The 68,106-nt window shown below is 40.5% G+C and overlaps 2 protein-coding genes across 3 annotated transcripts; both read left to right on the top strand.

Annotated features, from left to right (window-relative positions):
- Positions 1-7,571: 7,571 nt before the first annotated feature.
- On the top strand, positions 7,572-45,920 carry LIPA (lipase A, lysosomal acid type). Of its 2 annotated transcripts, none has more exons than XM_054503502.2 (10): positions 7,572-7,890; positions 11,869-11,980; positions 13,714-13,831; positions 31,097-31,295; positions 32,481-32,590; positions 34,258-34,394; positions 35,648-35,794; positions 36,870-36,941; positions 43,480-43,551; positions 44,425-45,920. In XM_054503502.2, exons 2-10 carry the CDS (start codon positions 11,870-11,872, stop codon positions 44,656-44,658), a joined length of 1,200 nt encoding a protein of 399 aa, XP_054359477.1. In that variant the 5' UTR covers positions 7,572-7,890; position 11,869; the 3' UTR covers positions 44,659-45,920. The 2 variants fall into 2 exon arrangements, with proteins under 2 accessions (XP_054359477.1, XP_054359476.1); XM_054503501.2 differs by having other exon boundaries at positions 7,757-7,920.
- Positions 45,921-51,081: 5,161 nt separating this feature from the next.
- CH25H (cholesterol 25-hydroxylase) lies at positions 51,082-52,637 on the top strand. Its single transcript, XM_054435576.2, has one exon. It carries the CDS (start codon positions 51,285-51,287, stop codon positions 52,101-52,103), a length of 819 nt encoding a protein of 272 aa, XP_054291551.1. The 5' UTR covers positions 51,082-51,284; the 3' UTR covers positions 52,104-52,637.
- Positions 52,638-68,106: the final 15,469 nt, after the last annotated feature.

The raw sequence follows: 68,106 nt of genomic DNA, 5'->3' as shown, positions 1-68,106 counted from the left end.
TACCTGTTGATGGGCATTTGTGTTGTTTCCAGTTTATGGCTATTACAAATATAACTGCTATGATCATTTGTGGACAAACACTTTCATTTCTCTTGAGTAAATACTTAAGAGTGGAATAGCTGGGCCATACGGTAGATATAATCTTTTATCTAAAGTGATTGTACCATTTTACATTCCCATCAGCAATGAAAGAGTTTCCCAGCGGCTTCACATCCTTGCCAACACTTTTTAATTTTAGCCATCCTGGTGGGTAGAATAGTGTTATCTCATTGTGGTTTTCATTTGCATTTTCCTAATGATTAACGGTGTTGAACATCTTTTCACATGTTTATTCATCATCGATATATCTTCTGTGGTGAAATGTCTGTCCAAATATTTTGCTCATTTTTGATTGGGTTTTTAGTTTTTAAGGAGCAGACCAATCATTTTATAAAGTTAAAAAAACTTACTGAGATACAATCTGCATACCATTCAATTCACCATTTAAAGGGAACAATGGCATTCAGTATATTTGCAGAGCTGTGCAACTATCATCACAATTAATTTTAGAACATTTTCATCACCCTAACTTCCTCTTCCCCTACATCCTTTAGCCATCAACCCACCATCATCCCTAGGCAACTACTAATCTACTTGCTGTCTGCAGAGATTTGCCTATTCTGGACATTTCATGCAAGTGGAAGGGTCTTTTGTGAGTGGCTTTTTAAATTTGGCATAATGTTTTCAAGATTCATCCATGTTGTAGTTTGTATCAGTGCTTCATTTTTAAATTATACAAGAATATTCCATTGTATAAACATGTCAAATTTTATTTATTCATGTATTCATCAGTTGATGAACATACGGTTGTTTCCACTTTTTGGCTATATTGAGTGATAGTCCTATGAACATTCATGTACAAGTTTTTATGTAAACATCAGTTCTTCTTTCTATTGGGTATATACTTGAAAGTGCAGTTGATGGGTCATATGATAACTCTATGTTTACCCTTTTGAGGAACTTCCAGACAGACTGTTTTCCAAAGTGGGCACACCATTTCACATTTCCAGCAGCAGTGTGCAAGCGTTCACATTTCTCCACATCCTCATCAACACTTGTTATTACCTGTATTTTTTATTATAGCTATCCTAGTGGGTATGAAGTGGTATCTCATCATGGTTATAATATGTCTTTTTTTAGAAAAAAAAGTTATTTTACTTTGAAGGGGTCCAATTTGTTAATATTTTTTCTTTCATAGGTTGTGCTTTTTGTGTTGTATTTAAACAATCTTTGACAAAACTCAAATTCCTTAAGATTTTCTCCAATTTTTTTCCAGGAACTCCTATATTTTTAACTTTCAAATGTATGTGTATGGTCCATTTCGAGTTAATTTTTCTATGACTTTAGGGTCTAGGTTCATTGTTTTGCATATAGCTATTCAAGTGTTCTAGCACCATTGTTAAAAAGATTATTCTTTCCCCATTGAATTGTCATGGAACCTTGGTAAAAATCAGTTGGGGGTCTACTTCCCAGTATTCAGTATTCTTATTCTTATTCAGTATTCTTATTTTTAAAAGGCAGCCTTAACTTAGGGCTGATCTTGCTCCAATACTGAGACAATAGTCTTATGAATCTTTTATTGAGTGCCTTGTGTATTACAATGTTTTCCCACTCTGGCTGGTTGTAACTTAAACCATTCCAAGTTTTGTGTGAGCCTTGGGGATCTTACCATTTGCAGGTGGTTCTTTCCACTAAACTATGGTCTAGCATAGTTTCTTCACATGCAAACTGTTAGTTAAAAACTTGAAGGAACCCATCTGCAGCTTGCCACAGCCTCTCTCTCTTCAGCTCTCTCTGCTCCAGCATTCTGCCCTGCAACTCTGCTGCCTTATGAGAATTCCTACTGCCAGATGAGAATGCTTTTTTAATTCTCATTTTTCTCCTCTATTTAGATAAACTGCTGGATTTTGCTTGGATTTGGCCTCCCTAAACTGCAGCCTGGAAAATCTCTCCAGGCAATTATCTGAGGCATTGCAGGGATCATTTCATTTGTTTTCCTTTTCTCAAGGATTGCTCTTTCTTTTGCACTATTTGTTGTCCAATGTCTGAAACTATCGTTTCATACTTATTCCAACTTAGCTGTTTAAAGTAGGAGAGTAAACCAGGTCATTGTTACTCTATCTTTGCTGGAAGCAGAACTGCTATCAGTATTGTTTCTGTCTTAATTCACCAGTCTGGCTTATGATATAAAGTGACCATCCCAAACACACATGTTCATATATGCACACACACACACACCACTGCTACCTCCTGTTTTCTATAAAACTTTCTTTTTATAGTTGTGAAAGTTGTCAAAATCAAAATGAAGTCCTTTATATTAAAGTCCTGGCAAATGGGCCCATGGAAGGCCATAAAGGGAGTGTTCTAACACATATGCCTGAAAATCAGAACTATCACAAAAGACTGCCAAAAATGCAGCCTTGCACACAAAATACTTCTGCAAGGATGTCTATTCAGCAACTGTCAGACCTTGGACCAATGCCACCCTTGTTATTGATCCTTGTAGCCAAGGACAATTGATTCAAAACAACTTATTTATTCTTTCTCATTTTGCTTTTAAAAACTTCCCCTTGTCTTAACTTCTTTAAATATACACATAGTATAATATGGCACACTTATTCACATTGCAAACCTGAATAAATATCATTTTCTTCTGCAGAGTCTCCTTTTCTCTTTTTATTAAGTTTAACTTGGAAAAGGTATGGGTCATCCACCAGTCACTGTGGATCACAATGGCCCAAAGCAGGAAGTAGGAGAAATCTTCCCCTACCTGGGTGAAGGAACTTTGTGGTTATATTTTCATTCATTCACTCACGGATGACAACCTGGATTTAGTTTGCCTGGGTTGCATTTTGGGCTGCATCACTTTTTACTTTTGTGAAATTGTGCTAAGACTTCTACATAGAGTATCTCATTCAATCCTCAAAACTACCTTCATACACCCATTTTACAAGTGAAGACACTGAAGCTTAGAAAGGTTAACTATATTGCCCAATGTCTGACACACAGAAATGCTGCTCAATCTGTTGCTCATTTCTCAGTACTCACTTGACTTAAGCTATCATTGGCACTTGCCAGGGCTGATCATTTCCTCTTTCATGAAATTTCTTTCTTCAGTTCATGTCAAGTACAACATACTCAGTTCTCCTCCAGCCTCATTGTCTTCTCAGCTTTTATATCTTCTGAATCTCTACATGTGTTCTTTGCTACTTATGCTTACTTTACAGGGGATCTCCTCCAGCCTCATGTCTTTAAATACTGTTTCTAATCTGATTAGTCACAAATCGTATCTCTAGCCTGGAGCTTGAATACAACATCTATATATCCTAGTCCCTACTCAACGTCTCCATGGGGATGTTTTGCCAATCTTCTCCTTTTTGTTCCAAATCCATTCCCTGTCCTACCTCTGCTCTGCTCTGTCTTGTGGAGGGTGGAATGGTCTGACCTCTGCAGGCTCTTGTGTCAGCCAGCTTTAGCCTGCCTAGGATCCTCAGAAGGGACTTGTGGAAGACTGAAGGAAGAAGGAAGAAAGAAGGGGAAGTCCAGCTATTTCTAGCTCCTCTCTTTCTTGGCCATGAGTAGTGTCTCTGACAGAGACTGCTGCTCAACTTCTGGTCTATGATGTGACACTTCCTTCATCCAATAATGCCCCAGCTCTTTCCACTGTTGCTAATAATTTCTGTGGTGCCACCCAAACCCTGTTTGTCTTCTCAGCAATGTCATTACCTGTGTAACCATGTCCTCTGTTTGCAATGCCTAGAGTGGCTTCTATTTCCTGACGTGGCCTGAGTTGATACAGGTCTCTAACAGGCATCTCAAAACCAACACATCTAGAACAAACTCCTTATTTCCCTCTCAAGTTGTTCTTCCTGGTACTTTGTCCATTCAAATTCATGGCAACTCCATTAGTGCCATCCTTGATGCTACTGTCCCTCTCATACCTGTATTCAATCCAACAGCAAGTCCTGTTAGTTCAACTTTATAAACATACCTAGAGCTGTCTATTTTTCTCCACTTTCACGGCTACCACCATCCTGGTCCAAGTCATTATTAACTCTCACTTGGACTATTGTGGTGGCCTTCTGATATGGTTTGGCTCTGTCCCCACCCAAATCATTATCTTGAATTGTAGTTCCCATAATGCCCACATGTTGTGGGAGGGACCCAGTGGGAGATAATTAAATCATGGGGGCAGTTTTCCCCATACCTTTCTCGTGGTAGTGACTAGGTCTCATGAGATCTGATGGGTTTATAAGGGTTTCACTTGGTTCTCATATCCTCTCATGTCTGCTGCCATGTAAGACATGCCTTTTGCCTTCTGCCACGATTGTGAGGCCTCCTTAGCCATGTGGAACTGTGAGTCAATTAAACCTCTTTCCTTTACAAATTACCTAGTTTTGGGTATGTCTTTATTAGCAGTATAAGAACTGACACAGTAAATTGGTACCAGTAGAGTGGGGTGCTGTTGTAAAGATACCTGGAAATGTGGAAGTGGCTTTGGAACTGGGTAACAGACAGAGGTTGGAACAGTTTGGAGGGCTCAGAAGAAGACAGGAAGACGTGGGAAAGTTTGGAACTTCTTAGAGAACTGTTGAATGACTTTGACCAAAATGCTGATAATCATATGGACAATGAAATCCAGGCTGAGATGGTCTCAGATGGAGATGAGGAACTTGTTGTGAACTGTAGTAAAGGTGACTCTTGCTATGTTTTAGCAAAGATACTGGGGGCATTTTGTCCCTGCCCTAGAGATTTGTGAAACTTTGAACTTGAGGGAGATGATTTAGGATATCTGGGGGAAGAAATTTCTAAGCAGTAAACATTGAAATGGTGACTTGGGTGCTGTTAAAAGAATTCAGTTTTAAAAGGGAAACAAAACATAAAAGTTCAGAAAATTTGCAGCCTGACAATATGATAGAAAAGAAAAACCCATTTTCTGAGGAGAAATTCAAACTGGCAGCAGAAATTTGCATAAGTAATGAGGAGCCAAATGTTAATTGCCAAGACAATGGTGAAAATGTCTGACAGGGCATGTCAGAGACCTTTGAGGCAGCCCCTCCCATCATAGGCCCAGAGGCCTAGGAGGAAAAAATAGTTTTGTGGGCTGGCTTAGGTCCTCCCTGCTGTGTGCAGCCTAGGGACTTGTGTCCCAGCCTGTGTCCCAGTCGCTCTAGCCATGGCTAAAAGGGGTTAAAGTACAGCTCACGCCATGGCTTCAGAGGGTAAAATCCCTTAGCCTTGACAGTTTCCATGTGGTGTTGAGCCTGTGGGTGCACAGAAGTCAAGAATTGAGGTTTGGGAACCTCCACCTGTATTTCAGAGGATGTGTGGAAATGCCTGAATGTCCAGGCAGATGTTTGCTTCAGGGGTGGGGCCCTCAAGGAGAACCTGGGCTAGGGCAGCGCAGAAGGGAAATGTGGGATCGGAGGCCTCACACAGAGTCCCCAATGGGGCATGGCCTAGTGCAGCTGTGAGAAGAGGGCCACTGTCCTCCAGTCCCCAGAATGTTAGATCCACCAACAGCTTGCACTGTGCACCTGGGAAAGCTTCAGACACTCAACACCAGCCTGTGAAAGCAGCCAGGAGGAAGGTTCCCCCTGCAAAGCCACAGGGGCAGAGCTGCCCAAGACCATGGGAACCCACCTCTTGCATCAGTGTGACCTGGATGTGAGACATGGAGTCAAAGGAGATCATTTTGGAGCTTTAAGAAATGACTGCCTTGATGGATCTGGACTTGCATGGGGCTTTTAGCTCCTTCATTTTGGCCAGTTTCTCCCATTTGAAATGGGTGTATTTATCCAATGCCTGTACCCCCATTGTATCTAAGAAGCAGCTAACTTGCTTTTGATTTTACTGGCTAATAGGTGGAAGGGACTTGCCTTGTCTCAGATGAGACTTTGGACTGTGGACTTTTGAGTTAATGCTGAAATGAGTGAAGACTTAGGGGGACTATTGGGAAGGCATGATTGGTTTTGAAATGTGAGGACATGAGATTTGGGAATGGCCAAGGGCAGAATGATATGGTTTGGCTGTGTCCCCACCCAAATCTCATCTTGAATTGTAGCTCCAGTAATTCCCACGTGTGGTGGGAGGGACACGGTGGGAGATAATTGAATCATGGGGGCAGTTTATCCCATACTGTTCTTGTGGTGGTAAATAAGTCTCACAAGGTCTGATGGTTTTATAAGAGGAAAACCCTTTTACTTGGTTCTTTCTCTCACATCTGCCGCCACGTAAGACAAGCCTTTTGCCTTCCACCATGATTGTGAGGCCTCCCCAGTCCTGTGGAACTGTGAGTCAGTTAAATCTTTTTCCTTCATAAATTACCCAGTCTTGGGTATGTCTTTATTAGCAGCATGAAAACAGACTAATACACTTTCTGATTGGTCTCCCTGCTTCTGTAGTTCAGAATGATCTTTCTAAACTAGATTATGCTGCCCTTCTATTGAAAATATTACACTGGCTTCTCATCTTAGTCAGAAGACACGGTAAAATCTTGACAAGTGGCTCCCAAGGCACCAGACTTCTAGGACTTCATGTTCTATTACTTTCTACTATGTACGTTCTGTTTTAGCCTCAAAGACCTCACCACTTTGGCTAGGACCCACCAGGAATATTCCTACCACAGGGCCTTTGTACCTGCTATTTTCACCCAGAATGTGCTTTCTCCAGTATCTAAGGCTGTTAACTACCTCCTTGCCTGTGCTCAGATGTCACTTCATAAGAGTCCTTTTCTGATTACCATATACATATCATCCTCCTGCTTATCTCTGTTTTTTTTTTTTTTTTTTTTAGATGGAGTCTCACTCTGTTGTCCAGGCTGGAGTGCAGTGGCATGATCTCCACTCACTGCAACCTCCACCTCCCTGGTTCAAGCCATTTTCCTGCCTCAGCCTCCCAAGTAGCTGGGATTAGAGGCACACACCACCATGCCCGCTAATTTTGTATTTTTAGTAGAGATGGGGTTTCGCCATGTTGGCCAGGCTGGAATGAACTCCTGTCCTCAGGTGATCCACCCTCCTCAGCTTCCCAAAATGCTGGAATTACAGGTGTGAGCCACTGTGCCCAGCCCTTTGTTGTCTGTTGTTGTTGTTTGTTTTTGTTGTTCTTTATAGCACTTATCACCACCTCATGTATTATATAGTTATTCATGATGTGTCTCTTCCCATCAGAATATATATAAGAGAACAGCAACCTTGTTTGGTTGGTTTCTATACCTCCATTGTCTTACTAATGCCTGGCATTTAGTAGGTGCTCAATAAAATCTTTGTTTTAGAAAATGATTAATAATATGTGCATATTGAATATTGTTTCCTCTTTTAACAAATCTTTAATAATAATAAAAAAATTTAAAGCAGCAAGATTGCTTTGCATCAGGCACAATGATAAGCGCTTTAAATGGGGCCCATGATTCACTTTCATTTATAGAGCCCACATGCTCTCTATCAGGCGCAGAAGGTGCCAGCCCTGCAGGAGCTTCGGGGGCGGAGCAAACGGCCGCCTAAAAGAGCCTTTGCTAAGAGAGCATGCGTAGGCGACTCGCTGGTAGAGCTGCGGGCCTGCCAGCCGGGGAAGCGGAGGACGGGCTCCATCGCTTAGAACCGCCTACAGCGCATGCTCTGTGGGGTCAATTGGGGGGCTGGCAAGCGGCCGCGCTGGGCTGGGGCGGAGTCTCCGAGGCACTTCCCGGTGGCTGGCTGCTCTGATTGGCTGAACAAATAGTCCGAGGGTGGTAGCCACCCGCCCTCCCGACAAGGCCGACCAGGCCCCCTGGCAGGTCCACTATCCGCACCTCGGCCCCTGAGAGCTGGCACGGCGACTCGAGACAGCGGCTCGGCAGGACAGCTCCAGGTGAGAGTGCCGGCCCCGCGGCGCTGCCAGGTGCGGGTGCGGCGTGGAAGCTGGTGCTTCCACCAAGGGGAGGGTCGCGCCCCGAGGCTCTGCCGGCCGGCAAGACCCTCTGCATTTGGACCGAGCGAGTCTCACCTGGGGTGCCTGCGGGTGCTTTTTCTGCGGGCGTTGACTCAAGGCATCTGCCAGTCAACCAGGGCAACTTCAGAGAGCTGAAGTTGCCGACTCTTCCCTGGGCGCTGTCCACTTTCCTGGACAGGCGCGGTCGCCGGTCAGTGAAGCTGCCCAGTGCTCCTGGACCGCGAGGACAGCAGGGATGTCTGATTCCTCTCTCTGCATCCTCGTGCTCTCCCATTAGCTCCTCCAGGCATTCCATCCTACCTCTCTTGTTAGCCAACGGCGTGGTCGAAAGCAGACTTGGGCATCAATCCTGGTTAAAGTCCCAGCGATAGTGCTTTTTAAACAGCTGACTCTTTGCTTGCAGTACTTCAGCTGGGTGAACCTCAGATTCCTGAAAAGTGGAATTAATGGTACTGCCATAGGGTCGGTGGAGTAGTAGTTGACATAGCAGATCAGAAGCGCTGCCTGCGGTGGCTGGCGCCTCGCAAGAGCTTAAATGAGAGTCGTAATAATTGTTGTTATTAGAAAGCTAAATAGCATGCTGCGTTGGGGCCTTTTCTTCTGCCACTGAACTGTTGGACTGCTCCTATCTTTTTTCAGAATCTGTACTATGCATCTAATACATACACTTGGTCCTGAGGATACAAAGCTGAGTCAGATTGTTACAAAGTCTAAAGAACTGAGATAAAGGTGTTAATACAGCCCAGAAAAGCACACTTAATTCAGCCTGGAGGGTTTTTTTTTCCCCCTCCTTCGAGATTTTCACGGTATCTCCTTCTTTGTAAGAATTGCTTGGCTTAGTAAGTTGAGAAAAACATACTAAGTATGTAGTGTTGTGTTGGAAGGAAAACTTAACTGCGTGAGATTTTCAGCTGAGCAGCTTTAGGTGTTACTCTCATGGACCTTCCTCTGGGCAGTTGATACAGGTTCTGTAGGAAAACCGCTGAATGAAAGCAGCTCCTGCAGATGCTACTCTATTTTCAATTGTGGTAATTCATTTAATTTTTTCCCTTTCAATTTACTCCTTATTCTCTAGTAATAATAGTCTTTTGGGAGGTTGCATTTATGTTAAAAAAAAAAATAGCCTGGGGCTGTACAATCCTTCCTACCATGAAGAAGTACAAAGTTGTAAGTAGAAGCAGTGACCTTGCTTTGCCAATGCACACTGAAGGGGATAACGTTTGCTCCTGTTTAGAATTTCAGAGTTCACGGCCGGGCGCGGTGGCTCACGCCTGTAATCCTAGCACTTTTGGAGGCCGAGGCTGGCGGATCACGAGGTCGGGAGATCGAGACCATCCTGGCTAACACGGTGAAACCCCGTGTCTACTAAAAATACAAAAACAAAATTAGCCAGGCGTGGTGGTGGGTGCCTGTAGTCCCAGCTGCTCGGGAGGCTGAAGTGGGAGAATGGCGTGAACCCAGGAGGCGGAGCTTGCAGTGAGCCGCGATCTCCCCCCTGCACTCCAGCCTGGGCGACAGAGCAAGACTGTCTCAAAAAAAAAAAAAAAAAAAAAGAAAAGAAAAGAAAAGAATTTCAGAGTTCACTACTTCTTGGAAAAAAATAATCCCAGGAGGAATTCCATCAACAGAAGAGAGTCAGTTCACTTTTGCAATCTCCTGAGAATCAGTTTCTTAAGACTTGTGGAACATTCAGTTTAAACACAAAACTAAAAACAAACAGCTGTATTGGAGTATTATTGACATACAATAGCATGGCATATTTCAATTGTACAATTGTATAAGTTTTTGCATGTGTACCCACCTGTGAAACCATCAGTACATTCAATATTATGAACCTGTACATCACCTCCAAAAGATCATTTGTGCATACCCCTTTGTAATCCTTTCTTACTGCCCCTTCTGTCCCCAGGAAACCACTGATCTGCTTTCTGTGAATATAGATTAGACTGCATTTTGTGGAGTTTTATATGAATGGGATCAGACAGTACTTTTTTTTTTCCTTATTTTGATCTGACTTCTTTCGGCATAATTATTTTGAGATTAATCTATATTGTTTTGTGTTCATTCCCTTTTATAGCTGAGTAGTAGGTATATACCATAATTTATCCAATCATCCATTTAAAGTATTTGGGTTTTTCCAGTTTTTGTCTATTACACCCCAAAGCTGCTATAAACATTTATGTACAAGTCTTTGTATGGGCATACATGCCTGTATCTTTTTAAGTGATTCTATTTATTTTTTTAAAATGTAGAAGTTCTGGGATCTAGTCCTAGGTTTTTCTCTAACCGCTTGTGTGTTCTTAGGAGAGGCATTTAACTTTGCCTTCAGCATCCTAAAGATCTTTGCTGTGATTTTGAGTCATCACTGCCAGAAACCAAGATGGTCTTTGCTGATTTGATGGTTAGAGAATTTCAGAAGGAGAGAGATGGGTCAAATTTTTCCTTTCTGTTTCTTTTGAAAGCTCTGTTTTCTTTCATTTCACTTTTTTCCCATGAATGACAGATTTAAATGCTGACATATAATTTGGGGCAAGAACAGAAGTGGTTAGATAAGTAGGAGGAAGAGCTAATAGTGGCTGAACTTAAACTTGTCTAAATCACAGGTGGAGGGCAAGAGGTGGGAAATAAGCAAGCTCAGAAATTTTGTGTCTCTTTTTCTCAAACTATCCTCTTCTAAGTCTTGCCTTTTGTTATTTCTCCATGAACAATTTGTTTTTAACTTTGGGGTCAGGAGGTGAATGGGTATGCTGGACTCCAAAGGTCATATATTAATTGGAGGTGGTGGGTGGGAGATTTCTTAGTTAAAAATAATTCCTTTAGGCCGGGCACGGTGGCTCACGCCTGTAATCCCAGCACTTTGGGAGGCCGAGGCGGGCAGATCACGAGGTCAGGAGATCGAGACCATCCTGGCTAACACAGTGAAACCCCGTCTCTACTTAAAATACAAAAAAAAATTAGCCTGGCGTGGTGGTGGGCGCCTGTAGTCCCAGCTACTTGGGAGGCTGAGGCAGGAGAATGGCCTGAACCTGGGAGGCGGAGCTTGCAGTGAGCCAAGATTGCCCCACTGCACTCCAGCCTGGGCGACAGAGCGAGACTCCGTCTCAAAATAAATAAATAAATAAAATAAAATAATAATAATAATAATAATAATTCCTTTGGGAGGCAGAGGCGGGCAGGTCATGAAGTCATCTGAGACCAGCCTTGCCAATATAGTGAAACCCCGTCTCTACTAAAAACACAAAAATTAGCTGGGCATAGTGGCCTGCGCCTGTAGTCCCAGCTACTCTGGAGGCTGAGGCAGGAGAACCGCTTGAACCTGGGAGGCAGAGGTTGTGGTGAGCCGAGATTGTGCCGCTGCACTCCAGCCTGGGCAACAGAGCGAGACTCCGAAAAAAAAAAAAATTCCTGGGCAGGCGCGGTGGCTCACGCCTGTAATCCCAGCCCTTTGAGAGGCCGAGGTGGGCGAATTACGAAGCCAGGAGTTTGAGACCAGCCTGGCCAATATGGTGAAACCCTGTCTCTACAAAAATACAAAAATTAGCCGGGCATGGTGGTGCGTGCCTGTTGTCCCAGCTACTCAGGAGGCTGAGGCAGAAGAAATGCTTGAACCAGGAGGCAGAGGTTGCAGTGAGCTGAGATTGCACCATTGCACTCCAGTCTGGGTGACAGAGTGAGACTCCATCTCAAAAAATAATTAAATAAATAAATAAATAAATAAAATAAAAAAATTCCTTATTCTCCTTTCAGATATGGCTGGAGTCATTTGTTTCATATTTTCCCTTCACCTTTTACTTGCCCTAAATCTGGTTCAGAACTTTTTGTGGGAGCATTGATTTACCAGAATATTTTTGTGTAGTAAAATTCAAGCAAATAATAATGGACTGTTTTATTATACAGAATGAAAATGCGGTTCTTGGGGTTGGTGGTCTGTTTGGTTCTCTGGACCCTGCATTCTGAGGGGTCTGGAGGGAAACTGACAGCTGTGGATCCTGAAACAAACATGAATGTGGTAAGTTTCTCAAAGTTATGTACTTTTAAAATGCATCTATTTCCCAGATCCAGTTATGTGAGCTACATGAAGCCATACCCATGCGTTCATCTCTTTATAACTCCTTTGCTTTTCAATTTCTCTGAATTTTTTTTTTTTTTTTTTTTTGAGACAGAGTCTTACTCTGTCACCTGCCCGCCCAGGCTGGAGTGCAGTGGTGCAATCTCAGCTCATTGCAACCTCTGCCTCAGAGTCTCAAGCAATTCTCGAGCCTTAGCCTCCCAAGTAGCTGGGACTACAGGCATGCACCACCATGCTTGGCTAATTTTTTTTGTATTTTAGTAGATACAGGGTTTCACCATGTTGCCCAGGGTGGTCTTGAACTCCTGAGTTCAGGTGATCTGCCCGTCTCAGCCTCCCAAAGTCCTGGGATTACAGGCGTGAGCCACCGAGCCCAGCCCAATTTCTCTGAATCTTAGATTCAGTTTGCTAGGCTTTTCTCACCAGGTAATATGTAGTTAACAAACCTCAGTTTAATGTTATATATACTTCTTAATAAGATAAATTATGATTTTTATTAATTCATTTCATTTTTAAGTCTCACTAAGTTTGTTTAAACTATAAAAAAGTATTTAAACTTTGCAAGAACATTACCGCGATTGAGAGCTGGTTTTAGAATACATTGAACAAAGGTTGTGATTAAGAATGTCCAGGGAACATATTTCTATACAGAAGTCAAAGTATCTGAGCAAAATTTTATTAGAAAGAATATGCAAAAATAACCACTCGACTAATTAAAACATCAGAAAGTTATTAATCGTAAGTAAACAATAAAATCTGGAAATACCTCATTTAGGCACAAAATATCAGTAAAGTACAAATTATTAAAGAAAACAGCACCTTTAAAATAGATGTTGCAGTGACCCAGCTGAACAATCAGGCAAGCTTAGGGACTCAGAGAGAAATTCACAGTGAGCCGGGAGAATATGACCTGATAACAGGGTCTTAAAGTTAAGTTTTACTTCTTAGCTCAAAGCTTTTCTTTTGCCTCCCAATTTTTCCAACTTTTAAAATAATTTTTTAAGTAAGAATGATACAATTAAATTCTTTCAAGTACTTATGGTAGAGAGGGCATGTGCACTTATTTACATTACATCCCCTGGATAACTGAATTATCCATATCCCACTCAGCTCCTGATTAACAATTGTCCCATGAATCCTTCCTTATAGAGAAGTAAATGTGACCGTAATTCCCTGTTTTGTTCAACTTTTCTTCCATCCCACCTTGACATTCTATGTAATTATTTTAGTCCATTGATAAAAACAGGTTAATATTTTTTATGCTTTATTGGCCAGCAGGGGATGTCTCAAAACAAAGAAAGTGTTTTATACATTGACAGTTCTAGCTGAGATATTTAGAAAAGAAAGAAATGAACATTTATTTGTGCCCGGTAGGCAGGATGGAAACAAAGAGGCCCAAGCTGTGGTAAAGTTAGACAAATTTGGTGTAAAACATGCTAGAATGATGAAACTGAAGTTTAACCAGACACCTGTAGGTGGAACACAAGCGTGAAACAAGGGAGGATTTACTCTTGTGATGGGAAGTTGGCTGCTAGATTTAGCAGACTAAAATTTCAATGACAAATGCTTTCTTAAAGCCTGGAGAACATAGTTTATCTGCTCCTTTGCTTGTTAATGTGGGAGACTGTTTCAGATTCTGTCCACCCAATTTCCATCGTCCTTTTTCTCTACAGAGTGAAATTATCTCTTACTGGGGATTCCCCAGTGAGGAATACCTAGTTGAGACAGAAGATGGATATATTCTGTGCCTTAACCGAATTCCTCATGGGAGGAAGAACCATTCTGACAAAGGTATGGGAAAGCTCTTAAAAGTAAAAACCAGAATTCGTCTGGGTTTTGTGTTAGTAACCAAGTTCAGATTTAACTTAAAAACATTGAAATGGGATTATTTTTAGACAAAAGCACTAACTGTGTTGAGGTTTGCAAGGCACAGAAAAATAATTTTCTTTTAAAGAAGTAAGGACAAGTGTCATCTAATTTTTTGTTCAAAGGCCAGATTCATTTGAGGATATGCTAAAATCTCTGTGGCTTTGTTTTTTTAAGGAAGCATCTTATTTAATGAAATGTTTTGAGCATTAAGTAGATGGCTTTTGCTGTTTAAAAATTATTTAATTTTTTTGAATTCACATAATCTAAAAATCAGAGAATTAGAAGACATACAGTGAATTGCCTCCCTTCTCTTTCACTCCCTACTTCCTGCTTTTTTGTGTATCTTTCTAAAATAACTTCATTTTAAAATCTTTTTATTTCCAAAAATCTCATTAGAAACAAATACAAACACAGATTCTTATTTTTCCCTTGCCTCCATTTTCATGCAAAAGATGGCACTATTTTGTTCTTTGAATTGTTTACTTAATATCTTGGAGATCTTTCCATACAATACATAAAGCACATCTTCCAGAGGTGCGTGGTATTTCACTATATGACTGTATCATGATTTATTTACCAAGTGTCCTATTAATGCGTATTTGTGCTATTTCAGTCTTCTGTTAACGAATATTGCTGCTGTAAATAAGCTTTTGTGTGTGCAAGTTTATTTACATGATACATGTCCAGAAATAGAATTTTTGGATCACAGGATATATGCATTTGTGATTTTGATATATATTGCCAAGCTGATTTTCATGTGCACGTGTCCTGATAATTACTATCATTGTGAATATATGAAAGTTCTTGTAGCTTTGGCTTAAAAAGTATATATGTACATATATATGTATATCTTTTTTCTCTCTCTCATTTTATAACTCAAGCAAAACTGCAGTTTCCAGTGCAGATAAAGGAATTTCTAGACAGACTGATTGAAATTATTAAGCAGGTATCAGAAGAAGGATCTAATCTTTATTCAATTATCTCTCCAGATGTAGCTTATTTATTTATTTATTTGAGATGGATTTTCGCTCTTGTTGCCTAGGCTGGAATGCAATGGTGCAATCTTGGCTCACTGCAACCTCCCCCTTCCGGGTTTAAGTAAGATGTAGCTTATTCTATAACATTTTTTTGTTTCTGGAGACTTTTCTTGGGGAAATTAAGGTTTAGATTAAGGTAGTTAGATAGCTATTTATTCTTCAATTTAAGTGTTATACAGGCAAAAGAGCCACCTTTGCCTCAATTCCTGCCCAAATTGTTATTCAAAGCAAACTTAAAAACCCTTTGTGTTAATGTAAGCATTGTATTATTATTTGCTTTGTTTTTTCTTAATTTATCCTAGTTTAACTTTTTTCTTCCATGTGTTCTAGCTATAATAAGATTTTAATAATGTTTAGGTGGCCATGAGAACCATTTTTTTTGAAATTTGATTTCTAACTTTTGAGATTTTTGTGGTTTACAGATACATGCTGTTAAGCTTCCTTTTTATAAATATGTTATAAAATGAGTGATGAGTTATAGTGAGAGCTTTTAGTTTTTCCTGTGCTCAAAACACTCAAAACATATATTTTATGCTAGAGCGAGCATATGATCTTGGTTTCCTTCCTTTTTTTTCCCCCAATGAATAACCCCTGTATACTGATTTCAGACACTGTATAAAGAAAAATCTTTTGTATTATTTTTCTTAAAATTATAGTTGATTAATTAGTAATGTGAATCACTGTTAAACGATGGTAAGAATCTCAGTAAAACATGCTGAGAGCTCTCCTCCTATATCCAGCTTCAGACTTCTCTCTCCATCCAGTGGTTAAAACACTCAGAGTCACATGCCCTACCTGTGTGTATCACACTGCTGCAGGGGAAGGTGTAGTGCCCTGGAATATGAAGAAAGTGAGCATGAGTCTTGATATGCTCCCAGGTAATAGAAAGGAGACTTAGGGGACCTTGGTGCTACACCTGGGTCTGCCCCTGACTTCTTGTGTGCTTTGTTTTTTCTTTTTTTTTTAACCTCTGTGGGATATATTATATATACCTTATTTTATTTTTGGCAAGAGGGTTGGGGATTGGGGGAGTGGAGAGTCTAGGTCTTTAGAGTGGGGGAATATAGACTGAAAGTATTTACTCCAAGCTAAATCTGTTCATAGCATTTGGTCCTCATGTTCTTTTTCTATTCTGAGAGGCCCTCCCTGTAGGGGATCACTGATGTGTATGTCATACCTGCTATGAGCTAACCTCAGTGGGGAGTTTTCAAGGAAGTCTACGGTGAACAACTCAGTTCTCTAAAGGAATTGTGATTTTCCTAAGAACTGTGTAGGTGCTTTCCTGATGGTTTGCATTTCCACATTCTAAAACAGAGCATGGACAGAGGCTCTTTACTGTCCTTCACTCCTATTCAAGAGCAAGGTTGTTGCCACTGGTGTTATTTCAGCTGTTTAAAGGCACATAGATAAAAAGAATGGAGAAAGCCTTTCACACCCAAAGTGAAATGCTCTTCTCATGCATCCCACTTCCCCTCCTGACTTCCTCCTCTATTATTAATAGCACCAGCATCCTCCTAATGACCTCGCCTGGAATCTGCAGAATCATTCTTGACCACGGGTCCTCTCTAGGCCACCCACATTAAATTGCTTCAGTTCATCTTTTTCTTCTGTTTCCCTGACCACCATCCTACATTAGGCTCTTGTTACCACTTAACTGGGCGCCTGAAATAAGCTCAGCAGCTGAGAGAGTCTTGAGCCATTTCCATTTTCAAGGCTCCTCGTATACTAACAAAAAGAAATAATTTCAAGACAGGATTATGGAAATTCAGTTTGCTTATATAATTAAGAAATTAATACTTTTAATACACACAAAAATACTGCTATACATTCATACTATTTACAAGTAATTACAAAATATATTAAAACGTTATTCATCTTTTGGTACCACATTCCTTGTGGAACCTGAGTCTACAGCTGAATGGTGAGCATCTTTCAGTCCTGTTGCCGTGGGCCTCTTTGACTGACTGTGTAGCATCACTTGGAGATCAGGTTTTTTTATGAACACAGGGCTTAGCCACATGGCTTCTCTGCCCATGTTTGCTTAAAAGCTTTACCTAACTGCTCTTTTCTCTGCCAGCCTTCCTGTTCTCGTTCATCCTATGTGGTTTTGCAGGATTAAGTTTCTTCAAGCTCAGCTATAATTATGTGAAATTGCCATTCAGCAATCTTCAGGGGTCTCAGAAATGAAGATACACACTGTTCCTTAAATATTCTGTCCAGCTGGTATTTGTACCTTTCACCTCCATTCTGTAGAGTAGTAGCCCTTGGCTACTTGTGCAGTATGTGCGTGCTGTTTCCCACCGTTAAGCAACCTTCTTAGGAAGTGTTGAGCAACGCTTTGCTCCTGAAGGGAATTGAAATTCAGAAATTACTCCTTCATAGGGAAGTGGCTCTGTTTTCATCTGCTCAGCCTTATTTCAGAAAGTCATGGGGAGTTAGCACTAGAGGGGTCTCAGATTCCTGCCTGGGCTAGGGATTTTTGTTTTTTTTAACACATTTCACTGGTGGATTCCAAGGTAGAATTCTTGGTTCTGGCAACCTGTGTTCTAGACTAACGTCCTCCTTTTGTTGGATAAGACAGCCAGGTTCAAATAGGGAAATGAATTTGCCTCAGGTCGGAGGGTCATGGCCTGACCTGTGTGACTACAGATTCAGTGATCTTTGAACTGGAGAATGTGGCCTTACATAATAAATATTAACCAAGTTGATCCCGCGATAGGCACAATATATATTTTATATATATATATATACACACCAAGAGTGGCACATTTGTATCTGAAAGTTATGCATCTGATTGCCGAGTGGGTGAAGTGGCACTTTAAACTGTGAAAGCCTGGAATGACTGCCTTCAGCATGCAGAAACAGGCTTTTCAACCGTGGCCTCAGCAAAGATTCCCCAGGGGTTGTCCATTGAGCTATTAGAGTCATAGCTGAAAATTCACAGCATGGCTTGTGAGTTAAGTCTTTAGAAGGAGACCATCAGCTTGTATTTTGCTTTGATTGTTTATTTTAGAATTCTGGTTGATTTCTAGATTTTTCTTTCCTTATAGAAAAATCCTTCACTTCTAAAGAAACTATTTTTTGAATCACTGCAGTGCTCTAACGGGCTACACATAGGCCTCGGTAATCTGGGATGTAATTCCTCACCCCTGGTGGTGCCAAACAGACATGGGTTCATTAATCAATGCCTGAGCTTGGTGACTTGGGCTGAGCTCAGGCTCATGTAGCACTCTGATGGCACATTGGGTAGGGGATTGCATTCAGAACCTTTGCCTAATGGAGCAGCATAAGTGAGGTCAGCTGTACAGTTTATCGCATAGACCCAGGTTGGGATCAGAGCAGAGAGCCAAGTGGAAAGGAGGATAGTGCTCTGCCCTGTCCCCTTCCCTCCTCTTTGTCTTGGTTAACCGCTCTGACCTGTCCTCTGTTCTCAACCTCATTTTCACATCTTCAGGAAAGATTTCCTCAGCCTCTCACACCAGGTCAGGCCCTGGCTACATATTCTCATAGTTCTCTGTGTTTTTCTCCATCGCAATTAAGACAATAAACAATATATTATTATGTAGGTGATGATGTGTATGACCTCTGTCATCCCCACCAGACTCTGCGGGGATGAAGACTTTTCTGATTCTCTTTACTTGGTAAATTGCTTTAGCTCCAGGCTGCAGTCTACCCAAGCATGCTCCTGCAGCCCTCCTGTGACATTGTGATTTAATAGTGTCCCCTGCTCAAGTCCACACTGCATTAAGGATTTCCTACTCCTGGGCTCCTAGGAGTCCACGAACACAACTTAAAGGCTTCCTGTGGTGGGTAAAACATGAGCTGTATTGCCTCATGATTAAGCTGAGCATGTGAAGAGCCACCAGTCATGGGTGTAAGTTCTGGCTCTACTATTTAACTAGCTGTGTGACCTTGGCAATTTTCTTTACCTCTTGAAGTTTTGACTTGTTCAATTATTAAACAGGAAGAATAATACTGGCTACTTCGTAGGCTGTTGTGAAAATCTGATAAGGCCTGTGAAATATATGCAGTATAGTAAGTGCAGGTGATACAATTTCTTTTACAACATTTATTTATTTAAAATATTAATGAATAAATAAATACATATTTTAAAAGTCTCACCGTGTCTCCCAGGCTAGAATGCAGTGGTAAAATCTTAGCTTACTGCAGCCTCAAATGATCCTCCCTCAGCCTCCCAAAGGGCTGGGATAACAGGCATGAACCATGGTACCCAGCCTCTGTTTTTAATTTTGAAATGTCAACATGGATTTGATGGTGGTCTCTGATACTGACTTCTTCAGGATTAAGCCCTCCATGACAGGGATGTATTCTAAACTGTATGGACAGGAGGAAGATGCCTTTATTTACAATGGACAGAAGTAAGAAAAGTAAGAAATGTCATAGAACTATGTCTGGGGGTCAGATGACAAGCACTGTGTCATCTCTAGCCCTGTGTCCCTGCAGGTGCTTTCTGCTGTGGACCCTCTGCTCCTTCTGTTGAGGGAGAATTTTGGATGAGAGCTGGATAATTTCCCAAAATTCGGTCAACTATGAAGCTCTGGAACTCAAGTTGCTGTGCTGCAAAGCTGTCTGAGGACAGGCCATGGTGGCAGAGAGGGGCAGGGAAGACAGGAAATTTGGCATGGAGATGATGGGCACATTTGTCACATGACCTGGGTTTGATTCCCAGCTCCATCATATACTAATTGTGTGTCCTAGGGCAAATGATTTATTCTCTCTAAGCCTCAGAGGCCCCAAAGGAGGAAGAATGATGTAAATGGCCCAGCACCATCCTGGGTGCATGGAAAACTCTAATTATGATAATGTCCTGGAACGTTCTGCAGTGAACAAGACAGACCACATTACTGCCTTCGTGTTGCCTGGTGATCAGAGTGATTATCGCTGGTGTTGGGGAAAACAGCATTCTGAGGCATGGAACGGTTTTCTTCCCTGCTCTGTGATGCAGGGCGCTCTTGTTGTGTTCACTCCTGCAGGTCACCTGCTCCCCAGCAGGGTAACAGTGAAGTGTGAGTGCAGTGGACTGCACAGTGGCAAAGGCCACGTGACTCCCTGAATGCATCCTGTGGACAGGCCAAGCACTGTGCTCTGTGTGAATCATCAGGTGAACTCTCATACAATTCTAGGGTGTAAGAACTCCTATTACCTCCTGTTTTACAGATGAGGAAACCAAGGTTTGTAGGGGTTAATTAACTTGCCCAAGATAAAGCAGCTGATGGGTAGTGAAGGCAGGAGTCACACAGCCCGTGACTATCTCTGCCCACTTGGCCCTCTTCTCAGGCTTGAGAACAGCTATGATGTCCCTGATAAAGTCACACTATGGAAAGTGGAAAGTATCTGACTTAGATGTCCTGCATCTGCTAGATGTCCTGCTTCTGCCTACTACACCAACTCAGAGAGCTGTTAGGTGACTTATCTGAGATAATGCGTGTAAAGTGCTTAAGTGCTTAGCATGGTGCCTGACACATTGTCAACACTTAGTATGCGCTTGCTGTTACTATGATTATATTACCTGGGCCAAAGAATGCCACTTCACTCTATCCTTCTTCATAGTGGTTATGTTCTAATAATATTTTATTACATTTACAGTTGACTCTTTAACAACATGGGGGTTAGGGGTGCTGTCCCCCAGAGTTATTGAAAACTGCATATAACTTTTGCATTCCCCAAAATTTAACTAATAGCCTACTGTTGACCAGAGGGCTTACCTGTAACGTACATAGCCAATTAAATATTTTATATGTTATATGTATTATATTCCATATGCTTACAATAAGTAAGCTAGAGAAAAGAAAATGTTATAAGGAAATCATAAGGAAAAGAAAATGTATTTACTATTCATTAAGTGGAAGTGGATCATCATAAAGGTCTTCATTCTTATGTTGGAACAGGCTAAGGAAGAGGAGGAAGAGGATGAGTTGGTCTTGCTGTTGTAGGAGTAGCAGAGGTGGAAGAGGGGGAGGAAGTGGAAGGGGAGACAGGAGAAGTGGGCATATTCAGGGTAACTTTATGAAAATATATTGTAATTTCTGTCCTTTTTTCATTTCCCTAGAAATGTTTCTATAGAATAGCAATTCTTCCATCATTTGCTTTAGTTTCAGTGCCTGTGTCATAGAAGCGTCAGTGTTGTGAAGGAAGTCTTGAATAATTGCAATTGCCACCCTTCTCCTGAATTGTCTAATATCAGTCTGTTTTCTAGCACTGCATCTCCCATGTCTTCTTTCCCATCGTCTGGTGCTGTTTTAGAAGCACTCGTCTCCATCAAATCATCTTCTGTTAATTCCTCTGGTGTGTCTGTTAGCTCTTGACTTTATTTAAGATGCATATCTTGAAACTCTCTACCTGCTCCCACCCTCTATCTTTTTGCCGTATCCACAATCTTTTTCTTGATTTCCTTGATTGGCTAAGTCATCGATATGGATACGGTGAAGTCATGCACAACATCTGGACACACTTTTCTCCAGCAGGAATTTATCGTTTCAGGCTTGATAACTTTCACAGCTTTTTCTGTAACAACAATGGCATCTTCAGTTGTGTAATTCTTCCAGACCTTCATGATGTTCTCTCTGTTGGGGTTCTCTTCCAATTCAATCCTTTCCATAGTGTATGGGTGTAATGAGCCTTAAAGGTCCTTATGACCTCCTGATTTAGAGACTAAATTAAAGATGTGTTTGAGGGCAAGTAGACCACTTCGATGCCTTTGGTATTGAATTCATGGGGTTCTGGGTGGCCAGAGGCATTGTCCTATATCAAAAGAACTTTGAAAGGCAGTCCCTTACTGGCAAAGTACTTCCTGACTTCAGGAAAAAAGCATCAATGGAACCAATCTGGAAAAACAGTTCTCATTGTCCAGTCCTTCTTATTGTACAGCCAAAAGACTGACAGCTGATGTCTATATTTTCCCTTCAAGGCTCAGGGATTAGCAGATTTATAGGTAAGGGCAGACCTGACCATCAACCCTACTGCATTTGCTCAGAACAGTAGAGTTAGCCTGTCCCTTCCTGCCTTAAATCCTGGTGCTTGTTTCTCTTCCTTACTAATAAATGTCCTGTGTGGGATATTTTTTGTTGTTGTTGTTAGAATGGAACACTTTCATCTGCATTAAAAACCTGTTCAGGCAGATACATTTTCCTCCAGGAATTTATATGCGGCCTCTTGGTTGGCAGGAGCTGCTTCTTCTATTATCTTGACATATTTTTAAAGTTTTTAAAATTTTTAATTCTTAAAATTAATTAATTTTTGGTTTTTTAGAGACAGCATCTTGCTCTGTCACCAAGCTGGAGTGCAGTGGCACCATTATAGCTCACTGTAACCTCAAACTCCTAGGCTCAAGCAGTCTTCTCACCTCAGCCTTCTAAGTAGCTAGGACTACAGACATGTGCCAACCATACTCAGCTAATTTTTAAAACAATTTTTGATAGAGATGGGGATCTCACTGTGTTTTTCAGACTGGTTTCGAACTCCTGGCCTCAAGAGGTCTTCCCACTTTGGCCTCCCAAAGTGCTGGGATTACAAACATAAGCCACCGTGCCTGGTCTGTCTTAGCATTTTAAAAGCCAAACCTCTCTATAAAATTATCAAAGCATCTTTTATTGGCATTAAATTCTCCAACTTTAGATTCTTCACCTTCTTTTTTCTTTAAGTTGTCATATAATGACTTTGCTTTTTCTTGAATCTTAGAGTCTAGAATCTATTCTTGCTTTATCTTGAATATTAGAGTCTACAATCATATTAGAGCAATCCTGCACCCACATAAAAGCTGCATTTTGAATATGAGATAAAAGGTATTTCAGAAAAAGTGCAAGGTTTTGGCACTTGCTGTCATATAGCTGCAATGACAAATGGCTTTACAAATTTTCTTTCCTTTTTTTTTTTTAACAATCATCTTTATGTGTCATTTATCTTGAAATGAAGATAATTGAAGCTGCAGACCTCAATCTATGACACATATCAAGCAATTCAACTTTTTCTTGTCTGGACTTTTCTCTGCTTTTTGGGAGCACTCCCAGATCACTATTAGTTCTTTGTATGGGTCCAATGGTGTTATTCAAGGTTTATGATATCGCGCTAAACATGATGAAAGCATACGAGAACTGCAAGAGATCACTTTTTACTGCAATGTGCAATTTACTGGAGAAACTGCTCACGTGGAGATGATTAGTGTCATGGGAAATTTAAGCAGATATTTACAATACTTGAGCTCACCACAAGAGCAATAGGAGGCGGCTACAAAATTATTACAGTACTACACAATATACTGTAGTTAATTTTATGCAGTCATGATTTAATACCGCATCTTTACATTTGCATCTTTACATTTCTCTTAACTGTCAATGGCACCATGTTTGGTCTGTAAGTGTGTGTCTAAGTTTTGAAAATGTTAACTTTTTATACTTTGTGTATATTTATGGTAATAAATAAAAATGGCTAATATCTAAATATATTTTATGCGTTCATGACATACCTAACCTTTTAGTAACTTTTTATTATTTCTAGACTACAGAGTTGGTCTGTTAGTTTTTCTCAAATTGTTGCAAATCTCCAACAAATTTTTCAATGTTTATTGGAAAAAAATCCATGTATGAGTGGACCTGTGCAGTTCAAACCTGTGTTGTTTAAGGACCAACTGTATAGATTTATTATTGTTACTATCAGGGACCATTATTTATTCAGCTTTACTATGTATTAACTACTTCATCATTCTCAGTTTAGAAAAGGACACCTATACTTCAGAGAGAGTTGAGCAAATCCTACAAAGTTTTGTAGCCAGTAAGAACTGAGGTCTGCTTCATGCTAACGCCCTGGTGTCTGACCTCCTCCTTGTTCTCTGTTTTGGTTCTGCCCTGGCCCTCAGCTGATTTTTCACATGTGTTTTGGAGTGTGACGGAGTCCTGTCCGGACTCAGCATCCTGGCAGAGAAGGCCAGTGCCTTGGGAGGCAGGAGGAACTTCCCCACCTACCCAGTCATCTTCCTCCTGCAGAACTGTGGGCTCAGCACATTCAGTTTCGGAGCCTGAGTAATCGCCTCCTGGCTTCCACCCACACTGGGAAGGCAGTGTCGTGGTGGACTGCCACTGGGCTGCTTCTTTGTCAGCTTTGTCCTATTTAGGGCCATAATGAAATCACTTGTCATCTCCAGGCTGAGAAATGGTCCTTTAGTCTTTTCCCTTAATCCCCAGCCCTCCTAGAGGCTTCTTTTTCTTTAAGTTGCATTTGCACAGAACTCCCATAGCCACCCGTAGGGCATAGCTCGGGAAGGCAGCCCTTGACCTGTCATGCTGGTTTGTCACTCAGACAAACAGGGCTTCAGGGTGCCTGAGTGCATTGAGCAGGCTGGGCCTTGGAGGAGCTGCTTGACCAGGCGAGGCTGAGTGGGTGCCCCTCCTTTCATTCCCTATCCCCTCCATCTACTAGAGATTACTTTCTTCAAGCACTTTGTCCACATCCTTTCAAAAATAGCTTCCTGCCTTCAGCCGGAAGGCCTCAGTGTGTTCTAGAGACTTCTCTCTTGTTAACCTTCTTTCCCTAGCAAAGCAGTGAAAAGCATGGCCTGTGGTGTCAGACACACCTGGTTAGACTCCAGCCCTCCCGCTTCCTAGCTTTTGTTCGGCCTTGGGCAAGTTACTTGACTTCTCTACCACAATTCCCTGTTCTGTTAAATGGCAGTAGTGCCAACTTCAAAGGATTTTCAGTACGGTACCTACAGCATATAAGCATGCAATCAGCACTAGCTATCATTTCAATCAGCTGTTCTCAGCAAGGTGAAGTGAAATCTGAAATAGTTCACTGGAAGATGTGAGCAGCAATAGGTTTTACCTTCCCAGAGAGAAACATCCTTTGCCAGTAAATCCTTAAATCCTTCTTTGGTGGCAGGATGGGAAGAACCACATTGTACCTTCCTTTCTTCCCCCTGGTGGGAGCAGGTGAGAGAAGCTGGCAACAGTTGGCTGGGCCTGCTTCCAGCGTCCAGTCTATTCCATTCCCTTTTGTATTCACCCAATGCCAGAGGGAAGGGGCAAGAGGTTTGGAAGCCATTTTTAAAGGTTTTTCACCCCAGGATTCGATACTATTTTCTTTGTTGAGGATCCATCATGCCTAATGGAACCGCCATCTCTAGAAGTTTGGTAAGTTATATCCTCTGCATCTCCCTCCTCAGAAGAGACTTTTTTGTTCTGGGATGAAAGGAAACTCGCCCAGCCTGGAAAGATGTGCACCCCATGAAGTCCTTCCTATTCCCTGTGTCCCCAGGTCAGACAAGGCACTGGACTTTTCCTAGTGGTTCCCCAGCCTGGCTGTGCATCAGAATCAGGCAGGGAGCCTTTCATGTGCGCACTGGTCCCATCTGGCCAAGGCCTGGGTGCAGTGTCAGCTCTATTCATCTGGCTCCTATGTTTTCTCCAGAACCCTTTGTGGAAACATCTATCTCTTACTTAGAATCCAGGTCAAATGTTTGTCCCTCTGGCCAAATAACTTCCTTCTTCTTCTGGGCCTTCCTGAGTGGTGTTCTAGCCTTCTTCTTGCTGGGCTAGACAGTCATTGTGTGTCTGCCTCCCTTGAGGATGGAGCTCCCTGTGGGAGGGAGTGTGGGTTACCCATCTTTGCATTCCTAGCATGTGTTAGGTTGGGGCAAAAGTAATTGTGGTTTTTGCCATTACTTTTTTATGTCGTGGGGGGTGAGGGGTAATGGAATCCTTCTCTGTCACCCAGGTTAGAGTCCAGTGGTGCTATCTTGGCTGACCACAACCTCTTGGGTTCAAACAATTCTCCTGCCTCAGCCTCCTGAGTAGCTGGGATTATAGGCACCCACCACCAGGGTTTCACCATGTTGGCCAGGCTGGCCTCAAACTCTTGACCTCAGGTGATCCTCCTGCCTCGGCCTCCCAAAGTGCTGGGATTACAGGCATGAGCCACTGTGCCCAGCCTGCCATTGCTTTGTAAGGGCAAAAACCGCAGTGACTTTTGCAACAACCTAATAGCAGTGGCTGCTACTCAGTAGGCACCACCAAAGGTTTGCACAAAACATAATGTGTGTTTTCAAATCCCTTCTTGATATTTACCTTCTGGTGCACTGCTTAAGATACAGCAGATTTCCATTAAAAACTTTTCACCTGAATGTGGAGGGCACAGCTGAGCGGCCTCCATTGCTCTAAAGCCATGCTATTTGTCAGACATTTACCTTTCTTCATCAGCCCCTTTCCTCATCTGCCAGCATTTCCCATGAGAAAACAGTGTGGTCTGCAGTACCCTTTGCAATGCTTGGCCCAGATTCTCCAGATTTGAAAACATTTAGCTTGTAAAGAATAGATTCACTGTTTCCTTCCCATCTGGTGCATCTTTTGTGACTGTTGTTCATTGAGCTTTTGTATTCAGCTTGAAGTAGGGGATGGAAGCACCCAAACAAACAAAAAAGGACAATTAGAAAAATAGTGGCTTTAGCTTGTTCTTTAGAAGGCTCCTTCAAAGGATAAAGTAATTCCCTGAGAAAAGCGTTGTGCAGGTGTGAATTAGGTCTGAGTGGAACAAGGGTATTTACAGATGTTCTTAGAAGCTGCTCAGCCACCTTAGGCATGGTCTTCTGGGTAGCACATGCTCCAGCTGTCCACATGCTTCACACTCACCTCCCAGGAAAACTGCAGCAGCTCCTCATTGCCCTTGGGAATCCAGGAGTTATTTATTGGGGATGTTTAAAGACTTTTCTGATATATCTTCAACTTGTCAACTTCCACATTTCCCCATTCAAACCTCCTGGAGGTTATAGAGGGAAGTACAGAGACTTCAGGGAAATTTTAAACATTCCCCATCGAGAGAAGGTGGGGAGCTGAGTCCTGGTCTTATGCGCTGGCCAACATCTCCTCTTCCAGTCTCTGTCCTCCACGTCATCCTCCTCCTCCTCCTCTCTCAATTATCCTTGCGCCAGGGCCCTCTCTGGTTTCAAACCATTCCTGCCTTTCTCTGGACACTCTGCCCTGAGGAGTGGACTAGGCAGCCCTGGGTTTTCCACATTAACTACAGAGGCACAGATTGGAACAAGTGCCAAGGAATCAGGCCACCTACCGAGCCTTCCTCTTGCCTCACTCTGACTCTCCATCCTGAGGGAAGATGATAGCAGTCGTTTTTGTTGGAAATGACCTGACCTGTGGGAGCATCCCATTCCTGGCCTTTGAAAGTCAAGTCGCCTTACTCATGGCCTAGCCCCCGATCACTCCTGGTGGGTGAAAAGTGCCTCAACATACCTAAGGAGCTGTGACATGAGCAGGAAAGCCCCTCTTTCTAGAAAGTATTAGGCACCATCAGTATGGCAGAGCCACTGCATCATACAGCACGCGGTCACCATTCTCACGTACAGTTACCGTGAGATGATGATGCTGCCTGTAGTTACACATTTTTCAACTATAATTTAATGATAAATTAATTTTGGTACTTATAATTGTCACACTGCAGTTTATAATTTTGAATTTTTAATGATCAATTTTCATATTTTCCCAGCCGAATTATCATCTTCATTGAAGCCAAGAAGCCTGTGCATAAGATGCTGTATCTACCACAATGCCTTCCACTTATATTTTTCATAGTAAATTTAGTCTTGTTAATATTGCATTAAAATGAACCTTTGAAGGCAAAGATGAGCACATAAAGCAGCCCTAATCTTGTCCTATTTGCTTTCTATTTTCTCCCCATGGGTAGAAGTTCACCTGCATGGCCCTGGCATTTCTATTTTGTGATTAGAAAATCACAGCAGCCATACATGATGTTTCACTTCTGTAATCCCTGCACTTTGAGAGGCCAAGGCAAGAGAATCACTTGAGGCCAGGAGTTTGAGACCAGCCTGGGCAACATAGTAAGACCTCATCTCTATGAAAAGTTTTTTAAAAAATTGGCTGGATGTTGTGGTGCACACCTGTAATCCCAGTTCTTCAGGGGCCTGAGGTGGGAGGATCACTTGAGTCCAGGAGTTTGAGGCTGCAGTGAGCAGTCATGCCACTGCACTCCAGTCTAGGTGATAGAACGACACCTTGTCTCTCTTAAAAAAAAAAAAAAAGTTATAGGAATCAGTTTATACTCTTGGCCTGGGGTCCTGCTATTTTAACAACACGAGGGTACAGCACCCCCAGGTTGTACAACTCCAGGGAGTACCAAGTATATTTTCATGTATGTGAGCAGTGCCTTCCAGAGTTGTCTACAGAAGCTACCTTGCAGCAGAACTGTCATTTAAAAACAATTTGCTAGTTATCAAATCTATATTAGGACATTAGCAGAAATGAATATTTGTCAATTCACTTACAGTCTTATCATCTGGACAAATCATTCTTCTCATTTTTCCTTGGTATTTTACACTCCTCTTTGGTGTACATTATTTTTGCATAGCTGTAATTTAGAGTAGTCTGTAATTTTGTATTTTGCTTTTTTTTCCTTTGCAAGGTATGTTGTAAGCTTTTCTATGCTGTCACTGTCCTTGTCATGGTTGATGGATAATTATTATACCAAGTGGATTTCAATGAATTATTTGACCACTTGACAATTAGCTTATTTCCAGTTTTTCACTATTATAAAGAATGAACAGAGGGCAAAGGAAGCTCTCATTTGTTCACTGTGACCTGTGTGTCAGTCACTATACTGGATACTTACTCACCTCACTTATTCCTCTTAACAATTATTTTTGGAACTGAGACGCAGACTGGTTAAGCAACTTAATACTATGAGTTGATATATAGTGAACTCTTACTGTGTGTCAGACTCTTTGCTACCTACTTTTCATATAATATCTCATATCTCACCATGTCCTATAAAATGTGTATTATCATTTCTACTCTTCAGGGAATTGTATTAATTTTAGGAGATGTTTCCCCAAGGTGTCACGTTAGAACTTGGAGAGGACAGAGTTGAGCTTAGGTTTGTTTGAGCTGTCTAAAACGCATGATCAGGCTGGGCATGGTGGCTCATACCTGTAATCCCAGCACTTTGGGAAGCTGAGGTGGGTGGATCGCTTGAGTCCAGGAGTTTGAGACCAGCCTAGGAACATGGTGAAACACTGTCTCTACAAAAAACACAAAAATTAGCTGGGTGTGGTGGTGCACACCTGAAATCCCAACTACTCAGGAGGTTGAGATGAAAGGATCACTTGAGCCCAGAAGGTGGAGGTTGCTGTGAGCGGAGATCACGCCACTGCACTCCATCCTGGGTCACAGAGCAAGACCCTATCGCAGTCAATCAATCAATCAAATAAGTGAATAAAACTCATGGTCAGTATAATGTCAGCTCCATGGGGGTACTTTTTTTTCCTCTTGTTTTTGTTCTCTGCTGTGTTCTCAGTGCTGAGAATGCCTGGCACATAGTTGGTACTCAATAAAGGCTTGTTTCATGAATAACTGAATGGTCTCAGCATTAGGTAAGCAGCTTGAGGTCAGGTTTCTTTGGCTCCCACATCTTTGTTTTTTCTGCTATATCACTGTCTTGGGTACAGGTGAGTAGAAAATAAATTCTCATAGGCAGACAGAGACACATATATTTATGAATTTGTGTGTGTGAGCCTTTTTATCTATTTAACTTTTATTCAGCTTTAAAAATTTTTATTAAATTTTATTTTTTAAAGCAGTTTTAAGTTCATAGCAAAATTGAGCGGAAGGTACAGAGATTTCCCATATACCCTCTGCCCCCACACTCCCCTGTTATGAATATCCCCCACAGAGTGGAATTGTAATTGTTACAGCTGATGAACCTACATTCACACAAAGTCCGTAGTTTACATTAGGGTTCACTTTTTTTTTTGAGACTGAGTCTCCCTCTGTCCCCTAGGCTGGATGGAGTGCAGCAGTGCAATCTTGGCTCACTGCGACCTCTGCCTCCCAGATTCAAGCAATTCTCCTGCCTCAGCTTCCCAAATAGCTGGGATTACAGGTGTGTGTCACCCCACCCAGCTACCTTTTTTGTATTTTTAGTAGAGACAGGGTTTCGCCATGTTGGCCAGGCTAGTCTTGAACTACTGACCTCAAGTGATCCACCCGCCTTAGCCTCCCAAAGTGCTGGGATTGCAGGCATGAACCACCACACCTGGCCATTACAGTTCACTCTTGATGTTGTATATTCTATAGTTTTGGACAAATGTATGATGGCATGTATCTACCTCTATAGTATCATACAGAGTAGTCTTACTGCCCTGAAAAATCCTCTTTGCTCTGTCTATGAATTCCTTCCTCCCTCCTAACCCCTGGCAACCAGGATCTTTTTTACTGTCTCTATAGTTTTGTCTTTTCCAGCATGTCATATAGAATGCAGCCTTTACAGATCTTAGTAATATGTATTTAAGGTTCCTGTACATCTTTTCATGGCTTGATAGCTCATTTCCTTTTAGGGCTGAGTAACACTCCATTGTCTGGATGTAGCACAGTTTAGTTACGCATTCATTTACTGGAGTACATCTTGGTTGCTTCTAAATTTTGGCGATTATGAGTAAAACTACTATAGACGTCTGTATGCAGTTTTTTGTGTAGATGTAAGTTTTCAGCTCCTTTGGGTAAAATACCAAGGAATGTGAGAATGTGATTGCTGGATTATATGGTAAGAGTATATTTAGTTTTGTAAGAAACTGCCAAACTTTTCCAATGTGGTGCTACCAGTTTGCATTTCCACCAGCAATGAATGAGAGTTCCTGTTCCTCCACATCCTCTTCAGCAGTTGTTGTTTTCAGCGTTTTTGGATGTTGCTCATTCTGATACGTGTATAGTGATGTCTCATTATGTGTGATCTTTTCTTTCCTTTGGGTTATTTTGTTAGGAATTATTGTGAGAAATGCAATTACGAAAGCAAATTGTAAAAACATTTTATAAGAAAGAAAATTGTAAAAACATTTTATAAGTTCTTAAAAATATATTGATTTTTGTTTTTGCTGCTTACATAAGTGTGTCTTGTTAGTGGACAGGCAAAAAATGGTCCAGTTTCACTGCTACCTTGCCAGCGCTGTTTTAAAAAAATTCTTTACTAATGCTATATGTGAGTACATCACTACCGCAATCTTTCAATTTATTTCTAGTTCATTATTTGCTTATGGATCTTTTATGAATGTTCTATTTAGCAAGATATCATATTTGTTTTGAAGCTTGGTGCTACTGCTTCCTAAACAATGCATGTTTTTCAGGTCCCAAAGCAGTTGTCTTCCTGCAACACGGCTTGCTGGCAGATTCTAGTAACTGGGTCACAAACCTTGCCAACAGCAGCCTGGGCTTCATTCTTGCTGATGCTGGTTTTGACGTGTGGATGGGCAACAGCAGAGGAAATACTTGGTCTCGGAAACATAAGACACTCTCAGTTTCTCAAGATGAATTCTGGGCTTTCAGGTATATTTGAATTGATAATGGCATGGATGTATTTCCTTAGTACTCTTAAAGCAGACAACAGGCTTCCAGCAGAAGAGGCAGATAGGTGGTAACTCTGAAGTTGTATGAGAGGGGAAGTTGGTATCTTTTGAAAGGTTTTAAATTTTGCTAGGAATTTAATGACTAGCAGTAAGGTAAATTATAAGTACATGATTACATTAAGATTTACATTTAGTTAGGAATTCTTAAGTTATTTTGGCATTTCTGGTGGTGTGGGTGCTGCTGGGTAAATGTTGTTCCGTAACTTTCCTTATTTCTCCATAAATATGTAATCCAGATGTTCACTTTTCTTCTTTCCAGAAATTATCCTTTCCTCCCTCTTACTTCTGGCTCCACCAGTTAATTGCTGTATGACATTGGACATCTTACATAAGCCTCCTGTGTCTCAGTTTCCTTATTTGTAAAATGGAGCATAATAAACACCTACCTCAAGGTCACTGGGGGCTTAAAGGAGAGGATGCAGAGAAGGAGCCTCCACAGAACCTGGCACCTTGTATGAACTTGCTAGGGGTTGGCTCTTCTCCTGCCAGTGGCAACATGCGCATGCATATACACTTGGTTTTCGTCTATGTTTTGGTACCAGGTATTAGAGAAAGTCAGCAGCACTATAGCAGTCTCTGGGCTTGCTTCCCATTTTTAAAACCAGAGGCACCTCTAAGGACATGAAACACAAGAATGAGAGCTTTTAACAAAAGGCATATACAAGAATTGGTTTATTGTCACTCTATTTGTAACAATGGAAAACAGGGAATTACCCAAATGCATGTCAGCAGTGAATGGATAAAGTGTTGTATATTTATATAGTAGAATAAGAATGAACAACTTACAATTAAATGCAGCAAAAAATGGATTAAGCCAGATACAGGAGAATACACATTGTATAATTCTACTTACAGAAATATTTAAAAACAGGTGAAACTAATTTCTGGTGTCAAAAATGAGGACAATAGTTACCTTTGGGAGACACAACTGGAAGAGAGCCCAAGGGGGCTTCTGCAGTCCTGCTGGTGTTGTTTCCTGGACTCACTGCTGGTTTTCCCAGCTGTGTTTAGTTTGTGATAACTCATCAAACAGCATACTCAGTATGTGTGTGCTATTCTATTTTATGTACTATTTCAATGAAAGAGTTCCTTTCTTGGATTACAGTTACGATGAGATGGCAAAATATGACCTACCAGCTTCCATTAACTTCATTCTGAATAAAACTGGCCAAGAACAAGTGTATTATGTGGGTCATTCTCAAGGCACCACTATAGGTATGTATGTAAATAAGATCAGAAGTTGATATAAATTCTTCATTACAGAGTTTGTACTTTTCTTAAAAGTGAAATATAAAAAGATGTTAGTTCAAATTCCATTTATTTTTAAATGCCAAACAGAAATAATGAATAGGATAAGGAATTATGGTAACATTTAGTCTTCTGTGAAAATTCATGTATATGGTTGAAATTGAAGAAATTAATGTAAGCCACAATATATTACATGTTTTCCTAGATAAAGCGGGATAGGGATGTGAGAGGGTAGAAAACAAGTAGTTTCTAAGTTCAGAGACTTACATAAAGAAAACAAGAAAATATACTGCCTTCTGAAGTTAAGTGGAATATAACTAACTACAGGTACATTTGGTTTACAAAAAATTTTGAAAAGTTATATGCATTTTAATTTATGCTGATTATATAAGTAATGCACGTTCACTGTAGAAAAACAGAAGAACAGAAGATTTAGCAAAATTAAAGAAAATAAAAATTGCCCATAATTCTAGCCAGCAAGAGTTTTTGTAATTAGGGGCTAGGAACCTGTCCTATAATTTATTTAATTCTCCCTTTTAATGTTTACTATGACTAACACCTTAGTGTTCCTGTCACATGCTCTCCTTACAATATATTCCTAGAAGGAGCCTTACTATATGAAAGGTATGAATGTTTTGAAGGGTCTCAAAACATGTGGTTATATTGCCAGAAAAAAAATTGAGTTATGCATTTTTCTTTATTTATATTTCTTCTTTCATGACTTGCCTGCTTGGGACCTTTGCCCCACTGCTTCCTAAAGTGACATTCTGGGGCCAGGTGGCAAGACGTCAGAGAGGGTTGTATTAATTCGTTTTCATGCCACCAATAAAGACATACCCGAGACTGGGCAATTTATAAAGAAAAAGAGGTTTAATGGACTCACAGTTTAATGGATTGTGAGCTAGGGAGGCCTCACAATAATGATGGAAGAGCAAGGAACATCTTACATGGTGGCAGACGAGAGAGTGAGAGCCAAGTGAGGGAGTTTCCCCTTATAAAACCATCAAATCTCATGAGACTTACTCACTACCACAAGAACAGTATGGGGGAAACCGCCTCCATGATTCAATTATCTCCCACCAGGTCCCTCCTACAACACATGGGAATTATGGGAACTACAATTAAAGATGAGATTTGGGTGGGGACACACCGAAACCATATCGAGGGTTAAAATATATTTTAAAGCTAGGGGATTCTAAATGTGTGAGTTCCTTTGAAATTATTGGTGGTTTATTTCAACGTGGTGTCTGTAAATTGTTCTTTGGGGGAGGGGCATGGGGGGGGATAAAGGTGATGGGGTGAGGCTCTTGGAAATACAGTCTGTTATTTACATTGTAAAAGGAACTGGGAAGATTTTCTGATTCTCCCAGACTGGATTTCTTCCAGTGCTTATCTAGGTTGAGATTTGGAACAAGCATTAACAAATGCTTGATTTACTAGTTTAACCAAATTCAGTGTTAGGGCACACGGAAGTTCAGAGTGCCCCATGTCAAGTGTTTTGGCTCCTGCTGGTGGTATTGTTTGCGTAGGTCTCAGGCCTCCGCGAGAGGGCGTCGCGAGTGACGGCTTTTGTGTTTTCTGAGAAGGAAATCCCAGAAGATGGAATTCCTGTTTTCTTCCCTTTGTTCTCACAGGTTTTATAGCATTTTCACAGATCCCTGAGCTGGCCAAAAGGATTAAAATGTTTTTTGCCCTGGCTCCTGTGGCTTCCGTCGCTTTCTGTACTAGCCCTATGGCCAAATTAGGACGATTTCCAGATCATCTCATTAAGGTACTTGAACCCCTCCCATCCCTCTCCTCTCCCCGCAGATTTCCTCCTCAGATCTGAAGAACTGGCAAGTGGAGGGATAATCTGTGCCTTCCTCCCCTGCATTTTGATATCAGTGGGCTTTTCTTTTTCCTTTTACCCCTCCTTCCAGACCCAGGGGTGGCCGGGGATGCCTGTCGTTTCCTGCACACTGGTGCCACGTGTACTCATGGTTAGCATGTGTCAGTACAGCTCTGCCCACCTCACAGGGAGAGCAAGGAGAGTCTGGGATAAAATAATTTAAGCATTTGTGGAGTTGCCCTTTATCCCATGAGGTGAGCCTGTGCACAGAGGACGTAGGAGATGGGAGATAGGAAATGTTCCCAAAAGCCCATCCCTAGCTACACTGAGGGTGACCTAACAACACTATCATTATTGTATTTTATAATATGGCTCCTAAACACAGCCAGTAGCTTCATCAGGGCTCTGCCCTAAAGCTGTGGCACCCGAACCTCTGTTCAAGGAGGAAATAGATTTCATGAAAAAGAGTTTTAAGCCAGGTAAGACCAGATGGTCTATTATGCATGCATTATATGTCTTTTATGAAATACATGTTTACACACACACATATGAAATCCTGTATAGAAATATATACATGAAATCAGGTATAACGTCTCTCATGGGCCATTTAGAAGACTTTAATAGGAAAGATGGAAACTCTTAGGCTTAGGCAGTCCTTCTGCCTTGGCCTCCCAAAGTGCTGGGATTACAGGCATGAGCCACCGTGCCTGGCCAATAAAAAAATATTTAAAAAACAAAATAAAAAAACAAGCCGTGGGCTGGATTTGGCCTGCTGGCCAGTAGCATTGAATTAGATGGACGCACCTCCAGCAGACATTACTGATCAATCACAGCCTTGACTGTTTCTTAGAAGTAACCACCAATCCATGAGAGTCAGATGAAAACTACTTGGGGATGGCCCTGGGAGGGGTGATCATTAAGGCCCTTTCCCATTGTAGAAGTCTGCTGTAAACTTATTTGATTTTCTGCCTCCTTCTCTTCATTTGGAGAATTTAAATACACCTCTGTAATGTGTGATTTTTGCTTTGGTAAACTTGTGCAAAAGCATCCTGGTTTGATGTCCACTGGTTGCCGTTCTCTCCTGAGGCCATTCGTGGAGTCATTGGGTGCTTGTCTCTGCTTCTGAGGTGAGTCATGGAGACCTGTGCACCAGAATGAAATGCTGAGATGTTCTTGGGTTTCTTTTTATTTTGTAGGACTTATTTGGAGACAAAGAATTTCTTCCCCAGAGTGCGTTTTTGAAGTGGCTGGGTACCCACTTTTGCACTCATGTCATACTGAAGGAGCTCTGTGGAAATCTCCTTTTTCTTCTGTGTGGATTTAATGAGAGAAATTTAAATATGGTATGCATGTTTATAGTAAGACTTGATTTTCTTTTATCTGTGAATGTGCTTATTTGTGTTGAATGATGTGGGAGAGGCGGGAATGACCTCATCAGAACTCTAAAGAGTCTTTCATTTGAGAGGCACAAGCATGAACTTTGGCCAATGCCTAGAATACGGTACCACCTGCTGCTATCCTCAGGCTGACTGTGGTCACCTTCTTATGTTGTAGCTAGATGGAGACTATTGAATGAGGAGATCTGTCACAAATTAAGTTGTAATATTTATAATTAGTGATTTATTTCTTTTAGAAATTATTATAAGTGGTAGACATAAAGATGGGAACAATAGACACTGGGGACTCCAAAAGGAAGGAGGGAGAGCGACAAGGGCTGAAGAACTTCCTATTGAGTACTGTAGCCAATATTGAGTACTGTGGTTATGGGATCAATAGAAGCCCGCATCTCAGCATCATGCAATCCACCCTTGTAACAAATCTGCACATGTACCCCCCAAATCTAAAATACACAAATTTTCAAAAATTACTGTAAGTGTTTAAATTTGGAATGGCCATTTACATACACATATGTGTATGCTTGCAGTGTGTGTGTATTTATAAAAATACATTTTATAAAATGTAAACCCTTGGCCAATACTATGCCCGTGTTTCTAACTATATTTGTTAGTTTGTCATGTGGCATTTTGAAAAAAAGGGTTAAAATCCTGGAATAAAGGCCCTAAGGAATTTAAGTGCCATTTTTCTTTTGTCTGATAATTAAAGCAAGGTGTGATTGTTATATGAAATTTGGGAAATTCAGGAAAGCATGAAGAAGAAAATGAAAATGCCCTGTAAACGCAACCCACACAGTCCCGTGCTTACCATATTGTTGCACCTCCTTCATATGGACTCTGTGTGTGGTTGTACGTATTTTTATAGGACAGATTTTTAGTCAGATATTTTTTTTCTACCTCTCATCTCATATACTTGAGATTATGGCTCTAGTTTTTAGTGCTTTGGAGGGCAAAATACAATGTTTATTATCAATGCCACCTTAATGCTGTTTTCATTCTTCATTTCAACGTATTTATTTCGCAGTCTAGAGTGGATGTATATACCACACATTCTCCCGCTGGAACTTCTGTGCAAAACATGTTACACTGGAGCCAGGTAGGCATTCCAGGAGTGCATTTGGGGTTCATGTAAAATCAACGTCAGAAAGGTCTGGGCATGCAAACCCTTCCCAAATAGAAAGACAACCTGCTTACAAATCTGATCTGGTTTTCTTCCCCAGAGTCCTGGGTTTTTGTCATTGTGCTTGTGTTGCTTTTGATACCTGTGGTGGGGCACACTGTGTTATACATGGGTTCACAAACAGCTACTGGGGTTGACATTTTTCTTTTCCCTCCTCTCCCTTCCTCAAGTCTCAGGTTAATATATTCTCTCCCTTTCCTTCTCCCCCAGCTTTCTTTTCCTCCTGCTGTTTCCTCCCGTCCATCTACTTCTCATTGAGTCCTAGATTTTTTTTATTTCTGTGTTGCTTCTTAAAGAGTAATTTTAAAGCCGTGTTGGAGATAGAAACCGCTGTTTCAACATTAACCCCTGATCACAATATGCTTGGAACAGCAGTGAATAAACTGGAGCTAAACCAATGATAGATGTGAATGGGCGCCCCTGACTTTTGAAATACAGTTTTGATTATTTTATCATGTAAATAAGTCATGTTCATTCTATAAAATTTAGAAACATCTAGAAAAAAATTATCTTAAAATGAAAATAAAATCATTCTATAACCCTAGACAGAGAGGAAATGCATATCCATAGATATTGAATGTCTCTGCATTCTATTCTATACCTCTTTTCAAAAAGATGCTGTTAAAGGCATGGATAGAAATAGTAGATGTAGAAATAGATTGATTTTTCTCCTGCTTACTGTTTTACAGCTTGCTTTTCTTTTTTCACCTGACAATATGTCAGGGACTTCTCTCCACCTCAGGACATAATTTTGTGCCATTTATTTTTCAGCTAACTTCATTTTTAATATGAAACAACTCACCATTTAAGCCCTAAACCAAGATACTGTAGGTGTCTTGAATAGTAATTTCCAAACACCTGGCAGTCACTGCTTGCATCAGAATCACCAAGTTGCTTTAAAAAGTACACTCTTTAATAAATCAAAGCATTAAAAAAGTAATGAGAGTTGGGATTATAGTGGAATTCTTGGATTGACTACCATCCAGGCTTATAAAACAAATACTCCTGTGTCCCAGTCATTTGGACTAGAGAATCTGTACTTTTATTTTTTTGTTTTATTTTATTTTTTTGAGATGGAGTCTCACTCTGTCGCCGGGCTGGAGTGTAGTGGTGCGATCTCGGCTCACTGCAACCTCCGCCTCCCAGCTTCATGTGATTCTCCTGCCTCAGCCTCCTGAATAGTTTTATTATTTTTTTTAAAAAAATTTTTATTGAGGTATAAGTGACATAGAATATTTAAAGTGTACAATTTGATATATTTCAGTGTTTGTATATACCTGTGAAACCATCACCATAATCAACACAGCAAATATATCATCATCCTAAAAGGTCCCTGCTGCTCCTTTGTGACACCTCCCCGCATCCCTCCCCTCAATCCCACTGATCTGCTTCCTGTCATTGTAGCTTAGTTTGTATTTTCTGGAGCTTGTATGAGAACAGTCATGCAGTTTATACTTGTTTTTGCCAGCTTCTTCCACTCAGAATACTTGTTTTGAAATTTTCCTATGTTGTGTATGTCAGTAGTTCATTCCTTTTTATTTCTGAGGATCTACATTTTTAAAAAATCTGCCTGGTAGATTCTTTTGCTCCACCAGGTTTGGGAGCAAACCTGGTCGGGACATCCTGATACTTTCATCTCCTTCTTCAGTTGCCCCAGGAACTCTAACAGTGCTATAGTTCTCCTTTCCCTGGGGCTCGTCTCTAAGGAACTAGGAAGAGCCTGGCCTCAGGCTCCTGGCCCTTTATAGTAACTAGAAGGCTGAGAGTTAAATGTCAGTTCCTCAGGGGCAGAGTTTGTTGTGGCCTAAAAGAGGGGCATCTGGAATGCAAATAGTTCATGACGTGCTGAACAGCACATGCTTACCACTTAAGGAATGCCCCCAAACCTTCAAAAATCCTCAAATTCACAAAGATTGAGGATTTTGGTTCTTGGTTCAGGTTTCTGCTTTTCTCCTTGGTCACATTTATGCTTATAGTCACTTGTTTTCTTCATATACTCTGTCACTAGAATTCCCCTACATTTTTGAGGATGCCTAGGACCTCTTACCTAATGGACATTTTCCTAAAAGGCCCAATGTCTGTCACCTCAGCAGTTATTGCACTCCCAGAGATGATGGAGGGTGACTGAGCTGGCTGGAGGCAGATCCCGAGCTTTCCCACCAGCTTAGTGACTGCCAGCAGCCCACGCTCAGTACACGCCAGGCCTCAGCAAAGGACAAATGGCCACCAGACCTGGGATGTCAGAGGCCCTTGGGAATGTTGAAACCAAGGCTGTCCTAGGCCAACTCTATTTTATATTACAGACCTGTGTTGCTTCACCCTTCTGTGTCTTGGGCCTCCACTGGGCATGGGGTTTGCAGTAGAGATGTTGGATCGGCTATCATCTAGGCTACTGGTCTTGTTCCAGCCCTCTTATCCAGCAGCTCGCCAGGGTCAAAGGCTGCAGGGTGAGGGCCAGAGCACTGCTCTGTGCCCCATTTGTGACCTGGTGACTTTAGATTCTAACTACCCTGGAATATACCTCCAGAATATTTGCAAAGCCCAGATTTTCTGTAGAAGGCAGCCTGGGCCTTTGCTCTTCTACCCACTGTACCATCTTTTGTCAGTAAAATGGTCGGTTGCTTTGTGCAGCCGTTGTGTCGGATCTTCCCTTTGGCTTTCCCTCCTCTGGACTGTTGGCCAGGGGCTGCCACTGGTGCAGGCTGCAGGCTCCAAGAGGCAGTGCAGGAAAAGGCTTCTGTGGAAGGTGGTCAGGCCTGGATGCCGGGCGGACTGGGGCTAGAATTCAGGTGTGGCATTAGAGGGCTCTTATGGTATGAGTTTGGGGTTGACCTTAAAGGCCATTTTGTTTACAGTACATTCAGAAGTTTATTTTTTGTTTAAATAATTAGTATTAACTTGTTAATAAATTCCATACCTCGTTCTTTAGTGGGACTTTAAATTTAGCATACTCATCTTTCCATTCTCCTTATAAACCTGATGAATTCTGGAGCTCCCCAGAGCCAAGACTTGATATTACTGCTCACTTTCTCACTGGCCCTGCCCAGAGCCCAGGTACTCTCACCTGTTTGAAGAAGGCCATCCCAACGTAGTTTTCCAGTGTTGTTCTGAACTACCTAAGGTGCTATTAAAAATACTGGTTCTTGGGCCTGTCTGAGACCTGTGGAGACTCTGAATTCCTAGTGCTGTGACCCTGGGATCTATGTTTGAGTAAGTGCCTTAGATGATTATGATGTGCTCTTTTTTTTTTCTTTAAAGGAAAAAAACATACTTTTGGTAGGCTTTTAAAGAACACTGTGAAAAGGATATTCAGTATAATTTTTTTAAACATGTAATATGTTTTATGAAATTTTAGAAAATATACGAGTGAAAGAAAAATGACTTGTATGTCTAGCACCCAGCAATAGCCACTATTAATATTTTGGTATAATCTTACAATTTTGTAATATAATCATTTCCATTACGAAAGTCAGATCATACTACATCTGCTTTTATGTAAATTTTCATTTAATGAAATGCCATTATATTTGTTAGATAGAAGCTAAGCTGTTGTGTTAGAGACCCCAAAATACAGCTGCTAAATAAAGAGTTTATTTCTTTCTCATAATAAAGTTCAGAGAGTGGTGGCCCAGATTGATGATAGAGGGGGTTTTGGCTGTGTTCCATGAGGCCATGCAGGGAGCCAGTTCCCTCCATACTATAGCTCTGCCATCCTCTAGGTGTTGTCCTCTTCTGCCTGGTTGCAGCCGGGTCACCTCCATGTCTCTTCCAACTCACAGGAAGGCAGGGGAGAGGGAGCTCAGGGCAAGTGACTTTGTGCGAAGGAGATAGCTTAGAAGTGAGCGATATGGCCATAGCCTGGCTGCTCGCAGGAGGATGAGGATATGGTTTCTATCTTGGCAGCCATGTGCTTAGGGAAAGCTTTAGGGATTCTGTTACTGAAAGGAAGAAGGCAAGAATGGGCATGGGCGACAGTCTCTGTCATAATTAAAAATGCCTTTCCGGGTCAGTAACTAAAGTTTTAAAATATTTGTCATAAAGGGCAGTTTCTGTTGCTTGAATTTTATTATCATTTTGTTTTCGGCAGTGATAGTTGTTTTGCAGTCATAAATCATCTGTCCTTATATGTTAGAGAATTTTCTTAGGATGATACATTCATAGCAGTAGACTTAGTAGGGAGAGGGTAGGCATAGCTTTAAGACTTCTAATACATATTGTACTTTAGAAAAGTTGAACCTGTTTACATTTTTATTACCATTCAAGACCTAAATATAATTTTTAAATGTCATTTTAAAACCATTTATCCTGATACTATAGGCATTTCCTCCTGATCATTATCTATATATACTCTGTGATATGATTATCACAGAAGTATAACCTTAGTGTATATTCGGTTTCATTTTCTTTTTCCACTTAGTATTATTTATGAGATTATCTGTAAGCCATTTTCTGTTTCTATTTTATTTATATTTATGACAGTGGCATACTCCTTGTGTATATTTATGTAATATATTTACCCAAATATCTATTATTTGAAATGGTAAGTTTTGGCCACAAGGTGGCGCCCGGTAAAAAGAAATGCCCAGACATTCTCTGTCAAAACTGCTTTTGATTTATGTAAAGTCTGTTCTTATCAACTGCATACAATTCTACTGTTTGATGTAATAAAACACAGAGTGAGATTATATACTACAGGGGATTGTTACTTATTAAAATTGGGCTTTAGCTTATTTCCAGGTTTTTGTTACTGTAAATCATCTTAATACTTTTCATTTGAAATATCCTTTCAAGTGGATAGCTTGAAGTCCTAAGTGACTCTGAGCACAAAGTCAAATTTAGAACTTCAGTCTGAGCTATAGGCAAGTTTCACCTTTGTATTCTGTGCTCACGCTGGTGCTTCATATGAATGCTGAAGGACATGCGACAAAGTGATGAACTGCTGTCTGTGTTCAGTGGCAGAATAGTTTGCATCAATATATTTTCACTGACAAAGATGGGGAACACATGTACCAACAGGTGCTGTGAATCCAAATTTTGTTTTGCTTGTTAAATATGCCACAGGTATTTAAAATCAGTCATTTGCAACGGCAAAAACAGATGCCAAATATTTCTCCTGTAACAGTCCCCTATAGTATATCATCTCACTCTGTCATTTATTACATCAAACAGTAGAATTGTATGCAGTTGATAAGAACAGACTTCACATAAATCAAAAGCAGTTTTGACAAAGAATGTCTGAGCATTTCTTTTTACCAGGCGCCACCTTGTGGCCAAAACTTACCATTTCAAATTCATTTGGCTTGCCAATTTTGTGTTTAATTCTTGACATACATTTAATTTGAGAGTGTAGAGGAAAGATGGATTTGCACTATTTTGAATTTTAAAAATAAGTGACTTTTGCTAATATTTTATATTATACTATTTTAAATATGAATAAATATAAATTTCAATACAATTTCAATTTCATGGCTCTAGTATCCCTAACTAGTTAGAATTGTGCTGGCATGCAGTACTACTTGGTGATTATACTGATACCAATACTCATAAAAAGTGTTTAATCAATACCATCATTAAAATTTGACTAAGTAATATGACTAGCCAAGTAGAATGGGTAAATAGAAAATATACAGTTGTCCGTCAAGTATCTTTGGGGACTGGCTGCAGACATCACCCCCAAACCAAAATTCACAGATACTCAAGTCCCTTATATAAAATGATGTAGTATTTGCATATAGCCTATGCACATCCTTTCATATGCTTTAAATCATCTTTAGATTACTTATGATGCTTAATACAATGTAAACGCTATGTAAGTAGGTGTTATACTGTTTTAAAATTTGTATTTTTTATTGTTTTATTATCTTTTATTGTTTTTTTCCAAATATTTTCAATCTGCAAAATATCACTTGGCTGAATCCACAGATACAAAACTGTGGATATGGAGGGCCAATTGTATATTATAATTATTTTATCTATATATATCCATCTCTCTTTCTGTGTATATATATGTGTGTATATATATATGTATATATAGTGTATATATATATGTGTGTATATATATATATATGTAGCTATCTATCTGTCTACCTTTATTTCCCAAGTAAAATGACTGACTCTGAAAAAGCTTAGGATGCAAATTTCAGCAGAAAATGTCAGCATAAAGTTCTGCTAGCAGGAGCAACTGTTGATCTAGTGTAATTGACAGCATATGTGTATAGCTACTTTCTTGTGTCAGGTGGTAGCTGCTTAACAATCGTACAATGAGAAATTGAGTCATTCAGTAAAGCAGGACAAAACCATGCCATTTCATTTAAAATAATGCCTTGGAAATGAAGAGTAAATCTAGATATTGGTATAAAGTTGATTTCCGAGGTCGTGGCTAGCTCCAGCAACCTATGATGTTATCTCTAACTTCGGTGTCAGATAACTCTTTTCCAAATTATCTTCTTTTTAGGCTGTTAAATTCCAAAAGTTTCAAGCCTTTGACTGGGGAAGCAGTGCCAAGAATTATTTTCATTATAACCAGGTAAAGTTTTTAGTCTTTTCATTAAAGGGGGCCCTGAAAACTCATCAAGAAAGCCAGCCTGGCCTATCAGGATTCTGGCCAGGCTCAGGTGCTGTGGGAAATGTTTGCGGGAGTTGACTAGTGTTTGTTTTCCATCAGTCCATTCAGAACAATCCAAGCTTTGTAGCTGGTGTTGTGGACTGGGCCTCCTCTCTTTGTGCTTTCCCCAGCTCTAAATAAGAATCATCACTGTTATGCATTATTCAGAGTAATCACAAACACAGCCTGTAGAGTCAGACAGTCCTATGTCTGTTATCTGGTAGCTATGGGGCCTTGGCCAGATTACATTGCTTAAGCCTCTTGCCTGCACTAATAAAATTAGCATTTTTGAGCATGCTAAATGCACTGAAGTGTGAGGCACTTTGCTCTGTTTTTTAAATTTAATTCCCAGAGCATCTCTGTGACGTAAACGTGATTATCTCTGACTTAAACATGAGGACAGTGAGGCTTACAGAATTTCTGTGACTTGTCTTACACCCAAAGGGAAGAAGTAGGAGGGCATGACCCCAAACTCTTTCCAGCCACTATTGCCTTGAGTCTACTACCTATGGAGTACAACACCTTCCTTGCCGGGGATTAAACATTCATTTTGGTGCCCAGCCTATGGCAGCAGCTCCACAGCTAGTGGCGATTATAATTAGCATTCTTTCATTTGGGGTTAGATTTCTTTTTTTGTGCTGGTAATGGCAACTTGAAAAGATACTCAAAGGGGTTTTTAAAATTTAGTCTGTTAGTCAAACTTATTAGACAATGTTTAATGGAGATTGCGCTTATTGTGATTTTGAAAATTAAAACAACAACAACAAGGCTTTCTGTGGTTCCTTTTCATTGTAGAGTTACCCTCCCCCATACAATGTGAAGGACATGCTTGTGCCAACTGCAGTCTGGAGCGGGGGTCACGACTTGCTTGCAGATGTCTACGACGTCAATATCTTACTGACTCAGATCACCAACTTGGTGTTCCATGAGAGCATTCCGGAGTGGGAGCATCTTGACTTCATATGGGGCCTGGATGCCCCTTGGAGGCTTTATAATAAAATTATTAATCTAATGAGGAAATATCAGTGAAAGCCGGACTTGAGCTGTGTACCACCAAGTCAATGATTATGTCATGTGAAAATGTGTTTGCTTAATTTCTGTAAAACACTTGTTTTTCTTTCCCAGGTCTTTTGTGTTTTTATATCCAAGAAAATTATAACTTTGAAGATGCCCAGTTCACTCTAGTTTCAATTAGAATCATACTAGCTATTTTTTCTTTAATTAGGGCTGGAATGGGAAGCCAGTGTCTCAACCATAGTATTGCCTCTTTAAGTCTTTTAAATATCACTGATGTGTAAAAAGGTCATTATATCCATTCTGTTTTTAAAATTTAAAATATACTATACTGACTTTTTGCCCTTCATAGGACAAAGTAATACATGTGTTGGAATTTTAAAATTGTGTTGTCATTGGTAAATCTGTCATTGACTTAAGCGAGGTATAAAAGTACGCAGTTTTCATGTCCTTGCCTTAAAGAGCTCTCTAGTCTAATGGTCTTGTAGTTAGAGATCTAAATGACATTTTATCATGTTTTCCTGCAGCAGGTGCATAGTCAAATCCAGAAATATCACAGCTGTGCCAGTAATAAGGATTTTACAATTAATTTTATCAAACCTAACTGTGACAGCTGTGATTTGACACATTTTAATTGCTCAGGTTAAATGAAATAGTTTTCCGGAGTCTTCAAAAACAAATTGCACTGATAAAACAAAAACAAAACTATGTTTTAAATGCTTGAAGACTGATACACTCAACCATCTATATTCATGAATTCTCAATTTCATGGCAGGCCATAATTCTACTTATCTGAGAAGCAAATCCCTGTGGAGACTATACCACTATTTTTTCTGAGATTAATGTACTCTTGGAGCCAGCTACTGTCATTATTGATCACATCTGTGTGAAGCCAAAGCCCCGTAGTTGCCCATGAGAAGTGTCCCAGTTCATTTTCACCCAAATGAAGTGTGAACGTGATGTTTTCAGATGAAAGCTCAGCTCAGGGGTTCATTTTGTGTCTTAGTTTTATATGCGTCCTTATTTTTAATACACCTGCTTCACGTCCCTATGTTGGGAAGTCCATATTTGTCTGCTTTTCTTGCAGCATCGTTTCCTTACAATACTGTCCAGTGGACAAAATGACAATTGATATGTTTTTCTGATATAATTACTTTAGCTGCACTAACAGTACAGTGCTTGTTATTGGTTAATATAGGCAGGCCAAATACTACTTTGTAACTTTTAAAGTCTTAAACTTTTCAATAAAATTGAGTGAGCCTTATAGGCCCAAAGAATTTTGTGTATGTTTTTTCTCTTTTATTTAACAGTCGTCCGGTTCTTCCCTTTCTCTCTTGGCAGTACTTGGAACTCTTCTCAAGGTTAATATGTTTACTCCGGGAAATGGAGGGCTACGAAGTAACAAGTGATTTTTAAAAATCATTTTTTTGTTTGCCACAAGAGGGCACTCTTGGCTTTGCTTGCAAATCTTCCCACGCTCTCTTCCCTCACTACTTATAAGATTTTTCTCCAGCGTCTTCGTCTAGGGAAGGTTGCTTTCTGAGCCAGTTGGTCATTTGATGGCCAGCCGTGGTAGTATTACTTCTGTTCAGGAGTATAATTAATTCTTGCCTAGTGGATAACATCTGGAAAACGTTCTCAAGGAATAGCTGTCCCTCAAATGTGAACTGAAAATAAAAATTTGCCTAATAGGTAAACGAGTGATCAGAACTTCAGATGTGGTTGGGGGATGGGTGGCAGGAGGAAAAGGTTTTAACTCAGGCCTCACACATATATGGGACTGAAATTTAGACTAGTGACATCCCCAAATAATGATTATTTTGTGTTTGTGGGTATTAAAGGTGTTGATTTATTAAATATAAACATTAAAATATACTGTAATGTGATTTCTTGTCATTTTTTTTAATGTATTAAGAGATTTTCAAAAGATAAGTCACTCTGATCTGTTGTGACACTGAAAGGCAACTTTGAATAGTAATTTTTCTGATTTTTAAAAAGTTACTCAATCAGTATTTCATTATGTTGTGCTAGGTGCAGATTTCAAGTTCAATTCCAAATTAAGCTAGCAAAACTCTTTGTCAAATTGTCTTAGCATTACTAAAAATAATACTTCACATTTTGTATTGTGCCTTGCGGGGTTTCAAAGCCTTTTCATAAGGCTTTAATATTTGCAATAACCCCTTTGACAGGTGAGGGGAGTATTTTCTTCTCTACAGGCAAGGGAATGCCTTTTTAATGGGGATGATTTTATAGACCTTAAAACTTTCAGAGAGGTTGATGAGAGTTTCAACAGTATAAGTGAGTAGAAGCGCCCACTTAAATGCGACATGTAGGTGGATCAGAATATAAAGTGTTTAAAACCAAATATGCACCAGTATTTGGACTAATAGGAGCATCAGGAGAGTGTCAGGAGGAAGCTAACATCCCCATGTTCTTCATCAGCATCTCCTATTGTTTTTGGCATGGCTAATTGATGTTTTCTGAGTCTTTTGTAAAGTGTCACATAAAAGCAGCTTCAATGACCCCTTCCAACACCAAACTCCTCCTGAAGAGATACTTACCTTGGAACCAACCCTGGCCCTTTTCTGCTCAGTTTGGCTGTAACTTGCTTTTTATCCCTAGCTAGTCTTGTCTTGACTTTTCTGAGACTGCATTTTTAATCTTTAGTCTTTAAAATGAAGGATTAGATTTTGATATTCGAGATCATTCCACCTCTATGAGTCTTCCCTGTTACACAACACTACACGTCTCTAATAGCCAGGAACAGTTTTGGTTAAACAGATGCCCAAATGGCCTTACCTAATTTGAGAAAGGAAAATAAATCATGAAGGTCATTTAAAAAAGGGATTATGTGATTGGTGGCAGGCTTTGCTAACTACATGTTCTATTTGCTGGGGGAAGGGGAGCAGCATCCACAGTCTTTTGGTAAGTTGGTGCCATATAACTTTGAGATTGTGATTAGTGTGCACAAACTTGATTGTTGTACTCTCAGAAAAGTGATTTGACCCCTGTGATAAGCAGAAAATAAAGGATTCCTGTCCTCCAATCCTGCCAGAAAAACCATGCCAAGACAAAAACGATATGCAGGAAGCCATGATCAACTGGAGAAGAGATGGCCTGGCCAAAGTTGTAATGCTACCTGTCAGAAAACACCCCCTTTTGTGGAAAACCATCAATTGGACAAGAAATGGTGTGGCCAAAGTTCTAATCAGAAAACACCCCGTTTTAGGGAAAACCATCTTTACAGGTGGGTAGATCCGAACTACATCAAACAGTACTCCAGAAAAAAAAAAAAGATTTCGTTTTTTAGCCTCAGTTTAGAGCTAATATCCTTTAAAATGAATCTTGAGTCCACAAATATCTTTTGAACACTCATTACATACAAGATGCAATGCTTGGCACTGTGAGAAGAAGTCCTAGAAGTTGCACCCTGTGCTCTGAAAAGACCTATTCATCTAGCAAGCTATTACATTTTTGTGCAAATAAAAACTGTTTAAAGGTGCAAATGTGCCAAATTCAAGAAATGATACCGCCTTAGTCAGCACTTGACAGTGTTCAATTTTATTTTGGTCCATTAAGTGATACTGTTTTTGGTTACCTGACATATTGTTCAGCATTCCACGATATAGAGTGGAAACTAATACGACTGTAATTCATCAATTTCCCTGGGATGGTTGCATTTGTATGTTAGACAAAAACTTCTGTCCTGGTCAGCTGCAAGTGCAGAGATGGCAGAGAAGCTAGTTGCTATCCTTCAAAGTGCCACAAAGTCACGGGGGAGAGTCCGGACAAAGCAGGCTGAAGCCAGAGCTCTCAAGTTTTGCTGCCCACGGCTTTCTGTAATCGGCACATGGACACTATTCTAACAGTGATAGACGATGGATACACAAAAGCAGAAAATGAATGGGTTGGTTGGGGCTGGGGACTCAAAGGAGACAGTCTTGACAGCAAATCTAGCAGCTAAATCCAAATTAAGCAAACCCGCTAATGCCACTCAAAAAAAATCTTTGGTTGCTCTTGCAACCAGAGCACCCAAGCATGATAACTGAGACCACAAGAAAAGGACAATGTGTACTGAAAGGAAATTTGAGGGCTAACTTCTGTTGAGGGTAAATTTGAGTGATATTTTACTTATGAGCAGAAATCCAATTTTAATGCTGAGAAAGTGAGCTCTAATGGTCCGTTTGGCGCAGTGAGAAGGACACTCTTCTCTGAAACACTGCATCAAGGACAAGACCACGTCTAGCTGGAATGAGAAGAAAAGTTTCTGGGTTGCCCTAAAAGTGAAGTGAAAACAACACTGGGGAAGGGAGGAGACGGTGGGGGGAGGGTGCGCGGGCGGTGGAGGTGGACAGCCTTGGAAGGACAGGTTGTTCAATTGGAAGAAACTAGGGGCCTACATTATACCTATTTTCTGCTATCATCTAGAAATCAAAGCAGCAGCATTAGAAAAATTCATCCTCGTTCCCTTTTTGCATTGGCTGTCAAGAAACTCAATGCTGCTTCTGAACCTTTATCTCATCAACAGCAAATATGTCAGCAGAATATAATAATATTTTCATGGTACACTGGGTTAAATAAAAAGGCTGCTTTAGGGCTAGAGTCTACTGCTGAGGGCTCCTAGGAATGAGCATCTAAGGAATGTCAGTATTCCATCAGTGGCAGTTAGTGGACACCCACCAGTTAGGAGATTCTGAATTAGAAATTGGCCTATTATAGGTATCTATATCCTATATATTACATATTATGAATTGGCCTATTATATATATCATACGTATGCATATATACCATATATTATCTTAGTTTTAGGCCCATATATTTGTAGTACTTGTTCTTTCCTCATAATAGATGGCTTTATATCTTTTATTTCTGTTTACATAATCTTACTTGATTTTAATTTCAAATTTCTCAGTTATTTTTTAGGTAACGTGTGGAGTACAAATTTAAAATACCATGCATATTACTTTGTGTGTTTGCTGTGTGCTAGGACCTATGATTTTACTGCTGTAAACCCACAGCAATAATAATAATCCTACTTCTTGGCAGGGTGAGGAAGCCAGCTCTTTTGAGGATTGGATAAAATCAATTCAAATAAAACATTTAGCCAATGCGTGGCACCTAGTAGGTGGGCTTTACACGGTAGACTTATTATTTTTCCATTTAATACTCTCAATTTCCCTTTGTGGGGAATCGGGGGATAACAAAATGCAAGCTCCAGGGAGTGAAGGGCTGGACCCAACCACACAGATACAAGGCACTAAGCAAGAATTAGGAGTGCTCCCCGGCTTCAAAGCTGGTGTCTAAAACGTCTATCCTCTAAGGGATCCTTGTATCGTGTCATGTGTCAGACCCCGGGTTGAACGCGAGGATTTTTGTGCTGTTCCCAGGATCTCTCAAGAGCTCTCCTAGTACCGACCTCCTCGTGCTCGGTGGCCCCTGGCCCGAGGACCCCAGTTGGGTGGCGGAGAAATGCAGGGGTTAGAGACGAGCCCCGTAGCAGGGCTCTGTGGGCCCGGAGTGGATTCAAGAACGGGAGGCAGACGGCGAGGGCAAGTTGGCCCCGCAAAGCCAACAAGGGGAAGGGCAGGGTGGTGACGACATCACCTGGTCCTTCGACAGCCTCCCGGGCGGCTTCAGGAACTCACATCTCTTTCCCTTGACGAACAACGCAGGTGGTTTGCTGAATTAAGTGTTCCCACCCCAAATTGAGATACAACGGGCTTTTTAGCCAGATTGGCGCAGACTGGGCGTTAAATCCAGCATTTTCCCGGCAAAGCTGAGCCTGGCCGCCGCGGAGCCCTCTTTCCGCTGTGTGGTGCCTCCCGGCTCCGATCGCGGGCCCGGCGCCCGGGACGCGCCGCCGAGGGTAGCTATGCGGCCGGGCTGCGGCGTCTCCCGGAGAGCCTGCGTGCGTGGTCTCTCTAGCTTGCTGCCCGCCGGTCAGGAAAACTCTGGGGAGAAGCTGGAGCTGGCGGAGGTTCCCATCAGGCCACCCACCCCGTCTGATTTCCTGAGCTGACGGTCACCGCCGGCGTTCGGGGACCAGCGGTTCCCTGAGCAAAGGGCTCGTTTCCCGATCGCCGCTGGATAGACCGCAGCCGGGTTCTCAGACAGAAAACACCCGAGCTACAGACCGCATGTAGCTTTAAACAGTTTTTAAAAATGCGATTATGCTTGCGTCTTTATGAAAGCACGTGGATGCAGTTATACGTATGCATTAAGAAACAAACAATTCTGCATTGATTGCAAAGGAGCGCTTTCTGGTGGCAATGTAAACTGTCTAGTTTGACACCCGTGATGACACACGTGAACTGAGTTGCCAAACTCACAGAAACTCCACACGGTAGATCTGTACATTGTATCACGTGTTAATTGTACGTCAACTGAAAAATCAGAACTTATGTGAAAAGTGCGAAGTGCCACTGCATACACGCATATCTAAAAGCCGGTAAGATGCGGCTATAGATGAGCGCATTTACAGCAATCAAGGGCCACTCTGCCGGGTTGCTTACTTATTCAAGCTTCGCATCGCCGCGAAAGGGATGGAAAGGCAGCTGACATCACTTGGGGCGGGGCCGCGAGTCCTGTGAAAAGTCGGTGGGACTCGAGCAGCAGCCTCAGCTGCCTTGCACAGTCTCGCCATGAGCTGCCGCAACTGCTCCGACCCCCAGGTCCTTTGCAGCTCCGGGCAGCTGTTCCTGCAGCCCCTCTGGGACCACCTGAGGAGCTGGGAGGCCCTCCTACAGTCGCCCTTCTTCCCAGTCATCTTCTCCATCACCACATACGTGGGCTTTTGCCTGCCCTTCGTAGTCCTGGATATCCTGTGCTCCTGGGTGCCCGCCCTGCGGCGCTACAAGATCCACCCTGACTTCTCGCCCTCCGCGCGGCAGCTGCTACCTTGCCTGGGGCAGACCCTCTACCAGCATGTGATGTTTGTGTTCCCTGTGACGCTGCTGCATTGGGTCCGCAGCCCGGCCCTCCTGCCCCATGAAGCTCCCGAGCTGCTCCTGCTGCTGTACCACATCCTGTTCTGCCTGCTACTCTTCGACATGGAGTTCTTCGTGTGGCACCTGCTGCACCACAAGGTGCCCTGGCTGTACCGCACCTTCCACAAGGTGCACCACCAGAACTCGTCCTCGTTCGCGCTGGCAACGCAGTATATGAGCGTCTGGGAACTGTTTTCTTTGGGCTTCTTCGACATGATGAACGTCACGCTGCTCGGGTGCCACCCGCTCACCACCCTGACCTTCCACGTGGTCAACATCTGGCTGTCAGTGGAGGACCACTCCGGCTACAACTTCCCTTGGTCCACTCACAGACTGGTGCCCTTCGGGTGGTACGGGGGTGTGGTGCACCACGACCTGCATCACTCTCACTTTAACTGCAACTTCGCTCCGTACTTTACACACTGGGACAAAATACTGGGAACACTGCGGACTGCATCTGTCCCAGGGCGGTGATGTGGCTGCGGTGGGTGCCCCTAAGACTCGGGACTGCTGTGCCTTTCACACTTGAATGAAGAGAAACACCTGAGCTATATATTTTTTTAAAGCAACTAACTTATTAACCGTTGAAAACCATAGATAAAACCTGATGCATTTTTGTAATCTGACAAAGTAATTTACATACTGTTTGTGTATCAATACAATTTTGTGTTCTTGGTATTCTTAGTCTAGCTCACCTCAATAGCCTTGAATCCTGGATATGAATCAGACATTCATAACTGGCATATTTAGAGTATCTCTAAAAGGACTTGTTTGTAGAGTAAGGAATTTTCTATGTTTCAAAGTGTTCTAAAACCTGGCTAAAAGAAGGTGTTTTTGTGGATGGTGTTGACTTCTGACTCTAAAAGCAATCAAACATGTTTCTGCTGGATAGTGACCAAGATTATAGTACCTTCTTATATTTTTTATAGAACTGTATATTTATTTTGAAAGAAATGTTATTCGTGCTTTAAAAAAGAAAAAAAAAAGAACATGAATCAAATAAGTATTGACTCCTGTTTCACTGGTATTTTGACTGATAAAAGGGAAGAGGGAGCGGGCATACCAAGTGTCCTTCTAAGCCTCCATCAGCCTTACCATGGAAAGAGAGGAATCTGGGTGTAAGGTGTTCTGTCGGGGGTTGTTAGAGAAAAGGAGGCAGGAGAAGGGGCTCTGTTTGTTGTTGTGCTCTAGCAATTTCATGGAGAAAAAAACGCTAATATTCCTCATGCTTTTCAGCTGATTTCTGCATAACAGGCAAATGATAGGATTACTCTGTAAAGTTTCATAGAAAGATTAACACTGAGCAGTCAATCATTTTATTGTTTGTGGGAATGGATTGGGGAGGAACAGAATTGGAGGCGAGCCTTGCTTTGCAAAACTGGTGAGTCAATAGTATACACTAGAGTGGCTGATAGATGTGCAAGGGGATTCTGAGGAAGCCCCTGTTTTCATGAATCCATCCATAGCTACCGCAAATGAACATCAAAACATTGCTTCTGAAATCTGGAATTTCTGTATATTCAGTTTTCTTAATTAAAACATACATGCAGCAGGTACAGCCCTTTCTAAAAGAAAGATAAAGTGAAATTTGGCCCTGGATCCCTGGTTCCTCATGTGGGAAAGGAGGAGGTGTCCCAGATGTTCTTGCAGATGACAGTAAATATTCCTATTATTAACCACACACCCATCACCCATCACTCACCCCATCTAACTCCTGCTTATTCATTTTAATTTTGTTTTTGGAATATAGTTTATATAATGTAGAGTTAAAAATCAAGACAATTTAGACAAAATAGAAAGAAAGGCAGCTTTGTGTGTAATTCTTGGCTCATTATATTTGAATCAAACTGTCATGTTTAAAGGTAAAACATCCATTTAGAGACCTGGTCTCCACGGTCTGCCAAATGAGACTCCCAAGAAATATGGTTAGACCCTCCAAATGTTTGGCAGAATGCCCCAGAATGTGGAACCTCACAGCCAGTTTTCCCATGTTCCCTTCAACGTGTGTGTTCCTTTAGCTTCTTGACTGAAGTTACCTCCTCCTCTGTCTGTATCAGGACCAGGCTGGGATTTAAAGATGATATTGATTTATAAAAGTGAACGCCATGAAAAGAGGAAGTGAGATGTGAGGAGAAAATGCTACATTGATGGTAGTATATTATTATCATGATGCACGTGGCACCTGGAGTAAGAAGAGGAGGATAAACAGGCAGGTGTGGAATCTATGGTGCAACTATGAGTTGTAAGCAGCTGTAGGCGCTCAAAAGCTGCCCTGTAAATCATGGATAATAACAATTTATCACAGCTTATCCTCAGAGAATTGTAAAAATGTATCATGTTGCATCACTGCATAAGGTAATTTTAGATTTTGGGCAAATTATACACATGGAAAGTGCACAATTTGGATTTAGAAACACTTTCTCACAATCAAATGTCTTAATGGTTTTTAATGCCTTGGAAGGTAGAACCGCGGAAGTGGAAAGGATGAGCAATTTTTCGGATAGCTTGAGAACCTGTTAATAAAAATAGTAAATAAAAAGTTCATATGCGCATGCGCTGTCACACAATTTCTCACTTGCTCCTTACAACACCATAGGGATGTAGATTAGCTATTATTATCATCATCATCCTCTGTTATGGATAGAGGATTGGTACCCACACAGGTTAAGTACCTTTTTCCAGGTTACAAAATAAGAGGAGTGGGAGCCAGTTCTACTAAACTTAGGTCTGGTGGTGTATACTGTGCTTCTCTTCTGATAACTGCCAGAGAGCTGCAAACCCTGCAACACCAACAAATGGCCTCCCTCTGTTGTTCCTCCTTTGTTACTACCCCTAAAACAATGTTACCCTGGCCCACTACTTCACTTCCACATGGCTGCCAAAGCCTCTGCCTGGGTAGGGGAGAAAGCCAGGGGAGGTAGATCAAGGCCAGTCTAAGCAGGCCGTGGGAGAGCAGGAGGCAGGTCAAGGACTGTTTTCTGCATCCTTCATTGCACCTGTGCTACAAATGCAACTATTGCAGCCAGATTACCTGGGTGGGAATCTGGGTTCTGGGACTTACTAGCTGAGTGACTTTGGATAAGGTACGTAACCTTAGCCATAGCTTCCTTATCTGTTGATCATAGACTGTTCCTTGCTGAGTTGTTGTGAGGGATTTTCGAGTTACTAGACGCAAAGTGCTAGATGAATCCGAAATCCTGGCTGTAGTCGTGTTTGCTACGACTGATGCTTCCCAGGGTGAGTGCTAGGACTGCAGTTCTGAATAGTCAAAGCTTTTTGTTCACAAACATGCTTGTGCTCGCTCATATTCCGGGGAATCAAATAAAGCCAAGTTGTTGGTTCTGCTTCCATCACAAGCTACTTCTCCCACCATCCTTTCAAGGCAAAAGTTTTATAAAGAGAAAGAAGTCTATGTTTGTTTGATTCTACTTCTTTGCCTCTGAGTCGTTCTACTCCCATTCCTCTGGAAACTTTTGCTCTGGGTTGCCTACTAATTTCCTAATTCTCAAATCCAGTGACTTTTCCCCGCTTGGTGTTCCATTTCCTTGGCTTTCTTTCTTCTTCTTTTTTTTTTAGAGGAATTTGATTTTCAAACCAGCTCATCTTGGGATGTGGTTCTTGCTTTGCTTTAGTGAGGTTTCTCTCAACTCCTTTCCATCCTCATTCTCCAGCTGTTCCTTCTCTCTTCAGTGGCTCTTCTTTCACCACAATAGGGAGGCAAGCCTCAAGGTGCTTCTTATTTTACTAAAAAATACCTGTATTGTTTATAATTAATATCCTTCCTACCATCTCCTAATGTGGTCTATAAATGTCCTACTGTATTGCATTCTAGTAGATACACACAATGTGTATACACATGTATATTCACATACACCATGTATATGTGCATATGCATGTAACATGTAGACACGCTATATATGTACACACTATACACATAAACTCTATGACTATATGCTATTATATGTACACATAGATGTATTTATACACTATATACATATGCTGTATATATGCACACATGTATAAGCACACTGTATAGTATATATGTGTACACATTATATGTACACACACTATATATGTAAACAGGTACAAACCTGCTATATTTGTACTAGATGTGTACACACACACTATGCCTCCTCTTCTCTCTCTCTTCACACACATAAACATAAACACACAACTATTTTTGTCCTATCTACCATTTATTTCTGCCTCTAGTACTATGCCTAGTTCTTAATAAACATTGGTTCAGTGTTGCATGAATCCTGGAAGAACTAGAAACACACCTTAGCCATTAATCATGCATTTCTCAAACATTCCTTCTTGTTCTTCTCCATCTTCCATCACTAGTCAATTCCAGATTTCTAACTCAGGCCATGATCACCACTCATAAATCTCTGTTCTAGAGGAAGTCACACTCTACTGGGAAAGAGAGTCAGGCAAGCAAATGCATTTAATCTAATGTGGCCAGTGCTGTAATGGAGGATGTTAACAGGTTGTTAAGGGAGTCCAAAAAGAGATGGGACATTTGAGCTAAATCACGAAGGATTTGTGTCTTCACTAAGCAGGGTACAGGGCATACCTGGCAGAAGAAACAGCAGTTGCAAAATTAGAGAGGGATGAAAGAACTTGACATTCCTGAAACATGGCAGGAAGCTCTGAGCACTGAATAAGCAAGGAAGAAATGTGTCCGACACTCAAGGTATGTGTCTAACAAGGCAGTTAGAGCCTGGAATTGGGTCCCAGCAACAAACATTTGCTGTCTTGCCTCTTCACAAGCCATTGAAACTTTTTAGAACTGTTGACTCACCTGCTTATGTCCCAGGGTTTTTGAGAGATTGTATGTAAAATTGCTTTGAAACAAATGTTAGAGCTTCTTGTTATTTGTTGATTTATAATGAATAGATGGATAAATGCATTGAAACCTGGACTTGGGCAATTGAGGGAGTGGGGAGGGCGGTCCACAGATTTCAAGCAAGCGAGTGATATTAGATCTGGTTCAAGAAGGTAACTGGCAGCAGTGAACAGTGGCAGTGATTCCAGCTAGGCGACTGTTGCAAGTTCTGCCTGGATTCCAATCTTGGCTCCACTGCTTATAAACTCTGTGACCCTGAACAAGTTACTTACTGTCTCTTGCTGAGTATCAAGAAGGCAGTTATGGGACACTACTTAGAAATTGCTGCAATCAATATTCTTTGCTAATCATTTGCCTAAACCCAACATAAATAGCTCCGCCGACTTGTAGCAACTTGAGTGAAGTGTTTATTTCAAATTTTGCTAAGATCCACCCTGCCACATACTTTTGTGGGTACACAGTGTGAACATTTTTTTTTTATTTCTGTGAACTCTGAAAAGCTTTGTTTAAAAAGTGTTTAAAAAAGCATTCACACAAAGGACTATGACTCAGCAATAAACAGGAAAAGATGATTAATACATGCAGCAATAAGGTTGTGTCCTAATTATGCTGAGTAAAAGAAGCCAGACAAAAAAGATTATTTACTATATAGTTCATTATAGTTCAATCCTATAAAACTCCAGAAAATGCAAATGAATTCATGGGGACAGAAAGTAGATCAGTAGTTTGATGAAGGGAGGGGCAGCAAACATGAATTACCAAACGGGCATGAGAAAACATTTAGTAATGAGGGATATGTTCAGTATCTTGATTGTGGGGATGGTTTCACAGGTGTATACAAATGCCAACAGTTATCAAATTGTATACTTTAAATATGTGTAGTATATAGTACGTCAATTAGACCTAATGTTGATGGTGATGAGAAATTAATCTAGGACCTCATGCTCTGAGTTGTAGCTTTGAAGCCAATTTACCATGAAAACACACACACACACACACACACACACACACACACACACACATACGAACACCAGTCTATAATCCATCCTTTGCTCATCCATTCTTCTGACCTACCAGAGAAAGCCTCTCAGGAGGAAGAAGGCATGTCTGGGAGCCTGCAAAACCCAGACCCCTTTCTTTAAGAACTTCCTCAACCCCCACTATGCACACACACAAACACAGATTGGGTCCCTGTATCTATTGTTATACTATATGATCCCTACATCATGGCCACAGCTTTCTGTACCAAAGTTGGAAATCTGATCCACCTGGGAAGAATTAGGCTATTTTCCAGGAATTTAGGATATGTAAACCAGCAGATCCAGGTGACCATTTTGGGGCTGCCATTCGTACTGTGTGAATAATGATGCCAAGAAAGTCCATCTGTACATAGAATGAAAGGAGGATGAGCAGATTTTCAGGGAGTGGGAAATGAGAGACACATACCCGTAGAAGGAGTGGAAGGGGCAATGGCAGTTCTGGGAGCAGACCACTGACCTGGTTTCTGGAAGCTCTATAGGCCCAGGTTCTCGATCCTAAACCTGCTACACTTTTTGCCTTTGAGTTCCATGACTTTCTAATAGATTCTTCTTCTTGGGCTGGTTAAATACCTTTCTGGTTCTTGTATGTAAAGAGGACACTGGTTAAAACCTGAGGGTTCTGTGGTGTCCTTTTGCCTTTAGGTTGTAGGAGGAAGCCCGTTAGCGCAAACCTCTATAGGAGGTTTTTTGTGGTTGTCATCAGTGGACAATGAATAGCCATATCCTAATTGACAGCCAGAGGCTGTGGTGCCCCACAGGCCAGGAAGGCAAACTGACTATGTGTGGTTAGGGGCCAATGTGGAGAACAAAATGAGCGTTCTGACATTATTTAGTACCAGCCAACCGCATCTTGACCTTCTATTACCCAAGGTGAGCAAGTGCTATTTTATAGCAATTCAAATACAGACTTTATTCCAAATGTTTGCTAAAGACATGTCAAGTCTCATAAAAAAGACTTTGAACCAAAGCCTAATTGGAAGCCCAAACTTTACCTCAATCCTATCCTTCCCATGGAGGGCATATCCTTATTTCCTAACAGACCTCTTATGGGTAATGGGTCCCATAGTGCCACATTGTGTTCTCCATGGGTTTGAGGTCCCGGCGGATGTCAGCAGCTTTCTAACACACACCTTGACTTCCTCTGTTGGGCTAACTTTCCATTTGACACATCTAGACACCTCTTGGTATTTTTCCTGTCTCTATGTGTTTGTTTCCAGCTGTGTCTCTTTTGCTCCCTTGTTCTTTTGTTTTGTTCTTGGCTGACATTTATCAAATGCTCACTAGGTACAAGATTCTCTCAACTCATTTTACATCTAATAACTCATTTAATTCCTAACAGCAACCCATGAATGACACAGAGACATTCAGAAACTCATCTCATATCTTTTAGCTAGTAAGTGGCAGAGCCATGGTACACACCAGGCACACCCTTTCAGAACCTGCCCTTATCGGTTGTCATCACTGGACTCTGCCATGCCCTCAGGAGCTCAGTTTTTCCTTGTCACATCTTCTTCTCATGATCTCATAGAAAAATGAATCAAAGTTTGCTTAGAAGAGTTTTGTCTTTGAGAACTTGTTCCTTTTCCTGCAAGGAAAAGGTGAGTTGCTACAAGCACAGATTATATTTTCATAACAAGAAGCTAGACTGTGAATCAACCCATTCAAAGGGATATGACCGTAGGCAGCTTTTTCCATATAACCCACTACTGGACTTGCTCACGGGGATGGTATGAGATTGGATAGAAGGACTAGTATTCATCGATGAAAGAAAAAAGTGGACCATAAATGAAAAAAGTTTGCAAAAAAAAATTTTGTATACAGTGCAGGTATAACATACATTATTCTGGTGAGATGGGGTGGAGACCTCCTGAAGGGCAACGAAGAGGGATGGGAAAGGGACTGCAGAGGTGGGTTTCAGACCTGGTAGCTGAGCAGCCAGCCAGCTGTGCATCCAGCCAGGAGCTGTGGTCTGGTTGTCCAAGGTTGGGACTTCTTTCTGGTTTGACCTTCCTAGTGGGCTGCTCTGATTGAGGGCTTTGACCATGTTACCAGCACAGAGCCCAGCATATCAGGCCACTCAAGACTACACTATGTTGCCTCCCTGGCCTAATGCTCAGCACTTCAATTCAACCAACTCCTTAATGAGCACCTACAGTGTGATAATAAATAATCATGGTAACAGTGACAAGAATAATAATAATAATGGCTATTATATAACAATTACTGACTATAGCTCATAGGTGTTGTGCTAAATGCTTTGCACATATGATTCCTTTTTATCCTTAAAACAACCTTCTTTTCTTTCCTTTTTTTTTTTTTTTTGAGATGGAGTCTTACTCCGTCAACCAGGCTGGAGTGCAGTGTCGCGATCTTGGCTCACTGCAACCTCTGCCTTCTGGGTTCAAGCAATTCTCCTGCCTCAGCCTCCCAAGTAGCTGGGATTACAGACATGGACGACCATGCCCAACTAATCTTTGTATTTTTAGTAAAGATAGAGTTTCACTATGTTGGCCAGGGTGGTCTTGAACTCCTGATCTCAGGTGATCTGCCTGCCTTGGCCTCCCAAAGTTCTGGGATTACAGGTGCGAGCCACCGCGCCTGGCCAAAACAATCTTATTTCCAACAATCTGCTTGGTTAAGTAACACCTTTATTAACTAACCTCAAAGATCCACCCCAGATGATAAACAAATACATAAACAAATTAATTTCAGATTATGTTAATGCTATGAAAAACAGTGAATGGATTTGATATGATGGAGAGGACCTGAGAGGTGGGGAGGGTTCCTGCAGAAGGGGGATAAGGGAAGGCCTCTTTGCAAAAGTGATGTTTAAGAGGAGACCTGAATGACAAGAGGGAGCCAGCCAGGTGAAGTACGTTTATGTTCATTCCTATTTCTCAGACAAGAAGGAAAGTTTAAAGTAATTGCCTAAGATCAAATAGCTCTATGGGAAAAGCCAGAGCTGGGGCCCAGGGTGGTCCTATTATTTTGCTCCAGTCTCTTCCAATGTGTTCACTCAGCATGTCATGCCCTCTTTCAGCTGCCATTGCTTCACCTGTCCAAGGGTTCTTCCTTGTTTCCGGCTATTGCCATTAAATTCCTTTCCTGTTATCCATTTCTCTCTTACCTCTGATTTTCCAGGTTCAACCTCATTAGCCAGTTGTTAAGGCAGGTTTTATCCTTAGATAAAGATTATCTTCTAAAGTGGTATCCGGCCTCCGTAGTAACTGTGGACTAAGGTTCTACATGCCTTGTGCAGAGGCACTGTGTCTGTAGGATGCCCTTGGGGCTGAAGAGCTTCCATTCCATCCCAGATCCCAGCCTGCAGAATAAAGATAACTAAACTCTGACAGGTTGGGATATGGAATGGAATGGAAGTGTGCAAATAAGTTATGTATGCAAATAATGACATTTTACCTCTTCCTTTTCTATCTAGATGCCTTTTTTTTTTTTTCCTTTTTCTTGCTTTCTTGCTCTGGCTAGAAGGCTATAACCTCCAGTAAAAATGGAATAGAAGTAATATAAGAGAGGATATCCTTGCCTTGTTCTTAATCTTAGAGAAAAAACATTCATTGTTTCACTGTTATGCCTGAAATTATCTCTAAATGTTTTGTACATGACCTCCATCAGATTGAAGAATTCCCTTTTATTCCTAGCTTTCTGAGAGTTTTAAGTAAAAAATGGATATAATGTTAAAAATAAAATTTTCTTATTATCCTCGTAGTATCTGTAGAATGTATATTTATCTCACCTACCCATACCTAACATAGATAAGTTGTGTCTTTTTTCCCTCATCACTTTAAATAGAGGTTTATCAATTTTACTGGTCTTCTGAAAGAACGTGCTTTTACTTTCATTTATTTTTTATATTGTTTTCTTTTTATATTTCACTTATTTCTATTTTCATCTATATTATTTCTTGTAGTCAGCTTACTTTGAGTTGAATTTGCTCTTCTTTCTGTAGGTTCTTAAAACATGAACTGGGTTGATGTATGGAGAAGAACTGGAGAGTTCCTGCCCAAAGGGTATAAGGGAAGGCCTCTTCCAGGAAGTGCTATTTAACAGGAGAAAGTTGATGTCATTGCTTTAATATTTTCTTTTCTAATGATATAGATATTTTAACACTATAAAGTTCCCTACAAGCACTGCTTTGGCTGTAACCTAAACATTTTGTTATGTTGTGTTTTCATTTTAATATAATTCAAAATAATTTCCAATTTCACTTTTGATTTATTTTTTGTCCCATAACCATGTCAAGTATGTTATTTACTTTGCAACATTTGGAGAGCTTCCAAATATCTCTCTGTTACTGATTTCTAATTTAATTCCATTTTGTTCAGAGACCATACTTTGTATGTTTTTTAAAAAAATTGAGATAAAATTTACATAACATAAAATTCGCCATTTAAATTACTTTAGAGTGCCCAACTCAGTAGATGTCAGTATATTCACAAAGTTGTCTAACTGTCACCTCTATCAAATTCCAGAGGATTTTCATCACTCCCACCCAAAAATCCATACTCCTTACCAGTTACTCCTCATTCACTGCTCCTGCTAGTTTCTAGTAAGGAACATTAATCTACTTTCTATCTCTATGGCTTTATTTATTCTGTCATTTTATTAAAAATATTATAATTTAAATATTATAGTTATTTTGATGGGACAATAGTATCTCATTGTGATTTTGATTTGCATTTTCTAATGACTAATGATGTTGAGCATCTATTTATGTTTGTTGTTGTTTTTTTTTTTTTGAGATGGAGTCTGTCTCTGTCACCCAGACTGGAGTGCAATGGTGCGATTTTGGCTCACTGCAACCTCTGCCTCACAGGTTTAAGTGATTCTCATGCCTCAGCCTCCCAAGTAGTTGGGATTACAGGTGCCCAAAACCATGCTTGGCTAATTTTTGTATTTTTAGTAAAGACAGTGTTTCACCAGGTTGGCCAGCCTGATATCAAACTCCTGACCTCAGATGATCCACCTGCCTAGGCCTTCCAAAGTGCTGAGATTACAGGCATGAACCACTGCACCCAGCCTATTTATGTTCTTACTGATAAAATAGTGTGGAACTTCAAATATAATGTTGAATAGAAGTGATGAGATTATACCTCCTTGTCTTATTATTAGGGAGAGCACTTATAGTCTTTCACCGTGAAGTGTGATGTTAGCTGTGGGGTTTTTATGCTCCCTATCATGGTAAAGAAGGTCCCTCTGTTCCTAATTTGTTGTGTGTTTTTGACAAGAAAGGGTGTTTGATTTTTGTCAAATGCTTTCTCTGTATATATTGAGATGATCGTGTAGGATTTTTCCCCTTTATTCTATTAATTTCATCTGATTGACGTTGAAGCACACTGGAATAAATCCACTTTGTTATGATGCATAATCATCCTTTTAATATGCTGCTGGATTTGGTTACTTAGCATTTTGTTGTGTATGTTTACATCTATGCTTATAAGGGATTTTGACTTGCAGTTTTCTTTTCTGTATTGACTTTGGCATCAGGGTAATTATGCTGCCTTTCTAGATTGAGTTAGAACATGTTCTCTCCTCATCTATATTTTGGAATAGTTTGAGAAGGTTTGGTGTTAATTATTCTCTGAATGTTTGATAGAATTCACAAGTGAAGCAATTCGAACCTGGACTTTTCTTTATTGGACTATTTTGATTACTAATTCATTATCTTTACTTGTTAAAGTTTTATTCAGATTTTTTATTTCTTCCTGAGTTAGTTTTGGTAGTTTGTATGATTCTAGAAATTTGTTCATTTCATCTAGGTCATCTAATTTGTTGTCATAAAATTGTTCATTGTATTCTCTTATAATCATTTTTATTTCTGTAAAGTTGGCTGTAATATACTTTTATTTCTTATTTTACTTAGTTTAGTCTTCTCTTTTTTATTGATCAACGTAGCTCAAGATTTTTCAATTTCATTAATATTTTCAAAGAATCATCTTTTGGCTTCATCAGTTTCCTTTTTTTGTTCTTTTTTAATTCTCTATTTCATTTATCTCTATTCTAATTTTTATTACTTCTTGTCTTCTGCTGGCTTTGGGTTTTGTTTGCTCCTCTTTTTCCTGTGCTTGAAGGTGTATAGTTCTTGATTTGAAGGCTTTCTCCTTTTATTTTTTATTTTTTTATTTTTGGAGATGGAGTCTTGTTCTGTCACCCAGGCTGGAGTGCAGTGGCGCGATCTCGGCTCACTGCAAACTCCGCCTCATGGGTTCAAGCAATTCTCCTGCCTCAGCCTCCCAGGTAGCTGGGACTACAGGTGCACACCGCCATGCCCGGCTATACTTTCTCCTTTTAAAATGTAGAAACTTACAGGTATAATTTTCCCTATGAGCACTCTTGCTGCATATGATAACTTTGGCACGTCATGCTTCCATTTTTTTTCATTTCAAATAATTTTCTGGTTCCCATGTGGTTTCTTCTTTGACCTATTGGTAATTTATAAACATTATTTAATTTCCACATATTTGTGAATTTTTAAATTTTTTTGTTATTGGTTTCTAATTTAATTCTTTTGTGGGCAGAAAATATATTTCACGTAACTTTAATCTTTGGAAGGTAAAGGGAGGGAAAAAGACATTCTATGCGAATGGACACCAAAAGTGAGCAGGAGTAGCTATTCTTATATCAGACATAACAGACTTTACAGCAACAGCAGTTAAAAAAGACAAAGAGAGACATTATATAATGACAGAAGGCCTTGTCCAACACGAAAATATCACAATCCTAAATTCCTAAATATATATGCACCTAACACTGGAGTTCCCAAATTTATAAAACAGTTACTACTAGACCTAAGAAATGAGATAGACAGCAACCTAATAATAGTGGGGGACTTTAATACTCTACTGACAGCACTAGACAGGTCATCAATACAAAAAGTCAACAAAGAAACAATGGATTTAAACTACACCCTGAAACAAATGGACTTAACAGATATTTACAGAACATTCTACCCAACAACTGAAGAATATACATTCTATTCATCAGTGCATAGAACTTTCTCCAAGATAGACCATATGATAGGCCACAAAACAAGTCTCAAAAAATTTAAGAAAATTGAAATTACATCAAATACTGTCTCAGACCACAGTGGAATAAAACTGAAAATCAACTCCAAAAGGAACCTCCAAAACCATGCTAATACATGGAAATTAAATAACCTGTTCCTGAATGATCATTGGGTCAACAATGAAATCAAGATGGAAATTTAAAAATTCTTCCAACTGAACAATAATAGTGACAAAACCTATCAAAACCTCTGGGATACAGCAAAGCAGTGCTAAGACGAATGTTCATAGCATTAAATGCCTACATCAAAAAGTCTGAAAGGGCACAAATAGACAATCTAAGGTCACACCACAAGGAACTAGAGAAACAAGAACAAAACAAACTCAAACCCAGCAGAAGAAAGGAAATAACCAACATTAGAATAGAACTAAATGAAACTGAAGCAAACAAAAAAATACAAAAGATAAATGAAACAAAAAGCTGGTTCTTTGAAAAGATAAATAAAATTGATATACCATTAGCAAGATTAACCAAGAAAAGAAAAGAGAAGATCCAAATAAGCTCAGTTAGAAATGAAATGGGAGATATTACAATTGACACCACAGAAATACAAAAGATCATTTAAGGCTACTATGAACAACTTTGTGCACATAAACTAAAAAACTTAGAGGTGATGGATAAATTCTTGGAAAGATACAATCCTCCTAGCTTAAATCAGGAAGAGTTAGAAACCCTGAACATACCAACAACTCGCAGCGAGATTGAAATGGTAATAAAAAAATTACCAACAAAAAAATTCAGGACCAGATAGATTCACAGCTAAATTCTACCAGACATTCAAAGATGAATCGTTACCAATCCTATTGACACTATTCCACAAGACAGAGAAAGAGGGAATTCTCCCTAAATCATTCTATGAAGCCAGTATCACCCTAATACCAAAACCAGGAAAGGACATAACAAAAAAAGAAAACTACAGACCAGTATCCCTGATGAACATACATGCAAAAATTCTTAACAAAATACTAGCTAACTGAATCCAACAGCATATCAAAAAGATAATCCACCATGATCAAGTGGGTTTCATACCAGAGATGCAGGGATGGTCAATCATTGTAATGTACCACATAAGTCAATCATTGTGATGTACCACATAAAAAGAATTAAAAACAAAAATCACAAGATCATCTTAATGGATGCAGAAAAAGCATTAGACAAAATCTAGCATCACTTTATGTATCAGTCAGGGTTCTCTAGAGGGACAGAACTAATATATATATTAATTTACATATAAACTCCCCTTTATATATATATATACACACAATAATATATATATGTACACTACATATATATAATATACCCTTTATGTATATATACACAAACTAATATATATATTAGTTTATATATAAACTCCCCTTTATATATATATACACACATATATATGTACTTTATATACATATATATAAAAATAAATAAAATGGATAGACCATTAGCAAGATTAACCAAGAAAAGAAGAGAGAAGATCCAAAAAGCTCAATTAGAAATGAAACAGGAGACATTACAAGATATTACAATGGGAGAAAGATGTAGGCTGAGAGGCTAAGCCAGTTTCGTCTTTTCACGTTCTTCTGCCTGCTTTTTATTCTGGCTGTGCTGGCAGCTGATTAGATTTCGCCCACCCAGATTAAGGGTGGATCTGCTTTTCCCAGCCCACTGACTCAAATGTTAATCTCCTGTGGCAACACCCTCAAAGACACACCCAGGATCAATACTTTGCATCCTTCAATCCAATCAAGTTGACATTCAGTATTAACCACCACAGTTTATGACTAAAATCCTCAGCAATATCAGCATACAAGGGACATCCCTTAATGTAATAAATGCTATCTATGACAAACCAAGAGCCAACATAATACTGAATGGAAAAAAGTTAAAATCATTCCTTCTGAGAACTGGAACAAGACAAGGATGCCCACTGTCACCACTTCTATTCAACATCATACTGGAAGTCCTAGCCAGAGCAATCAGACAAGAGAAAGAAATCAGGGGTATCCAAATCAGTAAAGAGGAAGTCAAACTGTAGCTGTTTGTGGATTATATGATTGTGTACCTAGAAAACCCTGAAGACTCCTCCAAAAAGCTCCTTGAACCGATAAATTCAGTAAAGTTTCAGGATACAAAATTAATATACAAATCAGTACAAATCAGTAGCTCTGCTATACACCGACAGCAGTCAAGCTGAGAATCAAATCAAGAACTCAACCCCTTTTACAATAGCTGCAAAAAAATAAAGTACTTAGGAATATACCTAACCAAGGAGGTGGAAGACTTCTACAAAGAAAACTACAAAACACTGCTTAAAGAAATCATAGATGACACAAACAAATGGAAACACATCCCATACTCATGGATGGGTAGAATTGATATTGCGAAAATGATCATGCTGCCAAAAGCAAGCTACAAATTCAATACATTTCCCATCAAAATACCACTACCATTCTTCACAGAACTAGAAAAAACAATCCTAAAATTCATATGGAAGCAATAAAGATCTCTCGCATAGCCAAAGCAAGATTTAGCAAAAAGAACTAATCTGGAGGCATCACATTACCCAACTTCAAACTATACTATAAGGCCATAGTCACCAAATAGCATGGTACTGGCATAAAAATGGGCACATAGGTGAATGGAACAAAATAGAGAACCTAGAAATAGACCCAGATATTACAGCCAACCGATCTTCGACAAAGCAAGCAAAAACATAAAGTGGGGAAAGGACACCCTATTCAATAAATAGTGCTGAGACAATTGGCAAGCCACATGTAGGGAATGAAACTGGATCCTCGTCTCTCATCTTAAAAAAAAAATCAGCCCAAGATGGATCAAGGACTTAAATCTGAGGCCTGAAACTATAAACATTCTAGAAGATAACATGGAAAAACCCTTTTAGACATTGGCTTAGGCAAAGATTTCATGACGAAGAACCCAAAAATAAATGCAATAAAAACAAAGATAAATAGGTGCAACTTAATTAAACTAAAGAGCTTCTGCATGGCCAAAGGAACAGTCATCAGAGTCAATGGACAACCCACAGAGTGGGAGAAAATATTCATAATCTATACATCTGACAAAGGACTAATATCCAGAATCTACAAGGAACTCAAACAAATTAGCAAGAAAAAAACAAACTATCCCATCAAAAAGTGGGCTAAGGGCATAAATAGACAATTCTCAAAAGAAGATATACAAATGGCCAACAAACATATGAAAACATGCTCAACATCAGGAATGATGAGGGAAAAGCAAGTCAAAACCATAATGCAATACCACCTTACTCCTGCAAGGATAGCCATAATCAAAAAATAAAAAAAAATAGATGCTGGCGTGGATAAGGTGAAAAGGGAACACTTCTACATTGTTGGTGGTAATGTAGACTAGTACAACAAAGAACTAAAAGTAGAACTACCATTTGATTCAGCAATCCCACTACTGGGTATCTGCCCAGAGGACAAGAAGTCATACAGAAAAGATACTTGCACACGCAAGTTTATAGCAGTACAATTTGTAA

The sequence above is a fragment of the Pongo pygmaeus genome, chromosome 8 (genome assembly GCF_028885625.2).
Source record: "Pongo pygmaeus isolate AG05252 chromosome 8, NHGRI_mPonPyg2-v2.0_pri, whole genome shotgun sequence".
Taxonomy (NCBI): Eukaryota; Metazoa; Chordata; class Mammalia; order Primates; family Hominidae; genus Pongo; species Pongo pygmaeus.
Note: the sequence above shows the minus strand (reverse complement) of the source record. Positions and strands in the feature narration are given on the sequence as shown.

Bases quoted from the DNA above. Each gene is read 5' to 3' on its own strand.
- LIPA (XM_054503502.2), top strand. From the start codon at position 11,870: ATGAAAATGCGGTTCTTGGGGTTGGTGGTCTGTTTGGTTCTCTGGACC. The intron at 35,795-36,869 runs GTATGCATGTTT...TTTATTTCGCAG, and splicing joins ATGAGAGAAATTTAAATATG to TCTAGAGTGGATGTATATAC. The intron at 36,942-43,479 runs GTAGGCATTCCA...TCTTCTTTTTAG, and splicing joins ACATGTTACACTGGAGCCAG to GCTGTTAAATTCCAAAAGTT.
- CH25H (XM_054435576.2), top strand. From the start codon at position 51,285: ATGAGCTGCCGCAACTGCTCCGACCCCCAGGTCCTTTGCAGCTCCGGG.